Source organism: Pantherophis guttatus, chromosome 16, assembly GCF_059756535.1.
Source record: "Pantherophis guttatus breed Tessera chromosome 16, ASM5975653v1, whole genome shotgun sequence".
NCBI lineage: Eukaryota > Metazoa > Chordata > Lepidosauria > Squamata > Colubridae > Pantherophis > Pantherophis guttatus.
The window spans coordinates 12886114-12957958 of NC_142078.1; the positions used below are offsets into that span (position 1 = coordinate 12886114).

Consider the following 71845-nt stretch of genomic DNA (forward strand, 5'->3'; position numbering starts at 1 on the left):
ACCTCCGGTTCTCAAGCTGTTGGCGGCGGTAAAATCAAACCGAGCAAACAGAAGCAGCCAAATGCTTTGGAGTGGAGAGAGAGAGGGTGGACAGGGTGTCTCCCGCATTTGAATTCCCAATGGGAAACGACAATATAGGGATGTTTCACATTCTCTTGGGGTATAACAGGATAACACAGTTGGAAAAGAGGCTTGGAGGTCTTCGAGTCCAACCTCCTTCTTGAGCAGGAAACACTATACCATCTCAGATAAATGGCTGTCCAATCTCTTCTTGAAAGCCTCCAGTGATGGAGCACTCACAACTTCTGGTGGCAAGTTGTTCCACTGGTTAATTGTTCTCATCGTCAGGGAATTTCTCCTTAGTTCTAGGTTGGTTCCCTCCTTGATTAGTTTCCATCCGTTGCTTCTTAAAAACTTCCAATCTCCAATCGCTTCTTAAAAACTTCTAATCTCCAATCGCTTCTTAAAAACTTCCAGTGTTGGAGCATCCGAAACATCTGGAGGCAAGCTGGTTAATTATTCTCACTGTCAGGAAGTTTCTCCTTAGTTCTAAGTTGCTTCTCTCCTTGATTAGTTTCCACCCGTTGCTTCTTGTCCTGCCCTCAGGTGCTTTGGAGAATAGCTTGACTCCCTCTTCTTTGGGGCAGCCCCTCAAATATTGGAAGATGCAATCATGTCACCCCGAATCCTTCTTTTAATTAAACTAGACGTACCCAATTCCTGCAACCGTTCTTTATATGTTTTAGCCTCCAGTCCCTTAATCATCTCTTTTGCTCTTTTCTGCACTCAACATGTTGTTTTTTTTACGTCGTGGCGATTAAAACTGGATGCAGGAGGAAGAAGACTTCAAAAGGGAGATTTTGTGGGATCCTTGTCCTTCTTATTCACCCTCAATCATTCTTGCAGGAATGTTCTGCTTAGGAAGCCAAATGAAAAATTCACGGAAAGAATTCTCTAGGTCAGCAAAAACATGAATTTGTGGTTGTTTCCCTTGTGGCAGCTTCTTTATAATAGGTAAAAGGTAAAGGTTCCCCTCGCATGTATGTGCTAGTCATTCCCGACTCTAGGGAGCGGTGCTCATCTCTGTTTCAAAGCTGAAGAGCCAGCGCTGTCCGAAGACGTCTCCGTGGTCATGTGGCTGGCATGATTCAATGCCAAAGGCTCACGGAACGCTGTTCCCTTCCCACCAAAGGTGGTCCCTATTTTTCTACTTGCATTTTTTAAATGTGCTTTCGAACTGCTAAATTGGCAGAAGCTGGGACAAGTCACGGGAGCTCACCCCGTTACGTGGCAGTAGGGATTCGAACTGCCGACCTTTTGATCGACAAGCTCAGTGTCTTAGCCACTGAGCCACTGCATTCCTTTATAATAAACTTCTTTATTATGGCCACTCTGGCTGCTACACCTGTCCTGAGCTGTTGGGATTTTTCTTTGGGGCCTGGCTTTAAAACACAGCACATCATCTTACACTTCATTTTCTAAGTTCCTATAAGATGCTGAACCGCAATCCAATCCCACGTATTTGGCTAGCTGGGAAAAAAAGATCTAAGGGCAAAAATAAAAACACCGTGCTATATTCAAGCAGCCAAGGTGGCACGACTGAACAGTTTTCTAAGGACATCCAGGAAAAAAAATTAAAAAGAGATTTCTCAGATAAGTAGCAGAGTTCATAAGGGAATCTCCTGACCCTGGAAATGAGAACAGACCTTAGCAAAACACCGCAGAACAAAAAGCAGATGGACAATCTATTCTTATCACATGAAAAAGCCAGCCAGCTCACCCTTAAATCGAGAGAGAGAGAGACAGAAAAAGGATAAAAAAAATATATCAAGGAAAGCTCTCGTAATGTACTGTTGATTGGAAAAGGATTTTTAAAAAATGCATGCATATCCAGATGCCAAAATTCTCCACCTTCTTTGCAAAGGAAAGAAGGATTAACTGAAGCAAATGTTGCAAGAGCTTAGCTTTCTTAATGGAACGTCGGAGGTCTTGATCTAACTTCCAGGTTTTGCAATAAAAGTAATTTTTGTCTGAATGGACACATTCTAGGAGAAAAATGTGCCAAAGAGAAAGAGAGAAGAAGTTATTATAAATGGACTGATTAAGGTAGTGATGGCGAACCTTTTTGGCATAGAGTGTCCAAAGTAGAGTGCCAGAAACCCGCCGACCAGATGGCTGGCACGCATGTGTAACCTCGTAAATCCGATGACCAGCTGGCCAGCATACATGTGTGCCTCGGAAAACTGCCGATCAGCTGGCTGGCGTGCATGTGCACCTCGGAAACCCGATGACCAGCTGGCTGGCGTGCATGTGTGCCTTGGAAAACTGCCAACCAGTTGGCTGGCGCGCATGTGCACCTCGGAAACCCGATGACCAGTTGGCCGGTATGCATGTGCGCCTCGGAAAACTGCCGACCAGCTGGCCGGCACACATGTGTGCCTCGTAAACCTGATGACCAGCTGGCTGGCGTGCATGTGCACCTCGGAAAACTGCTGACTAGATGGCCAGCGCGCGTGTGCACCTCGGAAAACCGATGACCGGCTGGCTGGTGTGCATGTGCGCCTTGGAAGACTGCCAACCAGCTGGCTGGCGCATATGTGTACCTCGGAAACCCGATGACCAGCTGTCTGGCGTGCATGTGCACCTTGGAAAACTGCCAACCAGCTGGCTGGCATGCATGTACACCTCGGAAACCTGATGACCAGCTGGCTGGCGTGCATGTGTGCCTCGGAAAACTGCTGACCAGATGGCCAGCACGCATGTGCACCTCAGAAACCCGATGACCAGCTGGCTGGTGTGCATGTGTGCCTTGGAAACCCGATGACCGGCTGGCTGGTGTGCCTGTGCGCCTTGGAAGACTGCCAACCAGCTGGCTGGCATGCATGTGCACCTTGGAAAACTGCCAACCAGCTGGCTGGTGCGTATGTGTACCTCGGAAACCCGATGACCAGCTGTCTGGCGTGCATGTGCACCTTGGAAAACTGCCAACCAGCTGGCTGGTGTGCATGTGTGCCTTGGAAACCCGATGACCAGCTGGCTGGTGCGCATGTGCACCTCAGAAACCTGATGACCAGATGGCTGGCGTGCATGTGCACCTTGGAAAACTGCCAAACCAGCTGGTTGGCGTGCATGTGTGCCTCGGAAACCCGATGACCAGCTGGCTGGCGTGCATGTGCGCCTTGGAAAACTGCCAACCAGCTGGCTGGCGCTCATGTGTGCCTCGGAAACCCAATGACCAGCTGGCTGGCATGCATGTGTGCCTCAGAAAACTGCCGACCAGCTGGCTGGCGTGCATGTGAGTCTTGGAAAACTGATGTTCAGCTGGCTGAGGTGCGGTGATGGTGCGCATGCCCACAGAGAGGGGTCTGTGTGTCACCTCTGTCACACGTGCCATGGGTTCGCCATCACAGTATTAGTGGGAAAAAAAGGCAAAGAAACATGCATATGGATTTCTGTTCAAACCTTTGCTTACAAAAAGCATTTGCAAACCCGTGAGGCGCTGGAGACAGAAAAACAGAAACAAATTTCAATCAGCTTGGTAGATTTGCACATTTTCTGGTTCCATAAATGACCTTCAGCTGGTATAGAGATCTTGGTTGATCCTGGTAGGTAAAAAAAAAAAAAATACTATTGCCTTTCCAAACCAGAAAACAAAACAAAATTCTGCTTTTCCGCCACCTCTTTATGATCCAGCGATAGACATTTTTTTTTATTGTTCCTTATAAAATATACATAGCTTTTTATTGAATTGCCCGCTGTCGAAATCTGCAAGAATTTTATTGCTTTTTACTATCCTGGAGAGGAATGAAAACAGCGCTTTCCGTGTAATTTTGTAAGAAACCAAGACAGTAAATCTAATTTGGCCAATATAGGTTCAGTGATGAAAAATCATACACTGAACTGGAAATTAGTGATCTCGGTGACAAGGAGTTTGGGAATAGAGCGTATAGGACACCGAGCATCTCTGCTTTGGGTATGCTCCCACCTGGGGGGATTAAAATCGGAAGCAGGTGCTTCTCAGGTAGACATAAAGGGGGATATGAGCAATGCATGGTGGGGAAGTAATGGATCAAAGATGGTAAAGCTTGCCTTGACTCTGTGGCAGGTCATGGCTGTCCCAAGGGTGCTTTTTCAGGAGGCAACTGGACTGTCTCTGTTTTTCCTTGAAGACATTTCACTTCTCATCTGAGGAGCTTCTTCAGTTCTACCTGAAGAAGCTTCTTGGATGAGAAGCGAAACGTTTTTGAGGAAAAACCAAGGAAGTCCAGTTGCCTCTTGAAAAGGCACCTTTGGGCCGAAACTTGGCTTGCTTACAGAAAGTCACACATTCAGTCTGCTGTGGGTCCCTGTCACTCAAAATATGTGTCACAACTGCCAATGTGCGACATCTGCCTGCACACGACTTACTGAGCTTTTCAACCCTGGTAGGCCAACCATGGATAAATCCAAGAAAAGAAAAGTTTCAGAAGAAAACAGAACGTTTAATTCAACTACATATGCTAGTTTTGTGGCCGCTTAAGAAATAGTCAGGGACGGGAAGGATTTTGTGACTCCCGGTGTTTTCTTTTCTGTGGGAAACGGGTCCAAATGGCTCTTTGAGTGTTGAAGGTTGCAGACCCCTGGTCTATACCCACAACAGCATATTGATAACTGTTGATGCAGAAAGTTGTAAAATATTATATAATGTTGTTATTTATGTTCTGTATTTTACCGTTTGGCGTATGTGTTATCTTCCTTTTTCTTTCTTTTTTCTCTTTCTCTTTTTCTTTTTTCTTTTTTTTTTGTATTTTTCTATTGTGTTTTTGGTTTTAAAAATGTAAAATATTCAATAAAAACTATTTAGGAAAAAAAAAACACAAGCATGTTCATCGTATGTCCAAAGCAGGGGTGGATTGCTCCCGGTTCTATCCGGTTCTTGCGAACCGGTAGTAAAAGCAGTGGGAGGCTCCGCCCACCCGCCCGGATGTCATAATGGATGATCTGCACATGTGCAGAAGCTTCTGTGCATGTGCAGAGGCGCACACATGTGCTCCCGTTGCGAACTGGTAGAACCCATCCCTGCTCCAAAGGCAAGGGATGTGAGCTCAACAGCAATGCTCAGGTATTTTCCAGTCGTCCTCCTGCATTTCTCAATTCCAGGGCATCAAAGAAAGTCATTTAGATAATGATAGCCTAAGAATTCAGCCACCCGTAGTTTTCTTTCCTCCTCCTTTATTATTATGTTTAACTCCCCAAATCCTCTCTCAGCCACTCCCCCCCAGCTTTTGTCCTCCTCTCTCTTGTGGGGCAGAAGAAGAAAAATAGATCACAATTTCTATTTTGTGTTCTGCTAGCTGAAACAACGACGGAAGACTTTTGTTCAAAAACATACGCGCAGCCGTTTTCCCCTTTCTTTACATCTGATGCCACAAAAATCTGGGAAAAATCATTTTCCCCAGATTGACTTTTTTTTTTCTGTCCGATGCAATCTTTTGGCCCAAGCATGGAGGTGACATATTTTCGTTTGATTATTATATTCCATCTTTTCCTCTTGCCCCAAAATCAATGGCTGGACATTTAAAAGTCCCTCTCATTGGTCGTTTCCCCAATAATGCATTTATAGCAAAAGAGCCAGTTTTCGTTTTGGTACTATGTCTCTCTCCTGCACTCGTCTTCCTCCTCCTCCTTCTCTCTCTTTCTCTCTCTCTTTTATTGATTTCAATAAAAAAAGAGGGTAATTTGAAGATGGAACAATGTGGGGGGGGTCGTGCTCGGAGGACGTGCATTTTGCACAATGGATTCAGGGAAGTTTTAGAGATGGTGGACAAAAGGGCAAACACAGGATGTTTAGGTAGGAAAAAAAAAAGAAACACAGAAGAAGAAGCAGCGCTTCCAAAGCATTTTTATTTTGAGAGGTCAGCCCGTAAAGGATATTAAGCCAATGTGTGTTTTTTCTATGTTGCAACGGCTGATTTTTTATTTTATTTCCGCTGCCGGTTTTCCGAACTGCTCAAAATTTCCACTGCCGGTTCTCCAGAACCTGTCAGAGCGTGCTGGATTTCACCCCTGGCTTGGAGGTCTTCTAGTCCAACCCCTTGCTCAGCTGGAGACCCCATGCCATTCCAGACAAATTGTTGTCTAATATGTTCTTGAAAACTTCCAGTGTTGGGGGTACTCACAACTTCTTCTTCCACTGATTAATTGTTTTAACTGTTGCTTCTCTCCTTGCTTAGTTTCCACCCGTTGCTTCTTGTCCTGCCTTCAGGTGCTTTGGAGAATAGCTTGGCTCCCTCTTCTTTGTGGCAGCTCCTGAGATATTGGAAGACTGCTATCATGTCCCCCCTACTCCTTCTTTTCGTTAAACTAGCCATGCCCAGTTCCTGCAACCGTTCTGCATATGTTTTAGCCTCCAGTCCCCTAATCATCTTCGTTGCTCTTCTCTGAACTCTTTCTAGAGTCTCCACATCTTTTTTTTTTTTATATTGTGGTGACCAAAACTGGATGCAATATTCCAAGTGTGGTCTTACCAAGTCTGCCCTTCTAAAAAGAAATAATAATTAAAAAACCACGCACAAAGAGATTGCACATTGTTTCAAAAAGACCCAGTTTAGAAAGAGCTATTCTTTGTCCAGTCTCTCTCGGTATGTGGCTTATAAGACATCAGAGACAAATCCTGAGCTCCTTAAACTATTCGGCTATTAGGAAATATTAGCCTAAGCAGTTTTGAGTAATGGCTTGAGAAAGTATTCTCTGGACTTTAGTTACCCCGAGTCTAGCATTAGTAACTGAACTCCAATCCACCAACTGATAAAAAGCAAAGCAGTCTTGTATTAAAATAATATTTATTAAATTTCCAAAGATTAAAATACACAGGAGAAAAAGAAACATAATACACAAAAAAAAAGCAAGAAGAAAAAAAAAACACACACACACAAAACAAAAGATATAAACAACCAAAAATAAACATCAAAATTTCAATACTAATAACAACTTTTCTGCATCGGTATCTCTAACCTATTTAGCTTCTTTACACAAATTCTACTTCTAAATATCTTAAACTTACATCTTTATCTAAATTATCTTGATTTCTATATATACAATTCGATCTCATAACAAAAACATCCCTTAAAGTTTTTGTTGACTCTCCAGCCAGGAATACCATTTATTCCATATTAAATAGTACTCGGTGTCCTCCCTCTCCTTCATTTCCATAGATAATCTGTCCATCTCTGCACGTTCATATATTTTTTTTATTATGATTTGATCTGGAGGGGTGTCTGGTTGTTTCCAATTTTGTGCTATCACAATTCTACTTGCCGTTAGTATGTGTAATATGATATATTGTATACTTTTCTGCATTTTCCCTTCCAGAATACCCAGGATAAACTTTCTCCTTAGAAAGCTCCTTAGAGCTTTCTTTCTATCTTCTGCCCTGTTATTTCATCCAGCCATTTTTTAATCTTGCCCCCAAATTTCCTAATCTTAGGACAGGTCCACCACATGTGGTAGAATGTCCCTTGTTTGTGTCCATACTACCTCCAACAATTCGGAGACCTATTCAAGAACATCCTGGCCAATCTCGCAGGTGGCAAATGCCATCGGTAGAACATTTTATAAAGATTTTCTTTATAAGCAGCTGACATCGTTAGTTCGTAATTTCTCTCCCATAATCTCTCCCATTGATCCAAATATTATGTCCAAAGCAAAGCAGCCTTAAAACACAGCACTGGGTTTGAATGCAACTTCCCTCCGGGCTGTATAAAGAAATTGCCCAAATTCAAAAAAATGGGATTAGGAAGCTGGTTATCAGGGCCTGTTTTTAAGCGAGGGGGGGGGAATCCTGTTACTCAACCAGTAAAGCATATCTCGCTGCAACATTTTTGGTTGTGGTGGATTTTTATATGTAGCTAATGAAGCAGAGACAGCATCAAAAGTGAAAGCTTATGAAAGAATTATTATTTTTTTTAAAAAAATACCGCATCCAGTTTTGGTCACCACGATTTTAAAAAGATGTTGAGACTCTAGAAAGAGTGCAGAGAAGAGCAACCAGGATGATTAGGGGACTGGAGACTAAAACATATGAAGAACGGTTGCAGGAACTGGGCATGGCTAGTTTAACGAAAAGAAGGAGTAGGGGGGACATGATAGCAGTGTTCCAATATCTCAGGGGCTGCCCCAAAGGAGAGGGAGTCAAGTTATTTTCCAAAGCACCTGAGGGCAGGACAAGAAGCAACGGGTGGAAACTAATCAAGGAGAGAAGCAACTGAAAAATAAGGAGAAATTTCCTGACAGTGAGAACAATTAGCCAGTGGAACAACTTGCCTCCAGAAGCTGTGAATGCTCCAACACTGGAAGTTTTTAAGAAGTGATTTATGTACACTGAGAGCATATGCACCAAGACAAATTCCTTGTGTGTCCAATCACACTTGGCCAATTAAGATTCTGTTCTGTTCTGTTCTGTTCTGTTCTGTTCTGTTCTGTTCTGTTCTGTTCTGTTCTATTCTATTCTATTCTATTCTATTCTATTCTATTCTATTCTATTCTATTCTATTCTATTTCTTTTAAACCACAGACTCACTGTACATTCGGAAAAGCACAAGGAGGGACATAATAAACCTTCCTTCTGCACACACACACACAAACACACACATATACACAAACTTCTTGGCTGCCCGTGGTTTGGCATGTGGTGGAGAAAGAGGGAGAGGGGGAAAAAAACAACAACCCATAGCTCTGCTATTCTTTTTCTTTTTAAATGAGCGCTTAAGCCAAGCCGGGATCAAGCCGGAGTTCACCTTATCAGCTCTTGTACTTCACCTGGGGGCCGAGTTATTGATAACTCTGTCATCCTGCCTAATATTGGCGGGCTAATAGCACTTGCTGATTAACCCACTCCCGAGCTATTAACTGCGTTCCTGATCCCTTCTCGAAAGGAAGGACAAAGGCTGCCTTCAGTGAGCCCAAGCCAAAATTGTTAGCTGGCATTCGGAGGGCTGAAAGACACAACTGTTACACTTACAGGATGCTCCGAAGCTGGAGGGAGAACCGAAATGTCAAAGGTTACCTGGCGGTGTTATCTGAAAACGGGCCAGTGACTGAGCCCCCCTCTCGGCGATGACAGAAGTTTGCACAGAAATTACAGAAAATTGCCTGTTTTGTCAACATTTTCTCTCTCTTTCTCTCTCTCTCTCTCGAGGTTTAAGGGAAGGGAAAGCATCCCGTTTCAGGGAGTTAAAGAGCCTCCGTCCTTCAGGAATCAGGGGACAACAGGCAGTCTATTATTTCAACTAGGTTTTTTTTTAAAAAAAGAAGTGATATTTTATATCATTGCTTTGAGCGATTGTTAAGTGACTGGAGAGCAGCTATGGCATTCGAGGTAATCCCAGGAAGATTTCCAGTTCTGAGCAAAACATCGTCCCTCTGCTGATCTGTCAAAGGAATCAAATCGTTTTTCTGATTCTCTTCCTGCGTTGGGATTAAATAAATAAATAAATAAATCAACCATCGTTTTTGTCCCAGCTTGGAGATGGAGAAGGCATGGAACAAATCATGGAGGGCAACCAGCTCCTAAAGAGGAAGAACGTCAAAGGACTTTGATCAGGCCGTGTCTGAGAGCAGAAACAGGGATGACCCTGGATCCATTGTGCAATTGTCTAGGTTGCGTTGTGATAAGAGCAGGGGTGGGCTGCTGGGAATTCGCAAGGGTTCGGGAGAACCCCTAGCTAAGATTCTGTGCAAACCCCCGAATCCCACTCCTGGCTGGCCTCGCCCACTCCACCCCTCCCAGGAATCCCCATGCAGCCTGTTTTGGATGCAGGTAAGTGCAGGGCGCGCACGGAGGCTCAGAGAAGGTGAAAAATGGGCCTACCCGAAGTTCGGGAAGGCCAGAAACAGGCCCATTTCTGGCCTCCAGAGGGCCTCCGGAGCCTGGGGAGGCCATTTTTACCCTCCTGGAGGCTCGAAAAAAGCCTCCGGAGCCCGGGGAGGGCAAAAACGCCCCGCCGCCATGGTGCAGGAGGCCGACTAAACCACGCCCACACTGGCCACGCCCACCCAGCAACCAGAACTTTCTGTCAGTGAGAACAATCAACCCATGGAAGAGAAGTTGCCTTGGGAAGTTGTGGGAGCTTCATCACTTGAGACTTTCAAGAAAAGATTGGACTGCCATTTGTCAGAAATGGGGTAGGGTCTCCTGCTTGAGTGGAGGGGTGGGGGTTGGACTAGATGACCTATAAAGTCCCTTCCAACTCTGTTAAACTGTTAAAGCTTGAAGCTGCAGGAAAATGGGACAGAGCATTCTTCCCCACCTCCCACCACAAAGAGAGACTGCAAGCTAAGCTTATAAGAGGAGCTGGTTATCATGAGTCACTTAGAACAGTGGTGATTTGTGCCTGATGGGATGTCACTCCCCCATGTTCAGAAATGTAATACGGCCATCCACGTGATTGATGGCTTGAAGCTGTTGACAAGGTAGCTCACCTTACGACCTCTACAAGAACAGAACCGGGCACAACCAACGTTTTTTTTCCTCTCCTTCTCCTCTATCAGAGCCACGTATTCAAGTTCAGAGGCACCCTCAAATGGTGGCTCAAAACAGAACCACAAAAAATAACCATGGGATTTTCCCGTGTATTTTCCCAGGAAACGTAGATAAAGCGATCTCGACAAGTCAGGGCTCTCCTAAGCGTACCGATGCCCTACGAATCTATTGGCTGTGTCTATTTTACTCTCCGAATTCATGGGCACCTAACCTTAACCCTAAGGGGATTTTCCCCCCACCAATGGGATTTGCCCATGTATTTTCCCAGGAAACCTAGATAAGGCGGTCTAGAAAAGTCAGACCCCTCCTAAGTGTACTGACATTCTACGAATCTATTGGCCATGTCCAGAAGTGGGATTCATATAAATTACCTACCTAATTTACTTCCGTACATGCGTCCGGCTTCCCGTGCATGTGCTTTGCTCTTGTGTGCACCTTCACGCATGCACCCAGCCTCAAAATCGTGCCTAAATAGGACAATATAGAGCCAGGGCAGGCCCACCCATGCTTTCTCCTACCGATTCGCCCGAACCGGTCTGAACCGGCTGAATACCACCTCTGGCTGTGTCTATTTTACTCTCCGGTCCTTTCATCTCAACAAATCTTGTTGAAGAAAACTCCAAAAAGGAACTGTCTTTTCGCTTCTAAACAGCTGACCCAAAGCCCGGGAAACGCCCTTTTAAGTGATCCGTAATTTGTTCAGCATGCGAGAAAGGTTCCAGAATGTTCTTCGAGTCATCCATCAGCTGAAGAAGCAACTTTGTTCAAGCGGTGAATCCAGTGGGGAAATCTAAAATTTGTTACTACCGGTTCTGTGGGCGTGGCTTGGTAGTGGTGGTGGGGTGATGTGACTGTGTGGGCACGGCCAACTTTTTTTTTTTTTTTTACTTTTTTAAAGCATTTTTTTTACAACCTATTATAGGTTGTAAAAAAATGCTTTTCAAAGGAAAAAAAGAGGCTCTGGCGATTGCAGCTGTGGTGCACGATCTTTACATTCAACGTCAAAGGCGCAAGGAACGCCGTTACCTTCCCACAAAAAGTGGTCCCTATTTTTCTATTTGCATTTTTTAGGTGCTTTCGAACTGCTAGGTTGGCAGAAGCTGGGACAAGTAACGGGAGCTCACCCCATTAGGCGGCACTAGGGATTTGAACCACTGAACTGCCGACCTTTCAATCGACAAGCTCAGCGTCTTAGCCACTGAGCCAGCATGTCCTGTTGTGTGATAAGATGCTTCCCCAAATTTGTTTCCATTGGGTCCTGGCTGTCGTTTAAGGTAGATCCTGAGGGAACCTCCACCATTTCTGGTGCCATTCCTCGCGGACAGTTCTTTGGGTGGTTCTGGGTTATGTACAAATCGAACCCCGCCACAATCGAGGAGATCTGCTCTCCATAAATGCAGAAACTGGTTCTTCGCACACAAACACACCTCCGACACCCTACACAATCTCCGTTTTTGCATTTCAAATCCCTTTCCCAGCCACTTGCAAGATTGCTGAGGTGAGTTCTTATAATAGGAAAGAGGTCTTATCCATTTTCAAGGAACGTTTATTTATTTTTTCTTTCTTTCTGGGAAGTTTCTTTCTCACCTCCTTAAATTTTACAGCCTTTGGCATTCAGCAGGCTACGGGGAGCTGGAGAGGTTCAAATGGGACCATAAATTCCATGTCCTCTTGATCTAAATCACGGGAGTGCCCCCCCATTGCCCCCCCCAGATCTTAACCTTAAATGATCAATACAAGAACCGAGGTTATTGGTTCTTTGTTTCGGTTTGGCCTCATTCCTCCACTCCACGTTTACGATGCCATAACGTTGGGTTTTGGCAGGAAAATAAAAGTTTCCCCCCTGCCCGCCATCTAAAATATTGCAGGCAACGAAGAGACTCTTCCAATAAAAATCCCCAACTTACTCATTGGCCAAGGAGCACCTTGCGGGCAGTTGTGCATTTTAGCCTTGGGATGGGGAATATAATCTATAAAAAAGAAACCAGGTTTATGAACTGGGACAATCTGGAAGAGTATTCTTCCTCTTCAGGGTTTGCAAAACTGGCCTTGTGAATCCGTGTGCAAAATGTCCTGTGGAATAAATGCATTTTCTAGCACACTATGTGACGAAACAGAGAGCCAGTTTGGGGTAGTGGTTAAGGCATCAGGCTAGAAACTAGGAGATTGGGAGTTCTAGTCCTGCCTTAAGCATGAAAGCCATCTGGGTGACTTTGGGCCAATTCCTAGGAGATGGTGAGTTCTAGTCCAGCCTTAGGGGTGAAAACTGGCTGGATGACTTTGGGTCAATCACCCGGAGACGATGAGTTCTAGGCCCACCTCAGGCATGAAAGCCAGATAGGTAAGTTCGGGCCAATCACCAGGAGACGGTGAGTTCTAATCCTGCCGTAGGAACAAAAGCCAGCTGGCGGACTCCAGGCCAGTCATTTTCACTCAGCCCTAGGAGGAAAGCAATGGCAAACCAGTTCTGAAAAACCATGCCAAAACCCAGGAATTTTGAAGGAGCCCACTGAAAGCTGAAATTTGGAATAATTCCCATGTCTTTGTGTCAGTTCTGTCTATCTGTTTCTTGTTCTGTCTGGGAAACGATGGCGAAATACTCCAAAACGACTATTTAGCGGGGAAATATGCCTTTGAAAAAAAAAAAGTAAAGCATGTTTCTGAAAATGCCGTACAGAAAGACGTCCGGTTTAAAAAAAAAAGAGAGAGACGAGTTGACACCAGGGAGGCTTTTTGCGAGACTCTGCCTTGCGACCGATTCCGTATAAATCGATGAGACCAAGCAAAACCTCGGTTTTAAAAACAAGTCCTTGAAAATCGGTGCTACAAAAAGACGCCAGGAGACAGAACGTTCCCCCCCCACAAAACAGCTAATAAAATCAATGGGATCCTGAGCTGGGTGGGATTTCTTGCAGACGTTTTCATTACCCAACTAGGTAACATCATCAGGCTAAAAAGGAGTGGGGTTTGGGGAGTGGAGGAAGGAGAAGAGGAGACGGAAGAGGAGGACTGTGGGGTCCTTGGTGCTCTCTGAGCTTCCTTGTTTTCTTGCAGTCGTTTCATTACCCAACTAGGTAACATCATCAGTGCTAGCAACTCCACAATCTTCCTCTTCCTCCCCCTCCTCCTCCTCCTTCCCCCCCTTCTCCTCCCCCTCCTCCCAAACCCAACACCCTTCTAGCACCAATGATGTTACCTAGCTGGGTCACGAAACGTCTACAACCAAACACCCAAGCTCAAAGAGCACCAAGGGCCCCTCATTTCGACACCCAAACTACAAATAATTCTCCTTTATTAAAACCAACGTGCCTTTTTAAAAGGATTGCTAAGCCCTCTAAAAAAAAACCCAAACCCAACGTATCAGAATATCGATTAGCCCACATGGATGGCATGAAGAGCCTCTATATTTGGGTAGATGTGAGCACCCCCAATTTCAGCACAGATTGCCAAGGCCATAAATGATAAATCTGGAGCCGGGATGCGAAGATTAGAGACAGATGAAAGTTATTAATTAAATCCTCCCAACATGGGAAAAAAAGGGTCTGGGGGCAAATTCCTGCATCCCAGCCAGGCTGCGGAAGGTGCATTTTTTCCCATGCTCTTTAATCTTTGTTTTTTCCCCCCTACCTGTTCCTCTCCCCCTCCGATGGCATTTCCGAGGGGTTAACCCCCCAATAAGCTTCTGTTTAATAACTTCACACATCCGAGGAAGGACTTGGGAGTACAGCGGCTGGGCGGGCTGCCTCAACGCTGGGCTAAAAGATAAGTTCCTGATGTTGCAAGGTGTTGTTGCTTTCATTCGGCAAATCAGTCCCACATTTCTCAAGAGAAGAGGACAAATTGCATTAGTAACGCCCCGCCGTTGGCTCATGATGGCCATGAGTTGCGTGCATTTTCCTTCTTCTTTTAAATAAGCAGGGACAACGATGACTTTTGCCAGAGGAAAGATGCTGGGAAAAAAATCTCTTAGCTAATGAGCATTGTTTTATTGTTGTGGATTTTTAACCTCCTGGGATGGTCTTCGCACCTGCCCCAGTTTTTATTTTAAGAGAGAAGCAGGAAACAGCAAGTGAGGCAGGCATGGAGTTGTGGGTGCAGAGGAGGAAGAGGAGGAGGAGGAAGAGGAAGAGGAAGAGGAAGAGAAGAAGGAGAAGGAGAAGGAGAAGGAGAAGGAGAAGGAAAGAACGAAGAAGGAGAGGGAGGGGAGGAGGAGGAAGAAAGAAGAAGGAGGAGAAGGAAAAGGAGAAAGAGAAGGAGAAGGAAAGAATGAGGAAGGAGAAGGAGGAGAAGGAGAAGGAGAAGGAAAAGGAAAAAGGAAGGAAAGAATGAAGGAGGAGGAGGGAGGAGGAGGAAGAAAGAATGAGAAAGGAGGAGGAGGAAGAGAAGGAGAAAGGGAGAGAATGAAGAAGAAGGTCAAAGGAGGAGGAGAAAGAAAGAAGGAGGAAGGAGGAGGAGGAGAAGGAAAAGGAGAAAGAGAAGGAAAGAATGAGGGAGGAGGAGGAGGAAAGAATGAGAAAGGAGGAGGAGAAAGAGAAGGAGAAAGAGAAGGAGAGTATGAAGAAGGAGAAGGAGGAAGGAGGAGGAGAAAGAAAAGGTGAAAGAGAAAGAGAAGGAAAGAATGAGGAAGGGGAATGAGGGAGGAGGAGGAAAGAATGAGAAAGGAGGAGAAAGAGAAGGAGAAAGAGAAGGAGAGAATGAAGGAGAAGGACGAAGGAGGAGGAGAAAGAAAGAAAGAAGGAGGAAGGAGGAGGAGGAGGAGGAAAAGAAGAAAGAAGGAGAAGGAAAGAATGAGGGAGGGGGAGGAGGAAGAAAGAATGAGAAAGGAGGAGGAGAAAGAAGGAGAAAGAGAAGGAGAGAATGAAGAAGGGGAAGGAGGAAGGAGGAGGAGAAAGGAAGAATAAGGAAGGAGGAGGAGGAGAAGGAAAAGGAGAAAGAAGGAGAGAATGGGAAAGGAGGAGGAGGAGGATTAGAGGAAGATTACAGCCTGGTTTTGGATTTCTCATGCCTTGCTCTTTCAGCCCCATTCCAAGTCCCCACTTCTCCTTAGTGCTCACCATGTTGCAGATCTGGCAAGAGGCACGGTGCGCGACTAAGGGAGCTGACTCAAATATTATCATAAGTCAGATGAGGGTTTAACTCTATTATCCAGAGCTTTGCTTTTCTGGGGGGGTCAAAAGTACAGCAGGACTTGGAGAAACACAAGGGCTGTTTTGAAACCAAATAATTACTCATCTTACATGAATGTCCGACACAGCATCCCACCAGCCACGGAAGGTAGCTAGCTCTTCAGAGCAGCTGAACCCAGATAACCATTCAGGCTCCCCCCTCCCCAAACCTTACTGCCCTCCAGCTATGCTGGACTACAACTCCCACCATCCTGCCACGTTGACCCTGAATATTTCATGTCTCTGCTTCCCCTTCTTTTAATTGCGAGGCTTCTGACACGAATAAACATACACAAAAAAAGTGTTCCATCTTTGTTCACCAATCCACCTGTCCCATCCTTGTGTCTCTCCCACCTCCCCAACCTGAAATTAAACCACGGGGAAGAAATCATGTTTTCGGAACCTACAACTCGACTCTCCGAAAGCTCTTGGCTGCATCCTCAAAACTCACAGAATTTCTTTTTCAACACCGGAAGTTTTTAAGAAGAGGTTGGATAACCATTTGTCGGAAGTGGTGTAGGGTTTCCTGCCTAAGTAGGGGGTTAGACTAGAAGACCTCCAAAGTCCCTTCCAACTTTGTTATTCTATTCTACTAGCTGGACGCCCGTGCTCTGCTACGAAACTATGAGCTCGGGCTTGATCAATTGACACTTGCAGCCTGAAACGTAATGTAGAACGTGTAACTCCGTAGCATCAGAATGTGTTAATATAATGCAACTGGCAGTTGGAACAGACGGGGAAGGAGAGTAGAATGTCCAGCCCACAGCATCCATTGGTATTTATCTGGCTAGCATCCTGTCAGTGTGTGGGAGAATTGAGGGGTGTTTAGAAACTCAAACAGTATTTGCTGTGTGAGCAAGAAGGAGACAGGAAGGAGGCTGAGCGTGGCTTAGCTCAACCGTTCTGTAGTAAAGCTGCTTGCTGCTGTGAAAGTAAAACTGAAAGTGAAACTCCTCTCCTCTGCTTGTGTTTTGCATTTGGAACAGATTTCTTTTTGAGGTGGGGAGGGGGAGCAGAACTCCTTATCATCAGAGCGTGTTAATAATAATATAGGAAATACTAATGCTCTGATGGTCATTTCGAAAAATCCTTTCTTAGCGAGCACCTAGAAGCCAAGAGGAACATACATGGCAAATTTCAAGTTTCAACCACAGTTAACTTTAGCACGCCCTTTAAGGAAAATTTGATAGGAATTTACCTGTTTCTGTAGATATTTCGGGACTTCAAATCCCATCGGTCTGAGCCTTGGGCAAGGCGAAACCCCTGAAGAAGGTTAGATTGCTCGTTTGCAGTTGTGAGAAGAACAGGTCCATCTATCAAAAAAAGTGAATCAAAAAGTAAAAAAAAAAAAAAAGAATATGGAAAGACAGAAAAATTCTATATTGTTGTCTATCACGGTCACCAAGGCTGAAGCTCAAGTTAATAGAGATATTTTTCCCTCGTCACAAGGGGGCAGCCTTGTATGTCTCTTAGTCTTCTCTGCAAATTTTCCCATCATTTAGTTAAGTTTGGATGATGTTAGTAACTAACCATCTTACCATTTTTTTTTTTACATAGGTAGCTTTTTTCTGTCCAAACCATCCAGATTACAATCCCTTGGAGTCGTTCTATGGGCTAACATCGGATACTCGGATAAATTAATAGCTACCATTCTCCCTCGGCTCAACTGTCCCCCTAAAATAGAATCAAACTCACGTGAAGTATTAGTACCGCTTGATAAAGCCTTAAGTAAGGCCACATCTTGGAATACTGCATCCAGGTTTTGGTCACCACGTTACAAGAAAAGAGGTCGAGATTTTGGAAAAAGTGCAAAGAAAAAAAAGAGTCACTAAGATGATCAAAGGGCTGGAGACAAAAACATAGGAAGAACGGTTGCAGGATTTGAGTTTGGCTAGTCTAGAGAAAAGAAGGACTGGGGGGATGGATGACATGATAGCAGTCTTCCAGCATTTGGGGGTTAACCTATCCCCCAAAGCACCAGAAGGCAAGACAAGAAACAATGGATGGAAAACAGAGGCGAAATCCAGCAGGTTCTGGAGAACCGGTAGCAGAAATTTTGAGCAGTTCGGAGCACCGGCAAATGCCACCTCTGGCTGGCCCCGGAGTGGGGTGGGAATGGAGATTTTGCAATATCCTTCCCCCAGGAGTGGGGTAGGAATGGGGACTTTGCAGTATCCTTCCCCAAGAGTGGGGTGGGAATGGGGATTTTGCATTATCCTTCCCCTGCCACGCCCACCAAGCCACGCCCACAGAGCCGGTAGTAAAATAAAAATTTGAATTTCACCACTGATGGAAACTAACCGAGGAGAGAAGCAACTTGGAATTAAGGAGAAAACGTCCCGACAGTGAGGACGATTCACCAGTGGAACTGCTTGCCACCAGAAGTTGTGGGCGCTCCATCACTGGAGGTTTTTAAGAAGAGATCGGACAGCCGTTTGTCTGGAATGGTAGAGGCTTGAGCAGGGGGTTGGAGTAGAACAGTGGTCTGGCATGAAGTGTGTGTGTGGTGAGCGGCAGGCGTGCCACGCCATTAGTGCGAGGGTTCGGTTAACCTCTGCTCACACACAAAGTTCCATTCGTGCAAGTGGAAAGCTGGGTGGGTGGGTAGAAGATTGTAGACTGAACAGAGATGTCGAAGGGGTCTCTATCCCCTGCCCCCAAAGTTTATTTTAATAAAGACGAACCTTTGAAAAATGTCCAAGGTTTAGCTATCAAAATCCGATTATCTTTGTACAGTAGTTACAAGTGTGTTACTTTGTAAGTTCAAGACTTGCTGGAGTCTGGGTCGATGTCCAACAGCCCCTTTCATTCTAAACCTATTAAGTCGATTGGCTGCATAACAGTTTCCTAAATATATCACGGAGCATTTTTAAAGGCAACATGCTCTTAATACATTGATATCAGGCCTGATTTGTTGCAGATTGCGCGGAAAAGTCAAATATCTAAGGGTGCATCGTGGCCTCTGTGTCTAAAGCTGGACTTCCGTGCGTGGCTCTCCTGTGTCTGAAAACTTTACTCCAAGTTCCACAGTCTGCGAGCCAGCTCAAGGGAGCTTAGCTGAAATTCGAACCAGGTGCTTCCCTGGTTCGAAAACCCCACCGGCCTTCCTTTTGTCTGTTTGGAGAGCTTAGGAATCTTGGATGAACAGAAAAGATTTCAGAAATCTTTGAAGAATCTTTGCATCAGCCTTGGGAGATGGTCGGCATCCAAGCGATGTCCTGCCAGAAAAGGAGATTAGAAATGCTGGGGGAATTGAATCAAGTCGGCATTGCTGTGGAAGGAATCATCCTTTGGATGGGGCAAAGTAATCAGGGAAATGAAAAAAAAAATATTTCAAGGTAGAGCTTAAGGAAAACTATTTCAGCCTAAGGCAGCTATCACTGATGTTCGTGGTTGCAATCCATGCAACCCACTATAAGTATGATTATTGCTTCTCCTCCTCCTCCTTCTCCATATTTTCCTCCTCCTCCTTCTCCTTCTCCTCTTCCTCTATCCACTTCTTGTTCTTCTTGTTCTTGTTCTTCTTCTCCTTCTCTATCATCTTCTTCACCTTCTTCTTCTCCTTCTCCTCCTCTTCTATCATCACCATCTCCTTCTCTATCTCCACCTCCTCTTCTATCTTCATCATCTTCTCTTTCTCCTCCTTCTCTATATCATCTCCTCCTCCTCCTCCATCATCATCTTCTTTTTCTCCTCCTCTTCCTCTATCATCTTCTTGTTGTTCTTGTTTTTGTTCTTCTTCTCCTCCTTCTCCTCCTCCTCCCCTTCTATCATCATCATCTTCTTCTTCTCTATCTTCTCCTCTTCCTCCTCTATCTTCATCTTCTTCTTCTCCTCCTTCTCTATCATCTTCTTCACCTTCTTCTCCTTCTCCTCCTCCTCTATCTTCATCATCCTCTTCTCCTTCTCCTTCTCCATCATCATCTCCTTCTCCTCTATCATCTTTTCCTTCTCCTTCTTCCTTCTCCTCTTCTACTATTTGCAATATATTTTACAGTTCTTCTCCTTCCTCCTCCTCCTCCTCCTTTTCTTCTTCTTCTTCTCCTCCTCCAACTACTACTATTTGCAACATTTTATATTTTACAGAAGTCCTCCTTCTCCTTCTCCTTCTTCTCTCCCACCTCCTCCTTCTCCCTGCCTCCCCAGATTTAAGTTTTGATATCCCATGGATGAAAGAATTCATAAAAGTCAGTAAGGTTTTCCTAAAAAAAACCCAATGAAACATTTGTTACTCAGCTTTTCTGGTCAAATCTAACTTTTACGGTTTGAAATCCCTTCAAAACTCTCAGATTCTTCAAGCATGTAGAGGTCTCGATTTCATCCAAATTTAGTTGACATATTTTATTTCTCCTCCTGCCTCCTCTTTCATTTAAAGCTAAGAACCGGCCACCTTCAGAGTGCTGAGTCCATAAATGGCTCTCGCCCCTCCCAATGTGTTAACAGAGATCTAACAGTTAATTCAGAGCTACTGAATAGAAAAAAACAGCCTGGCCTACTGTTTATACCACCAATTATAATTGTTTTACTCTCCCTCCAGCTACCCCCAGCTGGAAAGACGAGTCAAGCCTTAAAAATGAAAGTATGGGCTTAACACATTGAGAGAACTCGTGCCAAAAATCAAGTTACTAAGTGGCGTGCCTTTGACGAATGGGGAAAACTATTTAGCAGGCAGACATGAGAGTGTGCTGCTCACTTCCGGGAGATGCTCCCAGTTCCAGGATCCAGGTGAAGCCGTTCTCCTGTAGCTAAATCGAAGTCTTTAATCCACGTTAAAAAAGGAAAGGGAGAGGAAGAAAGGAGAAAGAGGAAAGAAAGGGAGGAAGAGAGGGAAGGGATAAGGAAGAGGAAGGATGGAGAAGGAAAGGGGAAGGAGAAGGAAAGGCCTAAGAGAAAGGGATCTGCAACTCAAGATTTGCACTTCAACCCAGTGGTGAAATCCAATTTTTTTTTTTTTACTACCGGTTCTGTGGGTGTGGCTTGGCGGGTGTGGCTTGGTGGGCGTGGCAGGGGAAGGATATTGCAAAATCTCCATTCCTACCCGACTCCAGGGGAAGGATACTGCAAAATCTCCATTCCCACCCCACTCTTGGGGAAGGATACTGCAAAATCCCCATCCCCTCCCCACTCCTGGGGGAAGGATATTGCAAAATCTCCATTCCCACCCCACTCTGGGGCCAGCCAGAGATGGTATTTGCCGGTTCTCCAAACTGCTCAAAATTTCCGCTACCGGTTCTCCAGAACCTGTCAGAACCTGCTGGATTTCACCCCTGCTTCAACCACGTTTTGCCCTCGGAGATAATTCTTCTTTATTCAGCCTCCTTGGTTCTTGGCAAACCATGGTTTAGCGTGACAGGGGAACCCTGCCGTATTCTGTCCTACCCAGTTTTCTTTCTCCCTGGCTGAGATGGATCTAGGAGATGATGGCTTGGTGGGTTTTTTATTTGTTTGTTTTGTTTTTAAAGGCCTTCGTTTAAAACGGATGCATTTTGCTGAAGCTCTCAACAATGCATGTCTAGGAAAAAAACAACACCTGCCCACTGCAATCAATACGCTACACTCACGGGGACGGACAGACGGTGGGGACCCATCAATCGGTGAGGAGAAATCGTGCGGAATCCATGGCTTAATGCAATTTAAGGAAGGGTTTGATTTACGGGACGGTGGAATCCCGACGTAGGCTGAATCGTTCTTTAAATAATTTAGCAGCTTCCAAGGTGCCTCATCTTCCGGGCTTCTCGATAGCCCTGTTTTCCATCCGTCGGTGGCAATGGGCTACTCTCCAGGATTGTCCTCCCACTTGACGGATTGGTCACTTTGGTTTGGCAATAAAAGCAGCCCGGTCAAGTCCTGGCTATTTCTTTCTTTCTCTCTCCTCCCATTTCTATGTTAGATACTATAAAACGGGATTAGAAAAGAGATTCAGAGAAGCTCAAGAGATTTAGCCATTCTTCTGCAGAATGCAAACTCCAGTGGAAATTAAGGGTGGTCTGTCCCAGCCATTTGCTAACTTTGTTGTTGTTGTTAGATGTGAAGTCATGTCCAACCCATCACGACCCGTTGGACAACGTTCCTCCAGGCCTTCCTGTCCTCTACCATCCCCTGGAATCCATTTAAGCTCACACCAACTGCTTCAGTGACTCCATCCAGCCACCTCGTTCTCTGCCGTCCCCTTCTTCTTTTGCCCTCCATCGTTCCTAGCATGAGGCTCTTCTCCAGGGAGTCCTTCCTTCTCATTAGGTGGCCAAAGGATTTGAGTTTCATCTTCAGGATCTGGCCTTCTAAAGAGCAGTCAGGGTCGATCTCCTCTAAGACTGACCGGTTGGATCGCCTTGCAGTCCAAGGGACTCGCAGGAGTCTTCTCCAGCACCAGAGTTCAAAGGCCTCCATTCTTTGGCGCTCAGCCTTCCTTATGGTCCAACTTTCTCAGCCATCCATTGCAACTGGGAAAACCATCGCCTTGACTATACGCTCTTTTGTTGGCAGGGTGATGTCTCTGCTTTTTAGTAGGCTGTCTAGATTTGCCATAGCTTTCCTCCCCAGGAGCAAGTGTCTTGGGGACGCTTGAAGTCCCCATCTGAGGTGATCTTGGAGCTCAGGAAAATAAAATCTGTCACTACCTCCATTTCTTCCCCATCAATTTGCCAGGAATTGAGAGGGCCGGATGCCATGATCTTAGTTTTCCTAATGTTGAGTTTCAAGTCAACTTTTGCCCTCTCCTTCTTCGCCCACATCAAGAGGCTCTTTAGTTCCTCTTCACTTTCTGCCATTAGAGTGGTATCATCTGCATATCTGATTTATTTACTTATGATATATTTGCTAAATAAGGATGAGCAAAACGTCTCTGCATCCAGGTTTAAAACTCTCTCCCTCCCCACTCCCACCTCCAAGTGAGAAGTCTGGTGAATTAGGGTGGACTTTTTAAAGCCTTTTGTATTTGCAACACAGGGGAGAATGTCGTTGGGGCCTTTATTCCATCAATGCTGGGAATCCGCAGTATTGTAGCTGAACTTCAGCAGTGTAATTTTCGGGAAGAGTTGGGAGTCCATTAAAAAAAAAAAAAGGAGCTGGAGATGATTTTCCAACCGTATGTTGCTTGTTCTATAAACTAAATCCTTTAAGGCTTCCTCACTTCAACTCAAGTCATGGCAGATTTTTCTCTCCCTCTTTTTTTTCCCCCCCTGCATGACTTGGAAGGACAAAGAAGAATGAAGCCCAGTGGCTTTTCGGAAAAAGCACCTTTGGGACAAGAATAAAAGTAACTCAACTTTTTCCACCATTGAATCCAATTCAAGGGTGAAAAAAAAAAGTAAGGTTCTACATTTAAGCAAGAAAAACAAAAGGCACAGGTACAGCATAGGTGGTACCTTGCTCAATAGTGGTGACTGTGAGAGGGATCTTGGAGTCCTAGTGGACAACCATTTAAACATGAGCCAGCCGTGTGCCGCAGCTGCCAAAAAAGCCAACACAGTCCTAGGCTGCATAAACAGAGGGATGGAATCAAGATCACGTGAAGTGTTAATACCACTTTATAAGAATAGAATAGAATAGAATTCTTGATGAACGTATCTTTTCTTTTATGTACACTGAGAGCATATGCACCAAGACAAATTCCTATTCTATTCTATTCTATTCTATTCTATTCTATTCTATTCTATTCTATTCTATTCTATTCTAGTCTAGTCTAGTCTAGTCTAGTCTAGTCTAGTCTAGTCTAGTCTAGTCTATCACTTTATAATGCCCTGGTAAGGCCACACTTGGAATACTGCATCCAGTTTCGGTCTCCACGATGTCAAAAAGATGTTGAGACTTTGGAAAAAATGCAGAGTAGAGCAAGAAAGATGATTAGGGGACTGGAGGCTAAAACATATGAAGAATGGTTGCAGGAACTGGGTATGTCTAGTTTAATGAAAAGAAGGACTAGGGGAGACATGATAGCAGTCTTCCAATATCTCAGGGGTTGCCCCAAAGAAGAGGGAGTCAAGCTATTCTCCAAAGCACCAGAAGGCAGGACAAGAAGCAACGGGTGGAAACTAATCAAGGAGAGAATCAACCTAGAACTAAGGAGAAATTTGCTGACAGAACAATTAATCAGTGGAACGACTTGCCTCCAGAAGTTGTGAATGCTCCAACACTGAAAGTTTTTAAGAAGATGTTGGATAACCATTTGTCTGAAGTGGTGTAGGGCTTCCTGCCTAAGCAGGGGGTTGGACTAGAAGACCTCCAAGGTCCCTTCCAACTCTATTCTATTCTATTCTGTTCTGTTCTGTTCTGTTCTGTTCTGTTCTGTTCTGTTCTACTCTACTCTACTCTACTCTACTCTACTCTACTCTACTCTAATTCTATTCTATTCTATTCTATTCATTCTATTCTATTCTATTCTATTCTATTCTATTCTATTCTATTCTATTCTACTCTACTCTACTCTACACTACTTCTATTCTATTCTATTCTATTCTATTCTATTCTATTCTATTCTATTCTATTCTATTCTATTCTATTCTACTCTACTCTACTCTACACTACTTCTATTCTATTCTATTCTATTCTATTCTATTCTATTCTACTCTACTCTACTCTACTCTACTCTACACTACTTCTATTCTATTCTATTCTATTCTATTCTATTCTATTCTATTCCATTCCATTCCATTCCATTCCATTCCATTCCATTCCATTCCATTCTATTCTATTCTATTCTATTCTATTCTATTCTATTCTATTCTATTCTACTCTACTCTACACTACTTCTATTCTATTCTATTCTATTCTATTCTATTCCATTCCATTCCATTCCATTCCATTCCATTCCATTCTATTCTATTCTATTCTATTTTATTCTATTCTATTCAGTCGTTCTCCATACCATCTTCAGCCAAGGAGATGAACAAGCAGAAGGCAAACCCAAACTCTCCAGATCTCCTGAGCGGTGCATCTGTTAATGGTTAAGCATTTTCCGCCTAATGCTGTCACTTATCTGCAGCAGGATTGGAGAAAGCTCTGTAGCTGGAGGGAGCCCCTTTCTCCCCCCCACCCCCATCTCTTTCAGATATGTAAAAAAAAAAGTGTATAAACTTTTGCTTCTTTGGGAAGAAATGCTCGGTTTCTCTCTCTCTGTGTTTCTCTAAGACTCTGGCTATGTTTACAGGACCTTGACTTGAACTCCAGCAAACTTTGCTGAGCGAAGGTATGTTGAGCAGGGGAAGAGACGGTTTGGCAGGGAAAAAAAGCTTCAGGAAGAAGCCTTAAGTCTTTCTTCTTATTGGAGCTGCTTTTCAACTTCCATCAAAACCTTGGATCGGATCCCATTGTAGAAATTCCAAGGATAAACACGGCATTTGGTGGGAAGTAGTGGAAGGATTATTTTTTCGGGCTTGCTCCCTAGGAAAGAAAAAAATGCCAGAAGTTGCTCAACTAATAACTACAGGAAGGTTACTTGTGCTCAGAAACAAGATGGCCATAGACCCATAGACCAGTGGTGAAATCCAAATTTTTTTACGATCGGTTCTGTGGGCGTGGCGAGTGGGCGAGTCCCAGCTGATCGGGAGGAAATGGGAGTTTTGCAGTAACCTTCCCCTGGATTGGGAAGGGAATGGGGATTTTACAGTAACCTTCCCCTGGAGTGGGGTGGGAATGGAGATTTTACAGCATCCTTCTCCTGCCACGCCCACCAAGCCACACCTACAGAACCACCCACAGGTAGTAAAAAAAATTGAAACTCACCACTAGAATGCATAACCGTTTTGGTGTGTGTGGGATTTTGGTGATGCTTTGATATTGGGAGATATCCAGTGTGGGTAGAGCCATCGGGAGGGGGGCGGAAGCAAAATGAGATAGAAGTTTAATCAATTAAAATAAAACTAGCCGCATATGGTGAAGCTGAAGCTCAAATATTTTGAGCCATCAAATGAGAAGAGAGGTCTCACTGGAAATTCACTGCCCCACGCTTTATAATACAGGAAGAGACATACTCTTAGAGCAGTGATGAAATCCAATATTTTTTTTACTACCAGTTCTGTGGGCGTGGCTTGGTGGGCGTGGTGTGGCGGGCGTGGCAGGGGAAGGATACTGCAAAATCTCTATTCCCACCCCACTCCAGGGGAAGGATGCTACAAAATCTCCATTCCCTCCCCGCTCTGGGGCCAGTCAGAGGTGGTATTTGCCGGTTCTCTGAACTACTCAAAATTTCCGCTACCGGTTCTCCAGAATCTGCTGGATTTCATCCTTAGAGGCTACATCCATCAACAGCCCTTAAATGCTTCCGTGTTCAAGACTGTTATCTTTCTGAATAACAGATCTTGGAAGGAACAAAGAACAATAATATAATAAGTCCAAATGGAGGATAGAGAGGACCGGTGCTTTGAATGAGGGGGTAAAAGAATCCATCTGTGTTACAACTGAATACTCCTCCCTCAAGAGAGAGGAAGGAATAACCTATCTCCAGTTTACAATGCAGCCCTCACACCAGTTTCCCTCCCCCAAAAAAGATTCCATAACCAATTGCACTCTGATTCAGGTGACCCTGAGGGCACAAATAAACCGACAAGTGGCCTCAAGAGCTCTCAGAGAGAGTGCTAATGACCAGAGGACTGCAAAGAAATACAGTCCTATCAGAACCTATCCTTCTGATCAGCGGTAGATTTCTCATATTCTTGCTACCGGTTCGCCCCGCACGCGTGTACTCACTTTGCTCGCGCACGCCTTCCACGCATGGGCCCAGCTTCCAAAACATGGCTAAATAGGATGGCATTATGTCTGGGTGGATGGTGGCCCCACCCGCGGTCGCCGCGACCGGTTTGTCAGAATCTGTCCGAACCGGCTGAATACCACTTCTGCTTCTGACATCAGAAACTAATGAAGCTTCCAATGAAGCTATAAAAAATAGATGCTGAGACTCTAGAAAGGGTGCAGAGAAGAGCAACAGAAGTGATTAAGGGGCCGGAGGCTAAAACCTATAAGGAACGGCTCAGCTGACCTTCCAACTTTCTCAAATCTCTTCCCGCAGGTTGTTTTCGTGCAACCCTTTTTGCCATTGCTGGTGGGGTTTTTTTGTTTTTTTTCTCATACTAAGACAGGATCTCATTTTTTGAGAGTTGGATTGCAGCCCAGGAAACTTTTCAGGATTTAAAAACTCCAGCCCGATCCAGGTGTGTTTGCAGCTGGAGGGCAGTCACCTGTTGAGAGCAACTGTAGTCCCTGTTGGCTTCCTTTTATCTGAAACGGCTTTTTTCCCCCGTAAGTTTGCATCAAACGAGAAGAAAAAAGAAAGAAAGGGGGGGGGAAAGAGAGAGGAAAAAACTAGATCACGCTAGAGGCTTCCCCGCAGTGAGTTGGCCACTCTGAAAGAAAAGCTCTGCACGAGCTCAGAGGAAATCTCCTATTTTCCCCCACATTTCATTTAAAAAAACTACATAACACGGGAGTGAAAACCATCAACGTGGAACTTAAGATTCTCTGGGTTTTTTTTTTTTTTTCTCTGAATGGAATTGAGGAATTCCAACGGGAGCACCGAATCAAATTGGACTCTCCGTGTGGATCAGGCTAATTGGGAGTCATCGGCGAGGGCTCAAATCCCCTTTTCTTTCCTGCTGAATTGGGGCAACGGAGTGGAATTGCCTCTCCAGTTTGTTTTGATGAGTTGAAGTGGATTAGAGCGGATTGGCCCAGGTCTATTAAGCCATCCTATTTTCTCTGAATATTTCTCATTCTCTCTCTCTCTCTCTCTCTCTCTCTCTCTCTCTCTCTCTCTCTCTCTCTCTCTCTCACACACACACACACACACACACACACACACACACACACACACAGCTTTAAAAGAGGCTGCTGTGCCAGCTCCCCAAGCTGTGGGATTTGTTTAAAATGTTGTGGAGCTCACTGTGTTGGCAAAGACAGCGGAAGCGGTGTTAACTGCTGAAATTTTTTAACTTTCTGGGCCTTTTTTAAAAAACATGTCCTTCTAGTCCTAAGAAAGTCAGAAATAGAACTAATCAGGATTTGTAATGAAATTAATGCCTCCTTCTCCTCCCACTCCGCTCCACAAACTCCCCTCTCTTCTAGCACTGATGATGTTACCTACTTGGGTCATGAAATGACTACAAGAAAACTGCCAAGCTCAGAGACACCAAGGAGCCCACAGTCGTCATCGTCCTCCTCCTCCTCTCCTTCCTCCTCTTCCTCTTCCTCCTGCTCCAAGCACAAGTGTGGATGTCTCAGAACCTACATTATTGCCAATTGGTTTTTTTTCTTCTTTCACTCAAAACCCAACGTGGTCTCCTGTGAGAAACCCAGGTCTCGTAGAATAGGGACTCCTCAACTTCCTTCTCCCAGACGATCAAGCTTTCTTTCCCTCTTGGGTTTTTTTTTTTTTGAGAAAGCAGTCCTTCAGCCATAACAAACACAGCAGCGTCCAAAGTCCCTTTGGGTAAATTCATTAGCGGATGAATGGCTTGGGTTCTAACCAACATGTGGGCTGAATTTGAGAAGGTGGGTTTGGAAAGAGCTGAGCTGATGGGGCCCCTCCCAAAAGCCACCTAAGATGCTTGGCTTCCTCAAGGAAAACAGTTCTCCGGTCCCAGGTCAGACTTGATCTCAATAGGGCGACTTCAAATCATTTTTAGATCAATAAACAGGGAGGTCCAAGCTGGTTATTATCTCGTTTCCCAGAAAACACCTTGGTGGTCTTACGATGGAAGAAAAATCGCTCGGAATTTGTTTCATTTCAGGCAAACATCTCATCAGCCTTGGATAGAAAGGCTGGTTGCCTTTGACCAGCCTTCCCTTGCCCCAATACAGCAGCAAAAGTTCAAGAAGAAAATTCGATTAGAAAAGTTTTGGAGTGCGCAGAGATGGACAAACTCACAAAAGACATACAAGATAAGGAGGAAACTACATGGTATGGGAGAAATGGTATGAATGGTTAGAGGAGAGGTATCAAGGGCAAGGAAAGATTAAATGAGGCAGATACAGGAGTTGAAACGTAGCAACAAACGAGGGGAAATGGCCCGGCCACAGAATGCATGATTGAAATGGAGTACGTTGTTATTTTTAATGTATATAAATCAACATTAGAATCATGTGTATGAACAGTAAATTGAAGCCAGGGAGAAAAAACGGATATGGAAGAAATGATTGCTGATGGGAAAATGTTGCAAAGAAGAAAATGGTAAAGATTTCTTTTTGTGTGTGTGTTTTAAAAAAACAACAACCGTTTAATAAAAATTATTTTTTTAAAAAAAAGTTCAAGAGGTCCTTTTTTAAAGGACAAAATGAGGCCACAGGACAGGAACAACCCCCCCTCCATTCTCTACTCCATTCTTCATTCTTCTATTATATTCTATTACATTCCATTCCATTCCGTTTCATTCTATTCTACTCTGTACTCCACTCCATTCTTCATTGTGTTCTGTTCTGTTCTGTTCTGTTCTGTTCTGTTCTGTTCTGTTCTATTCTATTCTATTCTATTCTATTCTATTCTATTCTATTCTATTCTATTCTATTCTATTCTATTCACTGGCACCAAAATGGAAAGCCATTTTCCATCACTCCTCAGAGGCTGATGCCAGCCTGGGCATCAGCACTAAATAGCCCTGGACAGCTCCAAAGCATAGCTCCCAACATTGGACAAATTCAACATGTCCTTCGCTTGCCAGTCCTGCCTAAGGAAGCCCATTCACCCAATAGGTGTTATTCTTTATATCCAACCCAACAGCTCAGTGCAATTTTCATCCCCTCCATTACACACCACCCTAAGTAGTGATAGTTGTTAGATAGTTTGAAAGAGACTGGTGAGTTCTAGTCCCACTTTAGGCATGAAAACAGGCTGGGTGACTTTGAGCCACTCACCAGGAGACAGTGAATTCTAGTCCCGCCATAGACATGAAAGCTGGCTGGGTGACTTTGGGCCAATCACTAGGAGAGAGTGGGTTCTAGTCCTGCCTTAAGCATGAAAACAGGCTGGGTGACTTTGAGCCAGTCACTAGGAGACAGAGAGTTCTAGCCCTGCCTTAGACGTGAAAGCTGGCTGGGTGACTTTGAGCCACAAGCACCTCTTAGCTGCCGCTGAGTTCAAGTCCATGTTGCTCTTAGAAAGAAAAAAAAATCCTCTTCATATTTTCTTCCCTTAGCAGAGTATCTCAAAAGCCAATCCATTTATTAGCTGAAAGAATTTTTTTAAAAAATGCAAGAGGAATGCTTTCCTTCTCAGACCTACTTAGCTAGGCTTGACTCATAACATGACAGCTGATCCTTGAAACGGATCCCAGAAAGTTTCCCACCTCTGATCCCCAGCAGTGACGATTTAAACGTGGCTTGCTTGCAAGCTCTCAGGTTTCCCCTTGGCTTGGATGGATTTCAGCCTGGACTCTCTTGACTCTTGCTTATAATTCGAAAACAAAAACCGCATGGCACATCAGCAGGAGCCTGGACGGAGGTAAGAGCAGCCGTGTTGACCTTCAGATCAAAGGAGAATGTCTCGGCCCTGGCTGAGCATGGAGAGAGCTTGTTTGAACTTAACTATGTCAAAATATAAGTCAATGGAGGAAACCTGAAGAAAGCTCTCCCACGGCTTGAGGGCACTGCAGGGGGAAGAGCCTTCCCCCCACCCTGTCTGTCCTTGTCGTTTCGAACTGCAGACAATGGTTTGAGAGACAGTGTTGGCTGCAAGAGGCCAAAAAAACCCTCCAAAAAACATCCAGAAATTTGAGCAAACGGATCCGCGTTGAGCAGTGTTACTATCGGTTCGCCTCCCACGTGCACGCTTACTTTGCGTGCACATGTGGCCGGTTTGTGCGCGCGCCTGCCTTCCGTGCATGCAGCCAGCCTCAAAAAGTGCCTAAATAGGATGGCATAGAGTCGGGGCGTTTTGGCAGGCCCACCTGTGATTTCCGCTACCAAAAACCAGCTGAATACCACCTCTGGCATTGAGTGAAGAAACAAGCCAGAAAACAAAGACAAAACTGTAACAAGGGTGTTCGTAACTTTTGCTTCAACCTATGGAGATTCTCAGAGGATGCGGTGGCGCAGTGGCTAAGATGCTGAGCTTGTCGATCGAAAGATCGGCAGTTCAGCAGTTCGAATCCCGAAATGTTCCTTGAAAACGGATAAGACCTCTCTCCTATAATAAGAACTCACCTCAAGCAAGCTTGCAAGTGGCTGGGAAAGGGATTTGAAATGCAAAAACGGAGATTGTGTAGGGTGTCGGAGGTGGATTTGTGTGCGAAGAACCAGTTTCTGCATTTATGGAGAGCAGATCTCCTCGATTGTGGCGGGGTTCGATTTGTACATAACCCAGAACCACCCAAAGAACTGTCCGCAAGGAATGGCACCAGAAATGGTGGAGGTTCCCTCAGGATCTACCTTAAATGACACCCAGGACCCAATGGAAACTAATTTGGGGAAGCATCTTCTCAAAATAGGACATGCTGGCTCAGTGGCTAAAATGCTGAGCTTGTCGATTGAAACGTCTGCAGTTCGGTGGTTCGAATCCCTAGCGCTGCATAACATGGTGAGCTCCCGTGACTTGTCCCAGCTTCTGCCAACCTAGCAGTTTGAAAGCACGTAAAAAAAAAAAATGCAAGTAGAAAAATTGGGACCACCTTTGGTGGGAATGGAGTTTTTGCATTAGTCTTCCCCCAAGAGCGAGGAGCGAATGGGGATTTTGCAATATCCTTCCCCCAGGAGTGGGGAGGGAATGGGGATTTTGCAGTATCTTTTCCCAGGAGTGGGGAGGGAATGGGGATTTCACCCTTCCCCTGCCACACCCACCAAGCCACACCACGCCCACCAAGCCATGCCCACAGAACCGGTAGTAAAAAAATTTGAATTTCACCACTGCATGGGCCCCACGAGCATAGGGGCCCCATACTAATCTGTGTATGTTAACTTTTCAATGCACCTTGTATCATATCAATACAGCAACTGTATGGCTTCCTTAGTATTATTGTGGTTTTCAAGCTTCTTGTATTGTTCAAATGTTGGAAGTGCCAATAAAATAAATAGGTGTTTAATTTTATCGACCATTTACATTTTTATTCCTGTGAGTAGTTGCCATAGGGGCCCCAAGTACACTGCTTTGCTGTCAAGATGACCCTGATCCAATCCGCTTTATGCGAATTCAGTTCGAATCTTCGGGACTTCCAAATCAGTTCAAGATTTCTCCGGGCGTGGACAGAACGGGATGCCTTCTTAAACCCAGTGCAGGGATTTGATGATCCGAATCTAATCGAGTTGACTCTTTCAATCAGTGCAGATGGAATTGGCTCGCTTTTCCGAAGCAAATAAATGTTTTGAATTAGATCGAGCCTCCTTCGGTAGAACTATGCCTCCCCTTCTCTTCCCCAAAGTCATCCCTATGAAAGACACTGTAAATTGAAAGACCCTGCTCTGTGGCCCCTTAATCAAGTCACACTTCTGGTAGCTGTTAAAAGAGGCATTTGAGAAGGGGACACACATTTCTATTGGGGGGAGGCAAAACAGAGGGATGGAATCAAAATCACGTGAATTTTGAATGTTAATACCTCTTTATAAGGCCTTGGTAAGGCCACACTTAGAATCCTGCATCCAGTTTTGGTCGCCACGATGTAAAAAAAGATGTGGAGACTCTAGAAAAAGTGCAGAGAAGAGCAACAAAGATGATTAGGGGACTGGAGGCTCAAAACATATAAAGAATGGTTGCAAGAACTGGGTATGTCTAATTTAATGAAAAGAAGGACTAGGGGAGACATGATAGCAGTGTATTCCAATATCTCAGGGGCTGCCCCAAAGAAGAGGCAGTCAAGCTATTCTCCAAAGCACCTGAAGGCAGGACAAGAAGCAATGGGTGGAAACCAATCAAGCACTTTTTCATACGGCTGTTGACAAAAATAGGGCGGCCAACATGATCTCCAACGTCCGATGACGGATATGGAAGAAGAAGAAGAAGAAGAAGAAGAAGAAGAAGAAGGAGGAGGAGGAGGAGGAGGAGGAGGAGGAGGAGGAGGAGGAGGAGGAGGAGGAGGAGGAGGAGGAGGAGGAGGAGAAAGCTGACACCAGACAGAAAAGGAGCCTTGGTAGTACAGTGGTTTAATGCACCCTGTTATTAACACAGCTGCCTGCAATTTCTGCAGGTTTGAATCTTACCAGGCTCAAGATTGACTCAGCCTTCCATCCTTTCTAAGGTAGGTTAAATAGGACCCAGTTTGTGGGGGCAATAAGCTGACTTTGTATAAAAATATACAAAAGGATGAAGGCTATTGCTTAACGCATTGTAAGCCGCCCTGAGTCTCCGGAGAAGGGCGGCATACAAATCAAATTTAAAAAAAAAACAACAACTCAAAGAAGCAGTGCAGGATCAGAAGATCTGGAGAGATCTGGCCCAAAGTTTTGCAAAAAAAACCCCGCAGTCCTTCAACCGGATAAGCGCCTGGGTCTCTCTGTCCAAGTTACCCAGCTGAGCTCAGCTTTACAACTCCTTCTCCCCTCCCTTTCTGTCACCCCACCTCCCCCTTAAAATGGCTCAGTGTGGCAGTTGTTTCATTGACAACAATCCTCCGGAATAGCACAGGGAGATATTTCACCAAGCTCCCTATCCACAATGCAATAAACCTCGGCCGCTAACACAGCAGAAGACTGCTAATGTTTTAATAGCTAATCACAGGCATGAGACACGTTGGACACAGCTAAAACACATTTTACTACCTGCAGCTGATAAATATCCCAGGAAAGGAGCTGCTTTCACAAGCAAAAAAAACAAAAAAACAAAACTTAATTCCGCCCATCGCCGGAACCAAAACCATTTGAAGGGTCTCCTGTGATAAATTTAATACTGACGGTAATACTTAGATGAATCTTTTTCTCACCGGCTCTCCTCGCTAAATGTGGTCTCGCTTGACAAATAAGGGGAAGCTGGCCCTTTTCCGCTGCAAAAGGAAAGCTGCGTTTATTGGAAATTTCTCCTTGGCTTTCCCTGTGCTCTCTTTACGCCGTTCTGAAATGGATTTGGATGGGTTTAACATGCGGGGAAGATGGGCCATTAGGCTTTCAGGCCATAATGCAATCCCGCATCATTTGCAGCTAGAGAAGGTTTCTGGAACGACCGAATTCCTAGACTACAATTCTGGGCCAGGGAACATACAGAAACTACAAAGGGCCCTTAAAACTGGCTTAACTTCTCCCTTGTCATGCTTGACTCCTGGTGTTGTTGTTAGTTGCGAAGTCGTGTCCGACTCATCGTGACCCCTTGGACAATGTTCCTCCAGGCCTTCCTGTCCTCTACCATCTCCCAGAGTCCATTTAAGTTCATGCCGACTGCTTCAGTGACTCCATCCAGCCACCTCATTCTCTGCCGTCCCCTTCTTTTCTTTTGCCCTCCATCGTCCCCAGCATTAGGCTCTTCTCCAGGGAGTCCTTCCTTCTCAAAGGAGGATTTGGCCAAAGGATTTGAGTTTCCTCTTCAGGATCTGGCCTTCTAAGGAGCAGTCAGGGTTGATCTCCTCTAGGACTGACCGGTTGGATCGCCTTGCAGTCCAAGGGACTCACAGGAGTCTTCTCCAGCACCAGAGATCAAAGGCCTCCATTCTTTGGCGCTCAGCCTTCCTTACCAGCCATACATTGCAACTGGGAAAATCATAGCCTTGACTATACACACTTCTACTGTATTGGCAGAGTGATGTCTCTGCTTTTTAGTATGCTATCTAGATTTCCCATAGCTTTCTTCCTCAGGAGGAAGCGTCTTTTAAATTTCTTGGCTGCAGTCCCCATCTGCAGTGATCGTGGAGCCCAAAAAACTAAAATCTGTCACTCCCTCCATTTCTTCCCCATCTATTTGCCAGGAATTGAGAGGGCCAGATGCTGTGACCTTAGCTTTCTTTATGTTGAGTTTCAAGCCAACTTTTGCACCCTCCTTCTTCACCCGCATCAAGAGGCTCTTTAGTTCCTCTTCACTTTCTGCCACTAAAGTGATATCATCACTTTGGATTCCTGGTACCTGGTGCTATTTTCTTTACAGGAATAGAGAAGTCATTTCCTGCTAAGTTTTCTCACTTCTCAATCTTCAGAGATTTCTGGAGGTCTCTCATCTAAGTTGGGCAGGACCTAGTGGGCTTTTTCAAAGTTAGCAGCAAACTTGGAAGAACCAAAGTCATTGTGCCCCCAAACCAGTAAAGATAACCATGGCTTACTCAACCCAATGGAGTGAATTTGCACTATACACTGAACCATGGACTACCCCTGTGGGATGAGTGTACACCAGGTATTCAACTATAGAAGAGAATATTTGTAGCTCGAAGTTGAGCTCGGTGCTCTCTGAGCTTGGTGGTTTTCTTGAAGACATTTCATTACCCAACTAGATGACATCATCAATGCTAGCGGGGGAAGGAGGGAGGGAGGAGGAGGAGAACGACAACTGTGGGATAATTGGTACTCTCTGAGTTTGGTTCAGGGATGAAATTCAGCTGGTTCCATCCGGCTTGGGCGTATCGGTAGCGGCGGTGGGAGGCCTACCTGCACGGACGTCATGACGTCACTTTTTTGTGACGATTTTAAGCCTCTGCCCATCTGCAGAAGGCTTTGTGCATGTACAGCGTGTGCACCTTTGCAAACCAGTAGGGAAGGCAAGTGAATTTCACCCCTGGTTTGGTTGTCTTCTTGCAGGCGTTTCATTACCCAGCTAGATAACCTCATCAGTGCTAGAAGGGAGTGGGGTATGTGGAGTGGAGGAGGAGAGGAGAAGAGAAGGAGAAGGAGGAAGCAAGTAACAGGATAGTTGAGTATAGGATCCTTGGCATCCTCTCAGCTTGTAGATGTTTCATTACCCACATAGGTAGCATCATCGGCGCTAACAGTGTTGTCTAGTTGGGTATCAAAACATCTGCAAGAAAACAGCCAAGCTCTGGGAGCATCAAGGATCCCACAGTCCTTCTTTCTTCTTCCATTCCGCATACCCCACTCCCTGATGAAGTTACCCAGTTGGGTAGTGAAACGTTTACAAGGAAACAACCCAGCTCAGAGAGTGCCAAGGATCCTATATTCAACTCTCCTGTTTCCTCGCCTTTCTGCGTCTTTGTGAAAGTGGGTCACCTCGAGGAAGAACGTGTCTCGGGTTTAGGTTTCACTCCTGGAAACAGGCCTGAGTGGAAGCTCCGTGCAGCTGTGAGACCTAATTAGATTTTATTGCAGGATGGGGGGGGGGGTCAGTTACAGGTTGATAATTAGGTGCTGACAGTAGACAGGCAAATATCACTGGAAAACAATTACAGGAGGAGCAGCTGAGCTTTTTTGGGGGGTGGGGGTGGAAGGGGGTGGAGGGGGAAACCAAAATCAAAATATGAAGGAAAGAGGAAAAATAGAAACCCTTTGAAGAGGGTTCTTTGGAAACTTACGAAGGGTTGATACTAGAGAGCCCTTTTCGGAATTGGCAAAAGACAAGACAATGGATGCATTCACGACAATGACACTGGGTGACAATGGACCCATTCATTCATTCATGGATGGCCCGTTCATCTTGGAAGTTCGCTGACGGGAGGTTTTTTTTGTGTGTGTGTGTGTGTTATCTCCTTATCGGGAAGAATATTTTAATCTGAGCCACCATGCAAGAGAGAAGGGCAGATGAAGACCATGGGACCAGGGGTGGGCTTCAGAAATGTTAGCAAGGGGTTCTTTGCCCGGTTGCTAGGTGGACGTGGCCATGGTGGGCGTGGCCTAGTCGGCCTCCTGCACCACGGTGGGGGTGGGGGGCGTTTTGGCCCTCCCCAGGCTCTAGAGGCTTTTATGTACACTGAGAGTTTTTGCACTGGAGACAAATTCCTTGTATGTCCAATCACACTTGGCCAATAAAGAATTCTGTTCTGTTCTGTTCTGTTCTGTTCTGTTCTGTTCTGTTCGGCTGCGCTGTGCTGTGCTGTGCTCTGCTCTATTTTTCTATATTCTACTCTGCTCTACTCTACTCTATTTTTCTATATTCTACTCTACTCTATTTTCTATATTCTACTCTATTATATTCTACTCTACTCTATTCTACTCTATTTTTCTATATTCTACTCTACTCTACTCCACTCTACTCTGCTCTACTCTATTCTACTCTATTTTTCTATATTCTACTCTATTCTACTCTACTTTATTCTACTCTATCTTTCTATATTCTACTCTATTCTACTCTATATTTCTATATTTTATTCTACTCTACTCTATTTTTCTATATTCTACTCTATTCTATATTCTACTTTATTCTACTCTACTCTATTTTTCTATATTCTACTCTATTCTACTCTATTCTATTCTATTCTATTCTATTCTATTCTATTCTATTCTACTCTACTCTACTCTACTCTACTCTACTCTACTCTACTCTACTCTATTTTATAAATGGCACCTTTCTGGATCTTAATAGGAGAAGAGAAAGCATCGAGGGAAGGATGAAAGGAAGGTGTAACACCTCAGATAAATCAAGCGGACTCCCGCGAGGTGAGAACATATCCACCTCAGCCAGAAGCTGACATGTCTGGAGATTTAAACTGATTAACTTTGGGCTTCTTTCACTCCCCCCAGACCCTGAGCCTTGCTGGCTACAAGTTGAAGCAGACAAAGAGACTATTTCAGCGGGGTCGGTCCGCGCTCGTTCTCTTCCAAAATATCACTTTTATCCCGGTCAATAATACCAGCCATTGTCTGTTCAGGAGCCTCTCCCTCCCTCTGCTCAAATCACGCTCAAGACGTTCTTAGTGTCTGTTGTAATTCCATCAATAACTCAGCCTGGGATAAGCCTGGACAGTTCATCACTCTTGATGGGATTCAGGTTTCCAACTACGATCCTTTCCACTTCAAACTGCCTTTGGAAAGAAAAGCAATTCTTGTAAAAAGGCTGTTGAGGATGAGGAAGGCAAACATGTTCCCCTGCTGAAATCACAGAACATGGATCTATTATTATTGGGGGGGGGATGGGGGGAGGGAAACAAACAAACCCCTGATTTAAAATAAAAAGTGAGCGGGGTTCCAATGACTGAAGATTTGATCTAGGGTTTCCAAATTTTCACCTTTGCATATTTAATTGTTTGTTCAAGTCTCAGGAATGTAGCATGCTCAGCACAGCCTAGAGTTACCCAACTCGGCTCTCTTCATCTCGCTGGCAGCCTTCCAAGGATTTTAAGAAATATTTGATGGATCAACTTCCAACAGAAGCTGGGGAAGTCTAGGAAAAAGAAACAGAAATACCCTAAACCAAAGCACTATCCAAAGTTGTTCTAGCAATCAGTCAGGCTTAAGACGGAAAGTTTTCTTGCTTGCTGCTTCGGATTCTCCCCAAAAATTTCAGCTCTGGATGTTTCTTGGAGGGTCCCATCATGAGGAAATCTGCGACTGTTGAATTGCCTTTTTGTTCTCGTTGGCTTCTGTGATTTCAGTAGACTCTAGAACCAAAGATTAGCTCAGATCTTTCCTTCCCTTGGGTAAGATGGATCTTCCTCAAATGGTTGAGTTGGACATCGGCCGCCATGTCACCCTTCACTGATATCACAGCGCTGCAACTCACTGATTTGAGATGAAAGGAGATGATATCTGGTGATTTGGAAGGTTGCCAGGAAAAATGGGGATGGAGGTTCTTGATGCTGCCAAGGGTTCTTCCAGAGCTTCTTAGGAAGACCTCCCTGGTAGAACCTCCTCCTGGTGAGCAAAACATCTGGACTGGTTTCAAAGTACATTTCAGAATCCCTAATTTTGGAAGCTTCCAACTCTTCTTCTGGATCTCCCGAAGGGAGTAGAACAGCTCTGGTGAAGGAACATTGTGAGTCAAATCTGAATCCGATGGGTACATTCGCGCCAACAACCTGAACCGAACCAAGAGTTGAAAGAAAATGGTCCTGAGTTTTCAAAGCAAGTTCACAAATCCGTCAAACACAACTGACACAGCCTCATCTTAAAAAAAAAGTCACACGCCAGCTATATTCCCCTCCCCTAAAAAAATATAATATTGACAGTTTGGTAACAACGCTTGGAAATCTTTGGGGGCTGCTGACGATCAGGCAACTCAGCTGGGATTGTCAGAGGCTTTTAAAAGCATTTTTTTCTACAACCTCTTCGGCCGAGGAGGTTGTAGAAAAAATGCTTTGAAAAGCCTCTGATGATCCCAGCTGAGCTGTGCGATCATCAGAGGCTTTTTAAAAAAAAATTTAAAACCATTTTTTTGGCCGAAGAGGTTGTAGAAAAAATGCTTTTAAAAGTAAAAAAAAAAAAAAAAGTCTCTGATGATCGCGCTGCTCAGCTGGGCATGGGGGGTGGGGACAGGGATTTTTGCTACCGCTTCTCCGAATCATCCGCTGTCATCATTACCGGATTGGGCGATCCGGTCCGAACCGGGAGCATTTCACCCTGTGTCCCACTACAGGTAGTTCACAACGGAGCCCAAAATGTACGCTGCTAAGCGAGACAGTTGTTGTGGGAGTTTTGCCCCCGGGTTTACGACCTTTCTTGCCACAGTTGTCACGTGACTCAGTACCGTTGTTAAATGAAACCGGTTTCCCCATTGCCTTTGAATTGAATTTATTGAATAAAACTTTAACTTTGCTTGTCAGAAAGTCACAAAAAGGAATCACGGAAAACGGTCTGCAACCGTCATAAATCCGAGTCAGTTACCAAGTGCCTGAATTTTGATCGCCTGACTGTCGGGATGCTGCAACGGTGAGAAAAGCATGGAAAACTTTTACGGTTGTTCCAAAAGCTGGAATCTAGTCTGGCGATCGCACGTTGCCTTCTGCAAAGATAGCATCTTACAAACGTGCGTGCACAGGGGCTTAAAGAAGTCAATTTGTATTCCAGTCTTTTCAGGTGTTTTACGATGAACTATTGGTGTCATGTAAGCATGCTTGCCAGAACAAAATGAAACGTCGTAGGTTATCCTGGCCAGCATTTGCCTCCTCCAGGGAAAGTGTTAGAAGAACATCAGAGCACACTTATGCCTTCCAACGAATTAGAACCTCTGGCCTTTTGAAGCTGGAATCCTACCACCGAACGAGGAACTAGAAGCGAAGAGCGTAGCAACTCCAGATTTTCCATCGGGAATGAAGTGTGTGGCCTGTACGTGATCTGCAATGGTGGGGCTCATGCCCCTTAACGAATGCATCATTACGGGTTTCCTTAACGGATGCATCGGTCTTGTTTTCTTAAGTATTGTTGATGCCAAAAGAAGAGAGAGTTTGTAGCTCAGGGTTGAACCGTGGGGTCCTTGGTGCTCTCTGAGCTTGGTGGTTTCCTCGCAGATGTTTCATGACCCAACTAGGTAACATCATCAATACAAAAGAGAGTGGGATTTGTGGAGGGAAGGAGGAGAAGGAAGAGGAGGAGGAGGAGGAGAAGGAGAACAAGGAGGAGGACTGTGGGGTCCTTGGTGCTCTCTGAGCTTGGTGGTTTCCTTGCAGATGTTTCATGACCCATCTATGCAACATCACCAGTGCTAGAAGGTAGCAGAGTTTTCAGTGTAGAGGAGGAGGAGGAGGGCAGTGGGGGTACTTAGTGCTTTCTAAGCCTGGTGGTTTTCTCTGAAGACTTTGAGCCAACCAACCAGCAGCCATTGATGAAGAGGCACCTTGGCAGGAGAAGGAAACATCACTGGTATGAGGGTGCACTCTGTGGAAGTGAAATACTGGAAAAAGTGATCTTTGGAGCCCTACGAATCTTCCAAGAGACTTTCCTTCTTTGTAAGGTGCTGGCCATCCTTGATAAAGCTCCTAGAAGAGTCATTGTCATCATTATGGATTCTTCTTCTCCATAAGACCACAATCGTAGCTCGTTTGGCTCAGGAGAACATCCCTTGAGAGAGGCACTGAGATATGTTAAAGCGAGTGCTCTTTGGCGTTTAGGGACAGTTGTTTTGGTTTTCAGCATCTTCTTGGCCTTCAAAAGATTGCTGAGGAACATGTTTCTGGATAGGACAGATTGGACCGAACTGGAGCTTCCAAATCTTCAACGTGCTTCTTGAGTGTTGTAAGCGCTTGACGTAGCCTTGGGAACATCCTTGCATTGCACAGAAGTTTTTTGCAGAGAGGTCCTTCCAACGTTGATTCATTATCGTTTGCGATGAGCCAAGAGCCCGAGACCTCCTTCTTCTGGAACACATATGAACACGTAGTGTACTTGTGTGGCGCCAATCACAAGCCAGAGACAGGGAGTGTCTGTAGAAACAACGCTTGTCTACATTCAAAGTGGCCAAACCAGCCGCCATTCAGGTTGGATAAGCTTTCCAGCATCTGAAAGGAAAAAATCTGCAAATGGATTTGGTCACACCTTGATTACATGTTTTTCATGGGATGAAGCGAGATAGCTCCGGGTCATGGTGAATTGCCAAAGATGTGCAGTTCCACAACGTTTCCCAGCTCTTGGGATCTTCAAAGGAGACCATTTGTGACTTATCTGCTCCCGGTTGAAAAAAAATAGAGATGGGTCTGCAGGATCATTTGCTATCTAAGCCCTCAAACTTCCCACAAGAGGAGCTACAGCAGAGGTGGGACCATGTTCTCTAGAGGCTGATGGACACCACATCTGGGTTTCCTCCAAAATCCTTCCTCTGCTTGACTTTTTATAATATTTTTTGAGTTCAAAACAAATGAACCGGAGCTGGTCTCCTTTACTTCAAAGCTTCTGGACTCATCTTTATCAATAAAAAAAGATTCTGGGCCCCCATTTGAGTCCCAGAGAACTTCCTTGGAATTAAAAACAAAGAGTAGAGTAGAGTAGAGTAGAGTAGAGTAGAGTAGAGTAGAGTAGAGTAGAGCAGAGCAGAGCAGAGCAGAATAGAATAGAAAGAATAGAATAGAATAGAATAGAATAGAATAGAAAGAATAGAATAGAATAGAATAGAATAGAATAGAATGAATAAAAAGAATAGAATAGAAAGAATAGAATAGAATAGAATAGAATAGAAAGAATAGAATGGAATAGAATAGAATAGAATAGAATAGAATAGAATAGAATAGAATAGAATGGAATGGAATGGAATGGAATGGAATGGAATAGAATAGAATAGAATAGAATAGAATAGAATAGAATAGAATAGAATAGAATGGAATAGAATAGAATAGAATAGAATAGAATAGAATAGAAAGAATAGAATAGAATAGAATAGAATAGAAAGAATAGAATAGAATAGAATAGAATAGAATAGAATAGAATAGAATAGAATAGAAAGAATAGAATAGAATAGAATAGAATAGAATGAATAAAAAGAATAGAATAGAAAGAATAGAATAGAATAGAATAGAAAGAATAGAATAGGAATAGAATAGAATAGAATAGAAAGAATAGAATAGAATAGAATAGAAAGAATAGAATAGAATGGAATAGAATAGAATGGAATGGAATGGAATAGAATAGAATAGAATAGAATAGAATAGAATAGAATAGAATAGAATAGAATAGAAAAAGTAGAATAGAATAGACTAGACTAGACTAGACTAGACTAGACTAGACTAGAATAGAATAGAATAGAATAGAATAGAATAGAATAGAATAGAATAGAATAACAGGGTTGGAAGGGACCTTGGAGGTCTTCTAGTCCAACCCCCTGCTTAGGCAGGAAACCCTACACCACTTCAGACAAATGGTTATCCAACATCTTCTTAAAAACTTCCAGTGTTGGAGCATCCACAACTTCTGGTGGCAAGTTGTTCCACTGATTGATTGTGGATGGTTGCAACCCATCACTTTGTTTTGATGGGGGTCCACCTGTCCAGATATAAAACGAAGGTACATAGGGTTGGTTTGGATTGGAAAGCATCTTAGGGGTTAAAAGCGGGTTTTGATTGATTTTATTATTTTAATTTAATTTGATGGGACCCTGGAAGCACCGTGTTGGGGGTTGACGCCATCCTGAAGGTATTTTCAAGACTTAAGGATGTTTAACATACATCGTCACCGCTACTTAAGGGTTATTTTCTCTCCCTCTTTCCCTCCTCTCTCTTCCTCCCCCCCCACCCCGCCTTTCTGTCATTAAGCTGTGGGTGACCCCGCTTTGCAATAAGAATGCGTTACCATAGAAACGCTAAGATACCCAGGAAGGCCTAAGCTGTGCTTGCTGCTCCCATCACTCAAGGGAAGGGGGAAAAAAAGAGGAGGGGGAGAAAAAAGTGCAGGACTCAAAAATTAATCAATCTAACATTAACTTTGACTAATGATTTTTCTCGCTTTTATTCTCAGTTGCCTGGCATTTGGGCTGGCTTCCTGAGCACGGATTGAATTATTGATGCCTTCTTAATACTGTTTTAAAATGACTGCAAAATCATTATTAACTACACCCATCTTACGATAGGGAAAGCGGCTTAATATAGTACTGGATCGTGGTCCAGTTAGACAATTTATTCAGAGAGCCGCCTAAAATTATCCCTTCAATTTGGGGAAAAATCAGCCGCTCCCCTTGAAAAAGGGAGAAGGTGCATTTTGGCTCAACCCCACCCTGCCATAAATTAGCCCAGAAATTAAACTAATCCAAGATTTTGGTAGTGGTGGTGGGGATTGGCTTAACCTGACTGTTAGCTAGGTGATAACACCTTCTTCTGCCTTCTCACTTTTTTTTCTCCCTCTTTCTGGAAGAAAACAAAGATCAAATCCATCCACTCTGGCCAAGTAATGGATGGAAGGTTAATACGAATGAACATTTTGGATTGTGGGGTCCTTGGCGCTCTCTAAGCTTGGTTGTTTTCTTGCAGACGTTTCATTACTCAACTAGGTAGCATCATCAGTGCAAAGGAGAGTGGGATTTGTGAAGGGAAGGAGCCGAAGGAAGAGGAGGAGGAGGAGGAAGAGGAAGAGGAGAACAAGGAGGAGGACTGTGGGGTCCTTGGTGCTCTCTGAATTTGGTTTTTTCCCCCACAGACATTTCATTACCCAACTAGGTAACATTATCAGTGCTACAAGGGAATGGGTTTGTAGAGGAGGAGGAGGAGGAGGAATATAGGGTCCTTGGTGCTCTCTGAGCTTGGTGGTTTTCTTGCTGACTACATAACGATTCCAATGACTTAAGAACCGCCTTAAGATATTTCTTCTAGTCTCTCATTCCATACAAGCAGAGTTATTTCAGTCACTTGGTGATTCAGCCCTGGTGGCGCAGCGGTTAGAATGCAGTATTGCACTATTTTCTTATTTTAACTCTGCCCACAGCTCCGAGTTTGGTCCTGACCGACTCAAGGTTGATTCAGCCGTCCGTCCTTCCTAGGTCAATAAAATGAGGAGCCAGATGGTTGGGGGGCAATATGTTGGGGACATTATAAACCACTCAGAGATTTCTGGAAAACACTTTGTTGTTGTTAGTTGCGAAGGTTGTAGAAGATTGTAGACAGGGCTGAACAGAGATGCTGAGGGCGTTTATTTTAATAAAGATAAACCTTTGAAAAAATATCTTTCATTTCATCTGTCTGAAATGGAAGCCGGGGGTTGGACTAGAAGACCTCCAGAGTCCCTTCCAGTTCTGTTCCGATTGATGGGTCCCTCTTTATTTTAACTTCTTTCAATTTGGCTTTCCACCCAGCTCACTCAGCATCTGTCCACCTGGAAGCATTCTCCTCCTCCTCCTTCTTTTGCAGGAGAATTGGGCAGTTGAACTTAGTTCTTTCTTTTCCACATTCTCCCCTTCCCTCGCGGGCTGCTCAGACAGCAGTCGCTTCTGATCATCAAGGCCTCTGGGTGGGTGGGAGAGAGGGAACCAACGTTCATTTGTCTATCTGTGGGTGATGCAGTCTCCAAAAAATGCCTCTGGTGGGGGATCAGTTTACAAGGTTTTGCACACCCTGGTGAACACAGGCTGAAGCATCAAAGGATGGGCCAACAGTGGCCTCTTCTCGGCCGCAAAAAAGACGGTCATTGTTTCAATCAGCTCTTGAGTGACTACAAAGGGATGCCAAAGAAATGGCCAAGAGAGCTAACGTGGGCATAGCCTAGAGGAGAGACAAACCTGCGGAATGGATTTAGTCTCCTTTTGCAGGATTACCTCCTGACCTCTCCTCTCATCCGTAGTTGCAAAAATGAAAGCGGGTTTTTTTTGGGGGGGGGGAGGAGGGAAAAAATAAATTAAAAAAAATTAAAAACAAGCTCAGGATTTCTCTTCGGGTGATTCATTGTCCAGATGTTTACTGGCACTGGACACTGGGTGTAGCTGCCATTAGGGGTGATGCTAAAGCATTTGGCACATCTGGAGGAGACCAGAGGACAAATTCCCTTCTTCTTCTCCTTCTTCTCCTTCTTCTCCTTCTCCTTCTTTCTCCTTCTCCTCCTCCTTTCCTTCCTTCCTTCCTTCCTTCCTTCCTTCCTTCCTTCCTTCCTTCCTTTCCTCCTCCTCCTCCTCCTCCTCCTCCTCCTCCTCCTCCTCCTCCTCCTCCTCCTCCTCCTCCTCCTCCTCCTCCCATTATCTCTTGGCTTAGAGCATCTATTTTGTATGATTGCACCTTAAAAGAGGATAGGAAACTTCCTGCAAAGTTCTTTTTTTAAAAGAAAGAGCCGGTGCAGCTGTAGAGTCCTCAGAAAAGTAGCTTGGTTTGGTTAAAATACACAAATCTAAGTGCACCCATGCTGTTGTTTTTGGCAACACCTCCTGGACAGATCTAGATAATGATGGTTGTTGTTTGCAGCACATTGCACTTGTTCAGCCAGCCTTAATTTATTCCACCAACTTAGATGTCGTATGCAATGGGGTTTCTAAACCATACTTAAAAATGACTTAACGTGTTGAGCAATCCTGGCTGATGTGATTGAGTGAAGCTTAAATAAGCCTACTATGTCGTAGAGGGAAGAGAGACAGAAAAATAAGAATGTGTCCATCTCTCCTATGCCAAAATATGCTATTGTTTACTCACAAGAAATGGATTTAAATCACTCTTTTTAAAACCTAAGATTATAATGCTACAAAAGAATTAACCATGATACGGGAGGGCCCCAATTAGGATCTCACATGAGTTTTTAATTTTATATGCATATATATATATGCATGGTTTGCATTTAACTGAATGCATACGCCGATGTCGAATTGGGAAGTCCATATATGTAATATTAACATCGTAATCAGATGCAGAAACACAGAAAATTAAATTTAAGTAATCACAACCCAAACCAAGATATAGGCATTCTGTGCTTGTAACGCATAACAGGCCCTCAATTTTGTTATATCTAAGCCGCTTGTCCTTATCAGAGACGATTGTCTATGAAGATTGCGGTGAGCTTTAATCTGTATTTTTGGTTTCTTTGGTATTTATTATCTCTGTATTGTTGTTATCTAATGGCAGAAAGCAAAAACGAACTAAAGAGCCTCTTGATGCGGGTGAAGAAGGAGAGTGCAAAAGTTGGCATGAAACTCAACATTAAGAAAACATGGCATCCGGCCCTCTCAATTCCTGGCACATAGATGGGAAAGAAATGGAAGGAGTGACAGATTTTATTTTCCTCAGCTCCAAAATCACCACAGATGGGGACTGCAGCCAAGAAATTTAAAAGACGCTTGCTCCTGGGGAGGAAAGCTATAGCAAATCTAGACAGCATATTAAAAAGCAGAGACGTCACCCTGCCAACAAAAGTGCGTATAGTCAAGGCAATGGTTTTCCTAGTTGCAATGGATGGCTGGGAAATTTGGACCATAAGGAAGGCTGAGCGCTAAAGAATGGAGGCCTTTGAACTCTGGTGTTGGAGAAGACTCCTGCAAGTCCCTTGGACTGCAAGGCGATCAAACCGGTCAGTCCTAGAGGAGATCAACCCTGACTGCTCTTTAGAAGGCCAGATCCTGAAGATGAAACTCAAATCCTTTGGCCACCTAATGAGAAGGAAGGACTCCCTGGAGAAGAGCCAAATGCTGGGAAAGAAGAAGGGGACGGCAGAGAACGAGGTGGCTGGATGGAGTCACTGAAGCAGTCGGTGTGAGCTTAAATGGACTCCAGAGGATGGTAGAGGACAGGAAGGCCTGGAGGAACGTGGTCCATGGGGTCGCGATGGGTCGGACATGACTTTGCAACTAACAACAACAAATTGTTGTTGTTGTTTTAAAAAGATTTTGCACCCGTCCTGTTTTCCAGCCCGCTCCAGAATTTTAAAGAAAAGGGGATTGACTATTTCTCTTCAAAGTACTTTCATTATTATAATTATACATTTCTAGGGAATGGAACGACTTTTCTATCTTATCATTCCTCTCGACTCAGCAAGGAATGATGACTTACCAATCTGGAATGTTCAGATCTATTTCTTTTTTTTTTTCCTCCCATCGTGGCTCCTCAAGGACATATTTGCAGACGCCGTTGAAACTGTCACCGTCACCTCCTGAAATGAAACTAATTTCAGAACTCGTGACTCAAATATTGTAAGAATTCCACATTGGGTAAGGTTTTTGGGCAAGGATATTAAAATCCCGGTATGCATTTCCAGAGCCCCTGCTTAGATGGAACAGGCTGCGCGTTGCGTAATCCCATCATCCGAAGTCAACGGATGGACAACTGAAATTCAAAAAAATGTTTTGATGATTTCTTAGCTACAGAAACAAGGAACGAGGCATTCCTTGTTTCTGTAGCTAAGAAATTGCAGGATATGCAATAGGTGTGCACTGAATATTGAGTGAAATCTTGGTTGGGGTGATGACATCTGAAGGATTTCAGTGGCCATCGTCATCCCACCAAGCGAATGAGAAGACAGGGAAGATCAAGTAGAAAATTCTATACCAGCGATGGCTAACCTTTTCCGGAGTGAGTGCCCAAAGCGTGTGGGCTTGCACCCGCAAAATGCAATGTGCATGGCTCCGCTGAACTGCCGACCTTTCGATTGACAAGCTCAGTGTCTTAGCCACTGAGCCACCGCGAAGACATACCCATATTGGGTACGTCTTCCTCAGACTAGACATACCCAATTCCCAGTGGTGGGATTCAAGTAATTTAACAACTGGTTCTCTGCCCTAATAATTTCTTCCAACAACTAGTTTGCCAAACTGCTCAGAAAGTTAACAATCGGTTCTTCCGAAATGGTGTGAACTGGCTGAATCCCACAACTGCCAATTCCTGCCACGGTTCTTTATATATTTTAGCATCTAGTTCCCTAATCATCTTTGTTGCTCTTCTCTGCACTCTTTCTAGAATCTCAACATTTTTTTTTTAATAATATGGTGACCAAAAATGGGTGCAGCATTCTAGGTTTTATATAGCAGTACTAATAACTTCATGTGATCTTGATTCTATCTTTCTATTAATGCCACCTAGGATTGCGTTAACAGAGAACCTAAAAGGGACGCGGTGGCACCAGTGGCTAAGACGCTGAGCTTGTCGATCGAAAGGCTGGCAGTTCAGCGGTTCGAATCCCTGGTACCCCGTAATGGGGTGAGCTCCTGTTACTTGTCCCAGCTTCTGCCAACCTAGCAGTTCGAAAGCATGTTAAAAAAAAAATGCAAGTAGAAAAAATAGGGACCACCTTTGGTGGGAAGGAAACAGCGTTCTGTGCACCTTTGGTGTTGAGTCATGCCGGCCACATGACCATGGAGACGTCTTCGGACAGCGCTGGCTCTTCGGCTTTGAAACGGAGATCAGCACCGCCCTCTAGAGTTGGGAACGACTAGTATGTATGTGCAAGAGGGGAACCTTTACTTTTACCTTAGGATTGCGTTAACAGAGGGATAGAATTGCAGTCTGAAAGTTTGTTCCCCCTTCGCATTGTGGCTGTCTCTCGATGACACCGAAAGCATTCCAATTTGATTTTGGTTGTTTAAGGCAGTAGGGTGAGGTTAGAGGAGGTTTGTTTAACCAAAGCTTTATTTCTAGGGCTACCATCTGTTGAAACATGCAACGTTTGCCCATCGGTAGGAGAAAAGTTGGGCAAGAATCAAAATTTGTCTGCGGGGATATCTCTCTCTCTCTCTCTCCCTTTCTTTCTTCCTTTCTTTCTCTCTTTCTCTCTCTTTCTCCCTCTCTTTTAATGGTTATTATTATTCTCTTCTTTCTCAAAACAATTTAAAAACCTACAAGGAAGGTGGAGGGAAGGTCACCCTTTCTGACCCACAACTGAACCGTATGGGCCAATGCTGGGCGTTTGATGGCGCGACAAAGGTCAGGGAACTGAAGATTGTTATTGGCTCCCTGGGCTTAAGAAGCTGAGTTTATCCCAAACAATTTTAAATTACCACTAGCACCGGGGAGGTGAGGAGGGAGGGAGGGAGAGAGGAAGAAACCCAGAGACGTCTAGACGAGGGCTCACAAAATCTTCCCAGGAAGGGCTACGACAGGGCAGAGAAGCCAAAGTGATGCATGGATATATACTGGTATGTAAGTACAGGAAGTCCTCGACTTATAACAGTTTGTTTAGTGACCATTCAAAGTTGCAACAGCCCTGAAAAGAAAAAAAGATTTATGTTTTGCACGCTGTTCTGCCCCAGCTACCCAAAGAACACAGCACACACAAAGTCTGTACAAAACTTAAATTTACTAAAATAACTCAGTCTTTTCCAAACAAAGACTGTTAATAAACTTTCTTACAGTTTACAAGAATAAAGTATTCATAATCTTATTATGGTTGGCAGAAAGCCCAGAAGCAATTTACAGAGAATCCAGATGCGAAGGAGAGTGAACTAAAGTTGTTCCCTACAATTTGCTTCAGTTGGCGTTCCTCCTTAAATAGGCTAAGGGAGTAGCCAATTAGCCTCAAGCCTTACTCTCGAGGAGACCTCCTCCTGAGGAGCCACTCCTGCCTTTTGGCAGCTCTGCGCGCCCGTGCATCGAGAAGAGGCTCCTCCTCTTTGTCCTCTTCACTTAAAGAAGCTTCTGGAGGTTCTGAAGGCCCTGGCTGAATCCCTGCCTCTGGCACCACATCTTCTCCAGCCTCCTCACTGTCCGACTCGGGCACCAGCTGCACAGGCTGCTGGCGCAACACCAGCCTCCTCGCTGTCAGAGTCAGCTACAATCCGCACAGGCTGCTGACGGGCCAAAATACACGCTTACGAGACCGTTGCGGCATTCCCCCATGGTCACGTGATCAAAATTCAGACCCTGGGCAACCAACTCGTATTTATGATGGTTGTGGTGTCCCCGTGTGTGTGTGTGTGTGTGTCACATGATCCCAGTGGTGAAATCCGGCTGGATCTATCCGACTCGCGTGAACCAATAGGGCTGGCGGCGGAAGGTCCCGCCCGGCCACCGGAGGTCATTACGTCCTGTTTTTGACCCTCTGCGCATGCTCAGAAGAGGCGCACATGTTCACATTTCCGAACCGGTAGCGAAGGTAAGTGCATTTCACCGCCGCATGATCCCCTTTTGCAAAGTCAGCGGGGATTCACTTAGCAACCGCTTTCCTAATTTAAGAACTGCCACACCGTGGCGAGGGAGGCCGTAAAAATGGGGCCAAACTCACCGAGCAGCCGTCTCGCTTACCGAAAGAAACTTAGGGCTCAATTGTGGTCATAAGGCCGAGGACTAACATAAAATGGGTAAGGAGGAGTGTCCGTGCATGCTTATATTGCACACAGAAATATGTTAGCTGGGATTGTTAGTGTGACCTTGTACTACAAACATGCTCGTTTGCTCCAGGGTCTTAAGACTGTGAATTCCGGATAACAGAGAAGACCTACAATAGGAGAGAATATTTTCTTTTCTATTTTTTTTAAACCCTCTTCTTTATTGCTTTCTGCCGATTCTCCAGCCTGCTGCCAGCTGTTTATGAGCTCTTTAAATCACCCATCACGGTCCGGTTCTCATCACTTGAGCTTTGCTAAACAGCTTCTGAGAGTTCTCCTTTGTTTCTTTGACTGGGGCCTCCCTAGGAACGGGACTCTAGGATTGTGATAGCGAACTTATGGCATGTGTGCCACAGGTGGCACGCGTAGCCATATTGATGGGCACACGAGCTCAGCTCCGGTGCGCATGCGCATGTGAGCCAGCTGATTTTCAGCCTTCGGAGCCCGCTGGAAGTAGGGAAGCAGGTTGTTTCCTGCCTTCGGAGGACTTTGGGCGGTGGGGAAGGCCCATTTTTCTCTCTCCCCAATCTCTAGAGCCTTCCTAGGAGTCTGGGGAGGGTGAAAATGGCCTTCCCCACCTCCCCGGAGGCCTTCCAGAGGCCAGAAATGGCCCGTTTGCCAACTATTCTCTGCCTCCCAAGTCCCAGCTGATCGGGAGGAAATGGGAATTTTGCTATATCCTTCCCTTGGAGTGGGATGGGAATGGAGATTTTACAGTATCTTTCCCCTCCCATGCCCACCAAGCAACACCCACAGAACCGGTAGTAAAAAATTTTGAAACCCACCACTGGACTGGATGGTAGAAGCCTTCATGATTTGAGCTGATACTAGCAACACGTGGAGAAATCGGTGAGCCAAGGTTTTTAAGAAGAGATCGGACAAGCATTTGTCTGAAATGGTCTAGGGCAGGGGTCTGCAACCTTAAACACTCCAAGAGCCATTTGGACCCGTTTCCCACAGAAAAGAAAACACCGGGAGCCACAAAACTCTTCTCGTGCCTGGCTATTTCTCGAGCAGCCACAAAACTAGCATATGTAGTTGAATTCAATGTTCTGTTTTCTTCTGAAACTTTTCTTTTCTTGGATTTATCCATGGTTGGCCTCCCAGGCGTTGAAAAGCTCAATAAATCGCGTGCCGGCAAGTGTCACACACATTGGCAGCTATGAATGATACTTTGAGTAACAGGGAGCCGCAGCAGAGGGGTGAAAGAGCCACATGCGGCTCCAGAGCCGCAGGTTGCTGACTCCTGAACTAGGGTTTCCTGCTTTAGCAAGTGGGTTGGACTAGAAGACCTCCAAGGTCCCTTCCAACTCTGTTACTCTGTTGTAAAATCAGCATTGATTTAAAACTCTCCTTTGGGTTCAATGACAGGCCTTTAAACCCGATTCGAAGCTGGACTTGGGTAACTCCATTTTGGCACCCCGCGGTTTATGCGGCCTCCCTCGATTTCTCCTCTCCGGCTATTGATCAAGAAATTTCAGCCAATCTTTTTGTTAGTCCTTTGTCTGGCGGGGCTAAATATAAATGTGGCGATCAGATCCAGCTTCCTGGCCATGCCAGAAAATTGCAATTTTTAAATTGGCAGAATACGAAACGAAAATGACTTTATTTAGGGGATTCCCTACAGCAAAACAAGTGTTGGATTGCTGACAGCCTCTGCCTCTTTCTAAAAGGCTACCATAAGGGAAAGGAATCTATTTTCTTTCATTGATACTTTCGAATATCAACACCACTGAGAAAAGAGCTGCTTAAAGATTTTATCTAAATTGCAGTTTTAACCAAGCTGACCCAATTTTCAATTTTGAAAATCGCAATACAATCCCCTGTTGTTGTTGTTGTTGTTGTTTGGCACACAACCAACAATTTCCTGGTCAATATATAAGATCTCTCTCTCCCCCCCTCTATATATATGTATGTATGTATATATGTATCTCTATCTCTATCTCTATCTATCTATCTATCCATCCATCTATCTAGTTATCTATCTCTACCTCATTCTCTCTGTCTCTACATATATCTATCTATCTATCTATCTATCTATCTATCTATCTATCTATCTATCTATCTATCTATCTATCTCTATCTCACACACTCTCTATATATGTATGTATGTATGTGTGTATGTATGTATGTATCTATACCTATACCTATACCTATACCTATTCTCTCTCTCTCTCTCTCTCTCTCTCTCTCTCTCTCTCTCTCTGTCTGTCTCTCTCTATATAGTATATATATAAACCCTGTTTCCCCCCAAATTAGACATTCCCTGATAATAAGCCCAGTCGGGCTTTTGAACGCATGGCAATAAGACCAAGCACTTATTTCAGGGTTCAAAAAAATATAAGACAGGGTCTTATTTTTCAGGGAAACATGGTATATCTATATCTATATTTATATCTATCTATCTATCTATCTGTCTATCTATCTATCTATCTATCTATCTATCTATCTATCTATCTATCTCTATCTCACACACTCTCTCTATATGTATGTATGTATGTGTGTATGTATGTATGTATCTATATCTATACCTATACCTATACCTATACCTATTCTCTCTCTCTCTCTCTCTCTCTCTCTCTCTCTCTCTCTCTCTCTGTCTCTCTCTATATAGTATATATATAAACCCTGTTTCCCCCAAAATTAGACATTCCCTGATAATAAGCCCAGTCGGGCTTTTGAACGCATGGCAATAAGACCAAGCACTTATTTCAGGGTTCAAAAAAATATAAGACAGGGTCTTATTTTTCAGGGAAACATGGTATATCTATATCTATATTTATATCTATCTATCTATCTGTCTGTCTGTCTGTCTATCTATCTATCTATCTATCTATCTATCTATCTATCTATCTATCTCTATAGAAATATACATAAAAATGCACAGGAAGGCTTTAGATATACGCACACTTTCATGTTCGTTTACAATGGGTGCAAAAATACAAAAAAAAAAAAAATATTTACAAAAGGGTACATTTTATAAAACGAAGCCAAAACAAAAATCGCGTTGAGAAACAACATGATTTTTCACGCTTTTTAAAATTTTTGCAACAGATCCTTTGCAAAACTCAATGGGCTGGATAAAAATTGGATGCGCAGAATAAACCAGATTTTGTTGTTTGTTCCTTTAAAAAAAAAAAACTTCACATACAAACAACCACGCATGCTAATTCTTGGATGCTTACGTATGTATAATGCATATGTGTGTGCATACCACACATACCACCAGATCTTAAAATAAAGGAGAAAATGCTTTTCAAAACAAACAGATTCCAAATTCGAACCAAGCTCGTATTAATCGGATAACTGTAAATTCTTCACGCCTATATGAAAATATATGAAGATTGGAGGCACACACGTGCGTGTCTCAAATACGACTGCTCCTTTTGCTGGAGATTTTAATTTCTTTCTTTAAATACTTAAAGTGCAGGCTTGAATTATTTATGGCGGTAGAAAAATCATTATTGTTTGAAATAAGGTTATTTTTCCTAGGCTGAATCCTAGGAAATAAGAGGGAGAATCATGGCATTACCAGTGATAATTAAGATAAAAGAAAGGCGAACGGTTAAGGAATGACAGCATCTTGGAACGTACAATAACCATTTATATTGCTTTTAAAAAGGGACCTGGCTATTACTATCCGTTATGAAAATAAGGCAAAAAAAAAAAAAGGCAATTGCTAATGAGAATGCGTGTTTTCGCAGCAGAAATATATTCTGAAGCTTGTTTGCATGCTCCATAGGCAATTTCTTTCATCCTCCTGCATCTACCCCACAGATCCACAGATATTTCGGAAAAAAAAGATAAACTGCGACCAATTCAAATAATTTTGATTATTCTTGAGAATGTGGTTCTGTTTTTTCCTCTTCTTTCTTCCTTGCAATACTCCTGTTTGAATATACAGCTGAAGATCTTTGATAAAAATCAGCTCTGGGTTGAGAACAAACAAACAAACAAAAAATCTGGAATATCTGATGATGGAATAGATATCTTTATTTGTTTATTTCAAAGTGCAGAGGGTAGCTGATCCAAAGGACTTTTCATACCTTTGTTCTCCCTTTTCTCAAGGGTTAAAAATAAAATAAAATAACAACGACACCCTTGCTAGGGAAGACAAAAAAAATAAAATAAACCGTTCATTTTTCAAGTCCTCTAAGATTTATCTGGTTGTATCCCTAAGGCCGAACCGGCTGAGGAATATTTTCTCCTGGGGGTATATTTCTTCTCTGCTTTAAAAATTACAGAATTTACTTCTAAGCAAGGCTTGAAGTAGACTGTCCAGCCAGACAGGCCAATGATTGATCACCAGAGAAAATTCTCACTCCAAAAAAGTAAAAAAATAACTCTTTTTTTGATGTTCCTTTTTTTCCCCCTCAAACGCGCGAATGACCGCTCTTCTTAATCTCCTGTTTGAAAACAATGTTAGACTGACTGAAATGTGATTAATTAATCCATTCAAATAGGGAGGCAGCTCCTGACCAGCTACTGTTTCACTTTGGAGACTTGGATTTTCTCTGGTTTCGGCGAGAAACTTTGGAAATATAGAAATGACCGCTCGTTAAGCAATTCACGGATTCTCTGTAGGACTTTTAACCCTTTAAAAAACAACAACACCAGATTGTTTATTTGTATATAAAATTTATACAGCTGCCCAACTCGCAAGAAGGGACTCTGAGCGGCAATATAACAGAGACGCAAAAGGAAGAAGAAGTCCAAAAATTATCATTGTTGAAAAGTTGAAAAGCATCTGGTGCGCAAAATATCCGATTAGCGAAGGAATCACCTCAAGATCTTATAATTATTATTATATAATAATATATTATACAATAATAATAATAATAATAATAATAATAATAATAATAATAATAATAGTAATAATAATATCTGGCTTCCTTTCTGTATGAATTTGCTAAGAAACTGCTTCATTAACGAACGGATGCAAGCCGCACATTTTTTCCTTAAAGGTTTTTCTTTTGTTTTGTTTTTTATAGGTGCCGCTTGCCACAGATTTATAAATTGATCAGTCTTGCGCTTCATCAATAGTTAATTTTATCCCTTGTGGAATTCCGTACCTCTGCTTTCTTTCTTTCCCTATATATCTCCAGAGGTGGCTTGTTAATTTTACATATTTGTATAAATAAACTTCTTTTTAATTGTAGTTGCAGGAGAAAAATATATATATATATGAAAGGATACGGGCAACCGGGAAGATAAAGTGAAAACACGGGAGTCGGGGATGTATAAGATCGAGGGTGTAAATATATCCAATGCGTTTATTGCTGTGAGTATTTAGAATGGCGATGTTATAAAATTATGACTGTCTTCTCTCTCCGGGTATATGCATAGCAGGCGATTGGTCAGTTAAAGATAAAATAACCATCCCTTGACATTTGTGTTTTGTTAACAAAGGGATAGAAGTTACCTTGGAGATTCTTAATTAACTCTTTTCCTGTAGTTTCTGGCTCGCTTATCATTTTGCAGTTTATTTAAATAGATGTGGGGTATTATTCTTGTAAAAACATCTCCTTAATCTCTACCAAAATTAGCATTTCAGCACAAGATAAAATGCAGGATTAAGACAGGCCAGGTTTAGGGTAGGGCCTTTAAAAAATAATAATAAATTAATGTTCAAAAGTCCGAATGTTATTTACAATCAAATACGAGGTTAAATCTGCAGAGAAGGTTTACACTGCCCGATTGTTTTTGTAGTAAAATACTTACAGGAGAATTTATTTTGGAAAGAGGACCCAGTCCAATCCTAGTCCAAACGTTCCTTCCCTTCAGAAGAGAATTAACCATTAAAAAAAAATAATTAAAACAAAAATACTTAGCGATTAAAATAATGGCCAACTGCGTGATGGATAATATCCAAAACTTGTCTACACACTGATTTTCGTGGTCCTGAAGAATGAAAGCCAGACAAGTAAAAAAAATTTTTTCCTCCAAAAAAACTTTGTTCGGCAAGAAATAGCTACTCCAGCTATTTAGAGCCTCCCCCTCCCCGTCTTCTGTAAACAAAGTGGTGGGTTAAATTGAGGGATGGGGGAAAGAGAAATAGTTGCCCATAACTGCAAATGTGTGAGCTAGAGGGAGCTCCTTCATAAGGTTATTGGAGAAAGAAAGAGAGGCAATGAAATCGCTCTTCTGCCTTTGTCTGAATTTGAACATAAAAGAGCTGGTTTTATAGCTGATTTTATCTGCGCTGTTCTGTGATATGAATGTTATTGCTTGAAACTATCAGCGAGACTTTATCCCGGCTCAATCGTGGCTCCTCTTACACCCGGTATATGGACCAAACCTTCCCCCTTATTCTCTGCCCATTTTTTTTTTGACACCTAAGCAAAACCGAAACGAAGCAGATAAAAAGATTTCTTCATTGCCACAGCCACCACGTTTAATGAAAAGCCACAATTTCAAAACCCCCTCTTCTCCAGATGCTGTTTAAAACCTCTTTTTGGGGTGCTGGAGCTGTTTAAGGAGCCAGTTCCATCGTAATGAGGGTTAAACCTTCGATGGGGTTCAACCATTTTTGTTGGGTCGGAAAAAAAACAGAACAAGCCTGCAAGGTTTTGATATTCCCCTTCGACGGACGTGAAATTTGTCAGTTAAATTTAAATGTTCTTGAAGAGTAATCTTTCCAGTTCATCTTAGTGTCCGACCAAAGTCTGAGCCTATCATGGTGTTTTTTTTTTAAGAACTGAAAACTACAGTGTTTTCTCACAAGAATGATTTTCATCATTAATTCCAAAATCTTGTTTCAAATTTATTTGGGCCCGTTAATTTATCTGGACCAGAGGTGGGTTCCAGCAGGTTCTGAACAGTTCTGGAGAACCGGTAGCAGAAATTTGGAGTAGTTCGGAGAATCGGTAGTAAAAATTCTGACTGGCCCCACCCACATCTATTCTCTGCCTCCCAAGTCCCAGATGATCGGGAGGAAATGGGGATTTTGCAGTAACCTTCCCCTGGATTGGGGAGGGAATGGAGATGTTACAGTATCCCTTCCCTGGAGTAGTGTGGGAATGGAGATTTTACAGTATCCTTCCCCTGCCACGGCCACCAAGCCATGCCACGCCCACCAAGCCACACCCACAGAACCGGTAGTAAAAAAATTTGAAACCCATCACTGATCTGGACCCATAATGAGATTTATCTGGATCCATAATCCATTTCAAATTTATCTGGACCCATCATCCATTTGTAACTTTCCAGAATCAGAGTTCTAATCACCCATTTGCTGTTTATTTAAAAAAATAAATTAAGTCCTTGAACTTGTATTTGAAATTTTCTTTCACTAAGAAGAAAACTCACCCAGTGGTTTCACGCTTTTGTCGATCCAACATTTCTTAATAGCGGAGAAGCAATCAATCAGCAATTTCCAAACGTATTTTAAAAAAGGAAGTATGCAAACCCAGCGTCCTTTTAAAATTGCCAACTGTGGTTTGCACGAGATGTCTATTTTAATTCTAAATTCACTAGAGATCTCTGTCTTGCAATCTCCTTGTGAGGAGTAGCTGTCCGGAGCACTTGTGGGTGATCTTTAAAGTCTGCTGCTTGTTCAGAGAAGAATTATGAAAAGTAGCTCACTTACAAATTCTTCAATCTGCCATAGTTTTTAGCTCCACTTATAACGGAGCTATCTTCAGTTCAGTATTTCTTCCCCCAAAGTCCGCAATTTCTCAATTTTCCAAAAGGAAAGGATGAACAATTGAACATATGTATTGAAAGCCCCTTGTGGTGGCTTCAAGGAAGGAACCCACTTGAAACAGGATTGAAAGCAACTCAGGGTTGACCCTGCCTTCAGATCAGTCATAGTCTCAGGAGCAACCTAAACTCTTGTTGTAGCATCTCTTCACATCAGGGTTTATTCTGAGCAAATGTGGCGAGTGTTACTTGGCTACCATAATCTGCCCAAGAGTCATTTTATTAATCCGGGATAATTTTGCCTCATATTCAGATAGTATGACTCAGCTGAATTGTGCATTAGGAAAGTTGACTGGGGTTCCTGTTGAGTTTCACATACACTCTATCCCATATCTCAGCCAATGAATTGCTTCGCTTTTCTGTGATGTTCTCTCTTTCTCTCTTTCCTTCTTCCTCTCTCTCTCTCTCTGTTCCCCCAAAGTATATACTCACTCAGAGAAAGAGAGAGAAAGAGAGAGAGAGAGAGAGAGAGAGAGAGAGAGAGAGAGAAAGAGAGAGACAGAGACAGAGAGGCAGAGACACAGAGAGAGAGAGCGAGAAAGAGAAAGAGAGAGCGAGAAAGAGAAAGAGAGAGACAGAAAGAGAGAGAGACAGAGACAGACAGAGAGACCCACAGAGAAAGAGAGACAGAGAGAGAGACACACACACACACAGAGAGAGAGAGAGACAGAGACAGAGACAGAGACAGAGACAGAGAGACAGAGACAGAGAGACACAGAGAGAGATAGAGACAGAGAGTGAGAGAAAGAGAGAGAGAGAGAGAGAGAGAGAGAGAGAAAGACAGAGAGGCAGAGACAGACAGACAGAGAGAGAGACAGAGAGAGGCAGAGAGAGAGAGAGAGAGAGACAGAGAGACAGAGAGAGAGAGAGACAGAGAGAGAATTGTGTGTTTTTTGCATACAACTTTCTTAACATCTACATGTGTGGTGGCATCTTTCCTTAAGGTAAAACATTTCAATATGGATTGTTTCCTAAGACACACAGTTCCACCTGCAACACTTCCAGGACTCAGTGCAAAATCCAAAGAAAGGAGCTTTCTTTTGATCTAGGAACAGTCCAAGCAACTGCAATGAAAATCAGATTGCTTAAAAGCATGACTCAAACACGTTTTCTCCTTCCCTGTTCTTAACAAGAGGTGGAGAGTGGAAACTGATGATGGATTGTTGATGTTGCAAGGGTTTTAAGATTTGGACTGATTTTTACCCTCTTTGGAGATGCACTCTGGACCGGACATGAACTCCTCCTCCTCCTCCTCCTCCTCCTCCTCTTCCTCTCCCCCCACTTCCAAATATTCTATATCACCCCAATGGGATTTTTGTAAGGTCCAAAGCCATTCTTGCAAGCAGTCACAAGGTTCAACACTGGTGCTTCTTTTTGTAACCTGTCCCCTTTCTGTTTTCATTTCTTAAATTAAAACAATCTTTAAAAAGTGGCAGATGTGACAGAAAGTCTTACGGGGCAGGAGAAGATCAATAATCTCCATCAAGGGGGCAGGGCAAAGCAGCAGAGGACACCACCACCCTATGCACCTCCACGCAATCTCATTCACAATCCTAGCACTTCTTTGTTAGATGCCCAACCAAACCGATATTCCTCAATGCTTCATAGGACATAGAATCATGAGGGTTGGGAGGGACCTTGGGAGGTCTTCTAGCTCAACCCCCAGCTCAAGGAGGGGACCCTAAACCATTCCAGACAAGTGGCTGTCCAGTCTCTTCTTGAAAACCTCCATTGAGGGGGCAACCAGAAGTGGAGAAACAACACTACTTAGAACATAGAATCACAGAGTCCGAAGGAGGTCTTCTCATCCAGCCACCTGCTCAAGCAGAAGATCCTAGATCCTTGCCATCACGTGCCAAGAGGGGGGTCAGGAGGGGTCGCACGAGTGCGTGCCCACACCCATAATTTTATGCACCCCATCCCTGCTCTGGCCCTCCCGAGGCCAGAAATGGCTCATTTGCCAGCTTCTGGTGGGACTGGAAGTTGGCAAACGGACTGTTTTCGGCCTCCGGAGGACATCCCAGGGGAGGAGGCATGGGAAGGCTGTTTTCGCCCTCCCCAGACTCCTAGAGAGGATCTGGAGGCTGGGGACAGAAAAAAAATGGGCCTTCCAGTCCCACCGGAAACTGGCAAATGGGCCATTTCTGGTCTCTGGAAGGCCTCCGGGAGGCCCTCCAGAGGCAGGAAACAACCTGTTTCCCTACTTCTGGTGTGCCCAGAAGGCCCGAAAATCACCTGGCCGGCGTGCACATGCACGCCGGAGCTGAGCTCACATGCCCACTGATATGGCTACACGTGCTGCCTGTAGCACGTGTGCCATAGGTTTGCCATCACGGCCCTAGATTATACAAAATATTCTATAGATGGCATCTACCTCCAGCAAGACTAGCAAAAATGTTTCCAAACAGATCACCGGAATGTTAGAAATGTAAACAGACACAGGGAACATATTGTCACATGTGGTGGACCTGTCCAGTAGCAAAAAGAAAAAGAAAAAAAAAACTGGATAAGGATAAGAAAGTGGCTAGAGGAAATAGTAAAACAACAAATAAGAGTTAAAAACCGGAGATATTCTTACTAGGGTTCTTTCTGACTAGACCCTAGATTATTCTGGACAAATGGCTGCCCAGTTCTTTTCTTGAAAACCTCCAGTGATGGAGCACCCACAACTTCTGGAGGTAAGCCGTTCCACAGGCAGTTGCCTTCACCCAAGAATGGAGCAGAACCCCTTGGAGATATAACCAGCTGGACAACCCTCCTCAGAGGGTTTCCGCCTTTCCGTTGAAGAGTAGCTCTTTTCCAGCTGCCACCTGCAGACTTGGCATCCAAGTCTTGAGCAACCTGCCTCCTTTCCCTCAAGTCTTCCAGCGCCGCCGGAGGGCATGCCCTCATGATTTGCTCGGGTTTTGTACGGCCTCTCATTAAAGAAGTCTCCTGGATGTCTGCAGAGGTGTTTTTGTCTCACGCCTTCCTGAAAGGTTGCCTTGGAGCGCTCTGGAATGCTTGGCAAGGCCACAAGCAGACATAAAAATCTGGGTCATGTTTGGGAAAGGCCAGACCGAACAATGAACAGTTCACGAGCCCGTAAGGATGACCCGTGCAATTAAAGTCTGGGATTCTAGAGATGCTTCTTCGTATCCATGCTACGATGTCGAACACCCTGCTTCAGTCACCTGCCTCCTGCCTGCTATTTATATATCTATATTGATTAGGTTCTCTGTACCAATAAAGGAGAATATTTGTAGCTCAGGGTTGACGTGAGGAGTCCTTGGTGCTCTTTGAGCTTGGTGTGTTTTCCTTGGAGATGTTTCATGACCCAACTAGGAAGCATCATCGGTGCTAGAAGGGAATGGAGCTCAGAGAGAGGAGGAGTGTAGGGCACCTTGTGCTCTCAGAGCTTACCTGTTTTCTTGGAGACATTTCATTATCCAACTAGGTAATGTCATCAGGCTAGAAAGGAGTGGGGTTTAGGGGGGTGGAAGAAGAAGGAAGGAGAAGAGGAGATGGAGGAGGAGGACTGTGGGGTCCTTGGTGCTCTCCGAGCTTGGTGGTTGTCTTGCAGATATTTCATTACCCAAGTAGGTGACATCGTCACTGCTAGAAGGGAATGAAGGAGGAGGAGAAGGAAGGAGAGGACCATGGGTAGGTAGGTCCTCCTGCTTGCCACAGGAGGTTGGACTACAAGACCTCCAAGCTCCCTTCCAACTCTGTCGTTCTCTTATTCTGTTACTGAGCTTCCGCTCGCTTTATCTACGGCTTCCCCTCTCCTTGTTTCATTGCAACTTTAATTATGAGGCAAGAAATAAACCCCAGCGTTCAAAACACCCAAAAAGACCATTCCGCCACCACAATAATCTCCTGACACAAACCCAACCCCGATGGAAACAAGGCAGAGAGGTTGGAGGTTCTTAATGTCAGCTCCCTTAAGCAGCTGGGGAGGACTTATTAGCTTGAGTTGGCACGAAGAGGTTAATATAACGTGCATTTTTTTTTAATGCGCTGATGTGCTTTCATCAACTGTATCTTACCTCTGGAGTCCCTTGAAATTTAGACTGGTAGCTGTAATATATGAACTGACCTAGCTTGGCCTTAATTTCCCATCCCCTTAATCTCACCCTTTGGTCTCATCCCTAGGTTAGAAAGAAAGGCACAGATGGGATCTCTCTCATCTGTTGCAAAAAATATTGCAATTCCTTGTTTCATATAAGGAGGGGTGGGCGAGGAGAGTATGCGAGAGGTGGATCTGTAAGCAACTATTTATGGTATCCTCGTGATGTCTTGAGGGATGTGGTGGCTCAGGGGCTAAGACGCTGAGCTTGTCAGTCGAAAAGTCGGCAGTTCGGCGGTTCGAATCCCCAGTGCCATATAATGGGGTGAGCTCCCGTGACTTGTCCCAGCTTCTGCCAACCTAGCAGTTTGAAAGCATGTTAAAAAATGCAAGTAGAAAAATAGGGACCACCTTTGGTGGGAAGGTAACGGAGTTCTGTGCGCCTTTGGCGTTGAGTAATGCAAGCCACAGGACCACGGAGACGTCTTCGGGCAGAGCTGGCTCTCCGGCTTTGAAACAGAGATGAGCACCGCCCCCTAGAGTCGGGAACGACTAGCACGTATGTGCGAGGGGAACCTTTCCCTTTACCTTACATGATATCTTGACTGCCGCAAAGCAGGTTGCGCTTGTCTATGATGGACAGCTCAACCGATGTAGTGCTGTTGGCCAAATGTTGAGTGCCAATTTGGAAGTCTTAAATTGACATCAATTTGCTACTCACTCACCCCAATTCAGTCGTGAAAAGGAAACTGGCCTAAATAAAACACAATAAGCCATTAGTACAATATAAAGAAGATTACACTTATTTTTCTCCAGGAACATAAATCTAGATTTGGCTTGGAGAATCTCTTTGGGGATTCCTCTAATAGAACATAGGATAATAGGGTTGGAAGGGATCTTGGAGGTCTCTCTGCTAAAGCAGGAGACCTTATACCATTTTGGAGAAATGGCTGTCCAGTCTCTTCTTAAAATCCCCCAGTGATGGGAGCACCCACACAACTTAACTGGTTAATTGTTCTCACTGTCAGGAAATTTCTCCTTAATTCTTTTAATTAATTATTTTATTTGGCTGTTCACCGCCCTGAGTCCTTCGGGAGTAGGGTGGTATACAAATTCAATAAATAAATAAATAAATAAATAAATAAATAAATAAATAAATAAATAAATTCTAAATTAGATCTCCGTCTGATGATATAGAACAGCAAGGTTGGAGAAATGACACTCCAAAAATACATGGGATAAACAATTTATATGTAAAGATAAATAGTTTCCTCTGTCCAGTTGTGCTCGACTCTGGGAGCCATCTCCATTTCCTAGCCAAGGGAGCCAGGGTTGTCCGAAGACACGTCCGTGGTCATGTGGCCACCATGATTGTACACTGAGGGGCACAGAACATTGTTACCTTCCCACCAAAGGGGTACCTATTTATCTACTCTAATTTGCATGCTTTTTGAACTGCTAGGTGGAGCAGGAGCTGGAGCAAGGAACCGGAGCTCACCCTGTCATGTGGTGCTCAGGTCTCAAACCTGAGAATTTTGAAAGAATGATGTAGGAGGGGTCTTGTTCCCACCCCTAGAGTTTTTGATTGGAAGGGGTTGTCTAGCACGATTTTCCTCCTCTTCCCTTTGAATCACACACCAAATCTTTTGCAAAAGGAATGGAGTCAGTGGTGGGTTGCTCCCGGTTCGGTCCGGTTCTTGCGAACCGGTAGTAATGGCGGCGGGAGACTCCGCCCACCTGCCCCGATGTCATCACTGACAATCTGCGCCTGTGCAAAAGCTTCCCATTGCGAACCGGTAGTAAAGGTAAGTGGAACCCACCCCTGAACGGAGTTAACGTGATTTGGGGACCCTGGTCTCAACGGGAGCCAGCCAGGGGCATCTTGGCGAAACCCCCAATTTTTGCTCAGAGTCACTTTCTCCTGACCTTGAGCAAACGCCCTTCCGTGATTCGGTCCCTGCTGCCTAGCTGTCTGACATCGCCAGCTCGCAGGTTACCATGGCAACCCGGGAAAGAAACATGAGTTCGGTAATGTTGCTTTATTGGACCAGGAGCGTGGATGATGGGCTGGGGAGAGGAGGGAGAAAGTGCATCATTGCACCTGACCCTATGGGTTTAAGGTAGAATTAAGCACATCAGGAATAAGCGGAAGGCTAGAGAGCTTTGCAGAAATCATCCACGCTCTTATGCAACTCAATCTGAGGCCTGTTTTGATTCATCTAAATATCACGCTGGGGTTGTGCACGCACTACCTGGTTACTGATTTTTTTTTTTTTGCAAAAAGTTTTTTATTTTATACACAAACAAACATTTAATACATCAGTCATCCCTTCCATGTGACATCTCGGCGTTTTCCCCGTGACTTCATCTTTTTTTGTTTGTTTGTTTCCTCTGTCTTCGTTTTCACCAAATCTATTACAACATTTCTCCAAAAGTACAACATTCTAATTATACCATTCTTTTATGTAACTATTAATTTACTTATCTATATCTCTTTTTTAACCAATGGTAAAATTGATCCCATATCTTAAAGTATTCTGAATCCTCTCTTTCTTTCATCATCAAAGTTAATCTATTCATTTCTGCACAGTCTAATTTTTTTTTTAATTACTTCTCCTTTCACAGGTATTTTCTCTGCTTTCCAATTTTGTGCAAAAACGATCCTTGCAGCTGTTATTACATGTCTAATCAAATAAAGATTTTCTTTGCTAGTTTTCTCTGGAAGGATACCCAGTAGGAACAGCTCCTGGTTTTAAATCAATACGTCGTTGTGTCATTTCTTCCAACCATGTCTTAATTTTATTCCAATCTTAGGAATGGGGTGAGGTCCACAGTAGACAGTCTAAGGTTAAAGTTTTGGGGGTTTGGGGATGAAACGACAGAGTCAGGTAGTGCATTCCAGGCATTGACCACTCTGTTGCTGAAGTCGTATTTTCTGCAATCGAGTTTGGAGCGATTCACTTTAAGTTTGTATCTATTGTGTGTTCATGTATCGTTGTGGTTGAAGCTGAAGTAGTCATTGACAGGTAGGACATTGTGGCAGATAATTTTATGTACTACGCTTAGGTCAGACCAAAGTCAGCGTAGTTCTAAGTTGTCTTAAGCCCAAAATTTGAAGTCTGGTGGCATAAGGTATTTTAAAGCGGGTAGAGGAGTGGAGGACTCTTCTCGTAAAATATCTCTGGACTCTCTCGATTGTATTTATGTCCGATATGCAGTGCGGGTTCCAGACAGATGAGCTATATTCGAGAATTGGTCTTGCTTTGGGAAGGAAGGAAGACGCCCACTTTGAAGGAAAGCTCACATCTCAAAACGCAAAAGCCAGCCATCTCCGTGTTCATTTTTTTGCATTGGAAGCCAACCCTATGGGAATCCACAGACCTCCTTCAGGGCAAATATTCCAAAGCCTCGGGAGGCTCTAATTCTAACACGATCCATTTTTCTCGTCTGTTCCTTTCCCCCCCCCTCCCACTTCCCCGCCTCCTTTTTAAAATCGCTTTTGCATTCTCCACAGTGATTAAGAAGAGGCCAAAAGGCACGGTGCAAACACCGCAGGAAGATAAATTCTTTCCCTCTTGTCATTTTTTATTAAACTGCCCATCAGCTGGCAGTTAGCAAGAGGGGGAAGGAAAGAAAAAAAAAAGCTGACTCAAGAACACGACACGCTGGTTTGGAGCTTCTATCTGTCGGGAGCTAGGAAAAACTAGGGCGGTGTGGCCATGGTTGAGTTCGCCATCAGCAAAGAGAGGGGCAGGGAGGGCAGCGGGTTGGGCTGCTAATAAAGGAGAATATTTGTAGCTCAGGGTTGAGGTGAAGAGTTCTGATGGGGTTACCTAGTTTGGGTAATGAAACGTCCACAAAAAAAGCACCAAGCTCAGAGATTATCAAGGATCCCACAGTCCTCCTTCTCCTTCTCCTTCTCCTTCTCCTTCTCCTTCTCCTTCTCCTTCTCCTTCTCCCCCTTCTCCTTCTCCTCCATCATCTTTTAGCACTGATGATGTCACCTAGACATAATGAAATAACTGCAAGAAAGCAACCAAGCTCAGAGAACATCAAGGACCCCACAATCTTCTCCTTCTCCTTCTCCTTCTCCTTCTCCTTCTCCTTCTCCTTCTCCTTCTCCTTCTCCTTCTCCTCCTTCTCCCCCTTCTCCTTCTCCTCCATCATCTTTTAGCACTGATGATGTCACCTAGTCATAATGAAATAACTGCAGGAAAACAACCAAGTTTAGAGACCATCAAGGATCCCACGGTCCTCCTTCTCCTTCTCCTTCTCCTTCTCCTTCTCCTTCTCCTTCTCCTTCTCCTTCTCCTTCTCCTTCTCCTTCTCCTTCTCCTTCTCCTTCTCCTTCTCCTCCTCCTCCTCCTCCTCCTCCTCTAGCACTGATGATGTTACCTGGTTGGGTAATGAAACGTTTGCAAGGGGGAAAAAAAAGAGCTCAGAGATCATCAACGACCTCTCATTCATTAGGCTGTTGCCAGACTGGGCTCCAATATTTGCCCCGGTCCTTCAGAGGAAGGAATACACTGGGTGGGCCTGTCTGGAGAACAACTTGTATTTTTACAGATGGTTTTCTTTTAAAAAGGGGAGAGGGTATTCTATGATTGAATTTGGATCATATCCCCTTGCTGTTGTTGCACAATAGAGATACATCAGGGAGGGAGGGAGGGAGAAGACTGAGGGAGGCAAGGAAGGAAGGAGAAGGAAAGAAGGAAGAAAGAAAAGGAAGAAGAGTGTGGGAAGGAAAGGAAGGAGACCGAGAAGGAAAAAAGGAAGGAAGGAAAGGAAGGAAGAAGAGCGTGGGAAGGAAAGAAGGCAGGAAGGAGACCAAGAAGGAAAGAAGGAAGGAAGGAAGGAAAGGAAGAAGTGTGGGAAGGAAGGAAGGAAGGAAAGGAAGGAGACTGAGAAGGAAGGAAGGAAGGAAAGGAAGGAGACTGAGAAGGAAAGAAGGAAGGAAGGAAAGGAAGGAGACTGAGAAGGAAAGAAGGAAGGAAGGAAAGGAAGAAGAGCATGGGAAGGAAAGAAGGAAGGAAGGAAAGGAAGGAGACTGAGAAGGAAAGAAGGAAGGAAGGAAAGGAAGAAGAGCATGGGAAAGAAGGAAGGAAGGAAAGGAAGGAGACAGAGAAAGAATGAAGAGACAGGAAATAAATCAGCAAGCAAGCAAGCAAGCAAGCAAGCAAGCAAGCAAGCAAGCAAGCAAGCAAGCAAGAAAGAAAGAAAGAAAGAAAGATGACTGTTATACAAGTGGCCCATAACCTTCTGATTCGATTTAATTTTTGACAGGAGAGAGAAGAAAGAGCGATCACATTACCTGCGTTTCATTTTACTCACGCTTAAATGCAAACGGAAATAAATCTTAGGGTTTGTCCTGTCCCTGCCTCAAATCATATTTCTTTTCGGGGTGGGGTGGGAAATGAAGTCTCTGACATTGGTCTCCCCCAAACCAAAGATTACCCTCCAAATGACGTGCATCAGCTTTTAAACCCTGCCAAGCGTAACAAGGTGGAAATTTATGTCCAAGACCCCAACCAGCATTTTTTGGGGGGTGGGGGTAGACATATATCATGCATTCCTTATTTTTCAAACCGAGCAACCCATCCCTCAGAAGGGTGAGAGTTAGCATGTTTCTCGCACGTTTGCCTCCTTTGAGATGATCAATTTTTTTTAAAAAAAAAACCCGAACAAGTTTCTAGCCCTTATGGCCCGAGGGAAGAGAGGCTGGGAATGCAAAATCGTAAAAAAAATTTCCAGGGCCGAGCTGGTAACTTTTATTTCTGCTTTGCAAGCCTTTGGGCCCAGAGACATACATTCCAGAGGCTGCTTTATTCCAAAGATTCTTTTCGCTGGCTTTTCTCAGATGGTGGGGTTGTATTTTTGGGGGTGGGGGGTGAGGGGTGTGGGGGGTTTAATTTGGGAGCCAACGTCTCTCTTGTGGTGTCAAGCAGGGCAGGAGATTCCCAGGAATTGCTGAAAGTTCATAAGGTCGCACACATAGAAGAGGGGGAGGGAAACAAAAAAAAGGGACAGGGAAGAAAAGGTGGGGTTAGCCCCCCCAAAAAATTGTTCTCTCGGCGGGAACACCCCCCCCGCAGATGGGCTTATGAGCCTTCGCTCTCCAGGTGTTCGGCTGCCGTTTTGCATTTTTGCCCTTCTTTCCCCGGGACAGCACATTTTATACTTGGGCCCAGCGGATCTGTCTTGCCTGCACTGGAGAGAGATCTGGATCAGGGAGATGGATCTCGGACGAGGGGTGGTGGGTTTGAAAAAAAGGGGGGGACGGGGGACGGGACCCGTGGAATTAGCGTTGCTGGCAGTCTAGAGGATCTTTGATTTAAGAGTTCGATTTAAAATAAACAAAACGGAAAACAGAGTTGGTTCCCTTGGGTTTCCTTCCTTCCTTCCTTCCTTCCTTCCTTCCTTCCTTCCTTCCTTCCTTCCTTCCTTCCTTCCTTCCTTCCTTCCCTCCCTCCCTCCCTCCTTCCCTCCCTTCCTTCCTTCCCTCCCTCCCTCTCCCCCTTCCTTCCCTCCCTCCCTCCTCTCGGTCTCCCTTCCTTCCTTCCCTCCCTCCCTCTCTCCTTTCTCTCCCCCTTCCTTCCTTCCCTCCCTCCTCTCGGTCTCCCTTCCTTCCTTCCCTCCCTCCCTCTCTCCTTTCTCTCCCCCTTCCTTCCTTCCCTCCGTCCCTCCTCTGTCTCTCTTCCTTCCTTCCCTCCCACCCTTCTCTCTGTCTCTCTTCCTTCCTTTCTTCCATCCCTCCCTCCTCTCTCTCTTCCCCTTCCTTCCTTCTCACCCTTCCTCCTCTCTCCCTCCCTCCCTCCCTCTTCTTTCTTTCTTTCTTTCTTTCTTTCTTTCTTTCTTTCTTTCTTTCTTCTTTCTTTTTTCTTTGTCTTTCTTTCCTTCCCTCCTTCCATTCTCCATTCTTCCTTTCCTTCCTTCCTTCCTTCCTTCTTTCTTTTTTCTTTTTTCCTTTCCTTTCCTTTCCTTTCCTTTCCTTTCCTTTCCTTTCCTTTCCTTTCCTTTCCTTTCCTTTCCTTTCCTTTCTCCTTTCTCTCACCATCCAGACCTTCATAGGTTTGTTTAATTAGGACACTGGAGAATGTCTACTTTTTCTTGACTGGGTCAGCAACATGTGGGCAACTGAAGTTCTGGGTCATAGGTCAGCTCCAATTGAATGGCAGGTGAGTGAACCAAAGACTAGAAGGGCAAAAGGCTTTGAAAAGAGACAGCCAAGGGGGACATTACAGATCTTTGGAAATACCTGATGGGACGTCATCCAGAAGCAACCCACAACACGTTTTCATAGGATAGGGAACAGCGGCCTTAAGGTACGAGGAGGCAGATTCCCAACAAACGTTAGAAAACTTCCCAACAGGAAAAGCCCATTCCCTTTTCTCTGGATGTGTTTTGGGCCAGAATTATCTGTCGGGGATGTTTTGATTGGATTCCTGCACCAGTTAGTTGGTCTTCAGGACTTCAACAGCTCTGTATGACTTGAGCATCACAAATGGGATCAGAAGATATCAGATCAGAGAGTGGTGGGATTCAAATTTTTTTTACTACCGGTTCTGTGGGTGTGGCTTGGTGGGCGTGGCAGGGGAAGGACGCTGTAAAATCTCCATTCCCTCCCCACTTGAGGGGAAGGACACTGTAAAATCTCCATTCCCTCCTCACTCCAGGGGAAGGTTACTGCAAAATCCCCATTCCCTCCTCACTCCAGGGGAAGGTTACTGTAAAATCCTCATTTCCTCCCGATCAGCTGGGACACAGGGGGGCAGAGAATAGATGGGGGCGGGGCCAGTCAGAGGTGGTATTTGCCGGTTCGCCGAACTACTCATAATTTCCGTTACCGGTTCTCCAGAATTGGTCAGAACCTGCTGAAACCAGAGGTAAGTCTAGAGTTACAAACAGATGAACTCTTCAGTCCCCAGAAGCAATCATGGTTTGATGAAACCATCTAAACTTTCAGACCATCAAAGAGGAGAGAGGCCCGCAATGTTTTTCCTCCCCCCCCAAACATTTCAAGCCTGCTATGGAGGTTTCATAAGGGATGCGGTGGCTCAGTGCCTAAGACGCTGAGCTTGTCGATCAAAAGGTCAGCAGTTCAGCGGTTCGAATCCCGAGTGCCGCGTAATGGGGTGAGTCCCAGCTTCTGCCCAACCTAGCAGTTCGAAAGCACGTAAAAAAATGCAAGTAGAAAAATAGGGACCACCTTTGGTGGGAAGGGAACAGCGTTCCGTGCACCTTTGGCATTGAGTCATGCCAGTCACATGACCACGGAGACGTCTTCGGACAGCGCTGGCTCTTCGGCTTTGAAATGGAGATGAGCACTGCCCCCTAGAGTCGGGAACTAGCAGATATGTGCGAGGGGAACCTTCACTTTTACCTTATGGAGGTTTCACAACCAGAAGGTGGTTCTGAGCTTCCTTGACCTTCAGTTGGAAGCGCTTGTGTTTCATTTCTCGCTGGCTTGGCATCTCCGAGCGTGATCTGCCAAGGTTGGGCTGTGTACCTGCACTCCGAAAGAGGCCAGTTGTAACACGCCGTTGTCTGCTGTGAGGATGTCATCATTCTTTTTCTTCCAGCTTTGATGGGCAACGAAGGCCGCCATGGCTGCTGTCACTCAAAGGGTGTCAAGAAAAGAGCCTTTTTAATCCCGTCAACAAGGCCTTGTCTCTTTCTCACTGCCAAGGCTAATTACAAGAGCTGAAAACATGCCGAGGTGTCTTTCCAACAAGTTGAAGAGAAAGAACAGACCTGATGCATAGCAAAGGAGTTTGATTTTTTTTTCCTAGAGGGTCTCTTCTCTCTCCCACCCCCGAAAATAAGAGTGTGGTGCTTTTGGATTCAGTCCTTTAAATGCTTTCATCCCTCCCCCCAAATTCGGTGATAAGCCTTTATTAAAAAAAGATGTTGTGACTCTAGAAAGAGTGCAGAGAAGAGCAACGAAGATGATTAGGGGACTGGAAGCTAAAATGTATGAAGAACGGTTGCAGGAATTGGGGCATGCCTAGTTTAATGAAGGGACGCGGTGGCTCAGTGGCTAAGACGCTGAGCTTGTTGATCGAAAGATCGGCAGTTCAGCGGTTCGAATCCCTAGTGCCGCGTAACGGGGTGAGCTCCCGTTCCTTGTCCCAGCTTCTGCCAACCTAGCAGTTCAAAAGCAGGTAGAAAATGCAAGTAGAAAAAATAGGGACCACCTTTGGTGGGAAGGTAAGAGCGTTCCGTGCGCCTTTGGTCTTGAGTCATGCCGGCCACATGACCATGGAGACGTCTTCGGACAGCGCTGGCTCTTCGGCTTTGAAACGGAGAGGAGCACCACCCCTTAGAGTCGGAATGACTAGCACAGATGTGCGAGGGGAACTTTTACCTTTACCTTTTTTAGTTTAATGAAAAGAAGGAGTAGGGGAGACACGATAGCAGTCTTCCAATATCTCAGGGGCTGCCCCAAAGAAGAAGGAGTCAAGCTATTCTCCAAAGCACCTGAGGGCAGGACAAGAAGCAATGGGTGGAAACTCATCAAGGAGAGAAGCAACTTAGAATTAAGGAGAAATTTCCTGACAGTTAGAACCATTAATCAGTGGAACAGAAGTTGCCTCCAGAAGTTGTGAATACTCCAACAGTGGAAGTTTTTAAGAAGAGATTAGATAACCATTTGTCTGCAATGCTATTGAATGTCCTAGTTGAGCAGGGGGCTGGACTAGAAGACCTTCAAGGTCCCTTCCAACTCTGTTATTCTGATCAGAGGCCATGCTTGTGTTATTATTATCATTATTTTGTCAATTCAAGGGTGCAGCAGGAAAGCGTCAACACGGCATTGGAGCATCCCTGAGATATTCTCATTTGCTTTCATTTTTCTTAATGAAAAAAATAAGTGGGTCTCCATGTGGGGGTGGAAGAAAAAGGCCTATTTTTGTTTCAAAGAATCGAAGAACAAGGGAATTTCAGCTCAGTTCTAGTGGGCTGGAGGAGAATATCTACTCTCTCTCTCTCTCTCTCTCTTTTTT

At 44.3% G+C, this 71845-nt stretch overlaps 2 long non-coding RNA genes across 2 annotated transcripts; both read right to left on the reverse strand.

Moving 5' to 3' along the window:
* Window positions 1-8504: 8504 nt before the first annotated feature.
* On the reverse strand, window positions 8505-47012 carry LOC148111806 (uncharacterized). Its single transcript, XR_015730112.1, has 3 exons — window positions 46830-47012; window positions 16883-16997; window positions 8505-9444 (listed from the first exon to the last, which is right to left on the reverse strand). It is a non-coding gene; the product is annotated as an uncharacterized LOC148111806 (long non-coding RNA).
* LOC148111807 (uncharacterized) lies at window positions 31681-32276 on the reverse strand. The gene is made up of 2 exons (XR_015730113.1): window positions 32196-32276; window positions 31681-31941 (listed from the first exon to the last, which is right to left on the reverse strand). It is a non-coding gene; the product is annotated as an uncharacterized LOC148111807 (long non-coding RNA).
* Window positions 47013-71845: the final 24833 nt, after the last annotated feature.